The sequence below is a fragment of the Natrix helvetica genome (assembly GCF_964273705.1).
Source record: "Natrix helvetica genome assembly, chromosome: 1".
NCBI lineage: Eukaryota > Metazoa > Chordata > Lepidosauria > Squamata > Natricidae > Natrix > Natrix helvetica.
This window is the reverse complement of record NC_138548.1, coordinates 254,771,423-254,843,511: the sequence shown is the minus strand read 5'-3', so window position 1 is coordinate 254,843,511 and position 72,089 is coordinate 254,771,423. Positions and strand designations below refer to the sequence as shown.

At 39.9% G+C, this 72,089-nt stretch overlaps 1 protein-coding gene across 1 annotated transcript; it reads left to right on the top strand.

Annotated features, from left to right (window-relative positions):
• Nucleotides 1-39,851: 39,851 nt before the first annotated feature.
• Nucleotides 39,852-58,615, top strand: TEKT3 (tektin 3). Its single transcript, XM_081965871.1, has 8 exons — nt 39,852-39,953; nt 44,050-44,657; nt 45,739-45,822; nt 49,518-49,588; nt 51,402-51,545; nt 53,302-53,524; nt 55,015-55,169; nt 58,204-58,615. Exons 2-8 carry the CDS (start codon nt 44,079-44,081, stop codon nt 58,418-58,420), a joined length of 1,473 nt encoding a protein of 490 aa, XP_081821997.1. The 5' UTR covers nt 39,852-39,953; nt 44,050-44,078; the 3' UTR covers nt 58,421-58,615.
• The last annotated feature ends 13,474 nt before the right edge of the window (nt 58,616-72,089 follow it).

Here is a 72,089-nt window from a genome sequence, read left to right as displayed (position 1 = left end):
AACTTTTACGTAGATTTTAATCTATTCAAGAAAAATGTTAATGTTTTGCTTGTTATAATTAAATGGCATGATGTTGTACTTGTAGGTGGCCAATCAAGTGGTAACTTAATCATTTTAAATATTAAAGGCCTATAAAATGACTTGTTAATTCTTGTTAAGAAATATTTTAAAAGAAATCATGGCCAATGTAGAAATAACACTACAGGAAAGAATAGAAAAGAGTAGGTTTTTATACAACTTATCGAACTAAATTAATGTGCTAAATTTGATGACCTATTAAGGGTCTAATAAACTTTTTTTTTACTGTTTGTGTTTATTGCCTGAAAAGGGTAATATATGTAATGTGCCTGTAAATCCTTAAAACGTTATGAAACTTTTGGCTTAAAGCTAAAGTGATGGTGTTGGGTGTAGTGTTGGAAGATGTGAAAGACATGATTAAGAACAAATCATTAGTGGGATGGGGGGAGAATATCTATGTAGTCCCTGAGAATTGACAGTGAGAAGGATGCAAAAAGTAGAGATTGTGGTGAGGAGGAAAAGGTAGGCAGCAATTAGGAAAGCAATAATGCTTTTAAAAAATGAATGCAGGGCATGTCAGCAGACATGCAAGTAAGCAGATATGAATAGTAACTAGGAGAAGGATTTGGTGTTCCCTTCAAAACTGGTACCTACCATCATTCTGTTTGATGACACAGTGGTTAGAATGCAGTATTGCAAGCCAACTCTGCCCACTGCCAGGAGTTCGATCCTGACCAGATCAAGGTTGACTCAGCCTTCCATCCTTCTGAAGTTGGTAAAATGAAGACCCAGATTGTTGTGGGCAATACACTGACTCTGCAATCCACTTTGAGAAGGCTGTAAAACATTGTGAAGCGGTATACAAGTCTAAGTGCTATTGCTATTGCTTACGACAAAAAGTATCAACTACTTGATACAAGGCAGAGGGGCTATCATTTATGCCTTGCTTATGGGCTTCCCATAAGCACCTAATTGTCCACCATGAGGAAGAGGGTTCGGGCAAAATACAGCTTTGCTCTGATTCAGCATAATAAATCTTTTTTGTCTTCTTTCCTTAAGAAAAAAAAACATTAGAAACTTGGGTTTCGCCTTCTAAGTTTCACACTTCAAGCATGAACTACATGTTCTCATTAATAAAGACCTATTACATATACAGACCTCTTTATCTTGTTGCATATAGTGTTCCTTGCTTCTCTCTCATCCTTTCCAAATAGCTATCAGATTTATGTAGAAGAATTGTTGTCTATGCTTCAGGCAATGCCCCTCCTCCCCCAATCTTCTCTACTGTGCCTTGTCCCTGTCAAGGAACATTACTCCCCCTTGGTTGTAAAGTCTTGAGCTCTGCTTCATTTGAAGCGTGTGCATTCCCAGCATAGTTCTACTGGCACCAAAAATATCTAGGGCTTCTCAGCTTAACAGCCTGCTTTCTGGACAGTGTCTGGAGCAACTCCCACCAGCTTGGAGCTTTCTGACCAAAGCCATTATGAGGCAGGCTTGTCTCTCTTTCCACATGCTGTCCAGTGGCTCAAATGGAATGTGCTAATTGCTCCTGGAACAAAACATGGCACTTATGTTCCTCTGGAACCACATGGCCCAACGCCAATGTGGAAAACATCACTAGGTATTTTCATTCTGCTGGGGTTTTAAATCTAATCTGAAGGTTTTCCCTTTACCTTTCATTTCAAATCATTTACTTTCAGGTGCAGAACAGAAATTCTTCACTGACTGATATCTGCTAGTACTGGATGTGCTTCTGAGGACAATCTTCCTATACATCACTGCAAAAAATATTCACATTAAAAAATCTGATCCAGAGATGGGCGCATCTGGTCCTCGGCTTTCCCAGTGGAATTCCTGTGAAAATACAGTAATATGAAAATGTATGAGGAAGATGGATTTAATTCTGTGATGTATCTGTGGAATGAGTCGCAATGTTGTCACACAGTAATAAGATTATGTAATAATGTTATGACATTCCCTGAAAATATGTGACTGGAGAAACAACCATGTCATAATTATCTTATTGTCTGCTCCCCTCCTCCTCCTGCAGATGTCTATCATTTGATGTGGGAAGTGAATAGAAAAATTGATTATTGTAAATAGTTTAGATCAGTGTTGCTCAACCAGAGCCACTCTAAAACGTATGGAGTTCAACTCCCAGAATACCCCTTGGCAGCATGCTAGTTGGAAAATAATGAGTCCATACATCTTAAAATGTCTAAGGCTGAGAAATAGTTGCTTAAATCAAAGGAAAGCAATATAAGAAGCATCAATGGCATTTTTACTTCATTAAGCTCAAAATTCTGTTGTATGGAAGTAGATGTATTTCAGAACAAAAGAAAATGAAATTCATCTCTCCCACCCAGGCAAGAGTCTCTCACTTTGCTATTTTATAGTGGTTTTATATTTGTCTTCACCTTTTAATACTCTGTTAAAACAGTTTATATTCCATACAAGCCACAATTATTACTGAGCAGAGGTAAATATCAAGGACAATCCATAGTTCCTTCTAAGATTTTGGGAATGAGCTCCCTTCCAACTCTTCCACTGACAATTGATACTTTTAAATATGTTTAAATAATTTTAATCTAACTTTTCTTTTAATCAAATCTAATCTTGATTTTCCCCCTGGTATCATGCAGTTTATTTTAACCCTGTCTACTTACTGCAATATATCACCCAGCACATGTCAGAGAGGCATGTCACAGAAGAGACTATGAACAAGAATTGTGGAAAGTGCAACCATCAATTATTTGAACTGATCAATTTTGCACAGCTTATCAAGTCAAATGTTTTTGAATCAATTCAAATATTGATTCAATGAGAATAGAGGCTGTGATTGAAGTGGATCTTTGAAATAAACTCAGATGCAAATTCAGTTCCAGCTACAAATTCAAATAAGATCTTGGTTAATTGACATCTTCTAATATTATTATGTCATAGGCTAGAAGAGATGTTTGGGGTAATGGTTAAACAAACACTACAGCTGCACTATGCTATAATGGTAGAAAATTGAATTTCAAAACTTCAACAATTTCTGTCATGACTCATTTAATTCTTTCTGTCATTGACATATTTAGGCCTCAGGCAAGCCACTCTATATTTTCTTTAATCTTCAGTGTTGTCCTCTAGATTTTGACTAAATAATGCTGGTGAAGCACTTCACACTTTTAAAGGCATTTTCACAGCCATCTCCAACAATCAGTCAGAATTTCCATAGAAATTAAGAAACTACAAAATAATTAGTTTTATGATTCACACAGCTTCACAAGAACTTGTCAAGGAGAGCTGCATCTATGGTTCAATGCCTGATCTTCTGAAGGGTAACCCAGCATTCTAACATTCTGGTTTAATACTACAGAATTGTTCGTGGGAATTTATTGAATCTGTAACACAGCCAAGTGTTTTGTGCTGAGCACGATGATCAACAATTCTGGCAACAACCTTAGAAGGATGAGGAAGAATTGCCAACAGATTCTATGTACTAAAATTGAAATGGAGAAAAGAGTGCAGCACAATCCTCAAAGGGGGAAAAATAGTTTCATCGCTAGGGATGAGAAAGATTTTGCACTCATGCTGGGAAATGCATCTATTGTCCAATCTCTATCCAGATGTTTGTGTTTGGACTAGGAACAAAAGTCAGGCAGGTGAATGGAAAAGGGGAAAAGCACACCCTGTCCTTTAATAGCAGGAAACATTATCCAAAGGAGGAAGAAGCTGTTTACTGATAGCCCACTGAAAGATCAGTGAGGGACGTGAGTTTCCTTGTCTCCTAGGCTCTATATCAATAGAGTGGGAAGGAAGGAGGATTACTATATGCCATTCCATATTGACATAAATACACTGAAGGGGTGGGGGGAATATAAGGAGCTTATGAAACAATCAACAATCAGAAGTTGCCTTGTTTGATCTTGCAAATCTAATGTAATTTGTTAGCTTCACCGTGGGAGCTAGAGATGAGGATTTCTTGGCTCTGTGAAAGAAAGGAAAGAAAATGAATAGTACGTGATGAAAATGGAATTGCAGTTCCCAATTAGTAGACATTAGTACAACAAGGTACAGAAAACATTGTTATGAAAGGCAAGTTAACCACATATAAATAGGACTTTAAAAAAACAACAACAAAGGAAAGAAAGAAAATAAACCCAGAAATATGAAGTTGTTTTCTTAGTTGCAATGAATATGGAAGAGAATCTGTAATTTTCTCCAGAATTATATGGTTATATGTTTCAGGTGGTGATGGCTGTGGTCACTTATGATTTTGCAAGAACCTTTTGTTCCTGTAAATATTTACATTAGATTTTGACTCTATGATTTCTATAAATTAAGGCATAGTGTTCCACAACAATGCCTTTTCATTCTGAGAATGGGTGTGAGGTTGCCGTTGTCCCCTTCCTAGGCTGAAAGAGACTGACTGGCCCAGGGTTACTCAGCTGGCTACCTGTCTAAAGCAAGACTAGAGCTCATGATCTCTCAGCTTCTAGCCTGGTGCTTTAGGACTACACCAAACTGGCACTCAAAGTAAGGCTACTTAAATCATTCAGGAGAGTCTTATTCATGAGGGCATTACAAAGCAAGCCTTGCTGCAGGAAGTAACGAGTTGGTTGCATCTTCACAAGAGTTCAGTCATCTGTATCCACGTGCATTCACCAAGGACATCCATAATTTATTTTGGAAAGTGATGGATAGTGGGAGAGAAAATTGTTTAAAAAAACATTCCCATCTGACTTCTTACGTTTGCTCAGCCTAACAGCCTGGTTGCACTCCATGACTTTCCCATTAAAACTGATATGCCAATCAGTATCCTCTTGGCCTCTTTTTGAGGATACAAAAGCAACAGCCCTTATAAGGCCTGCAAATCACTATGGACCTTACAGAACTTGCTGAGAGTGACAGCTGAAAGCATGTGTGTGCCTTTGTGTGCGCAATGGGTAAAATCCTAATAATCCCAGCTGGAAATAATTCAAAGAGCTGAGCCTGTGATCTGATTTGCAGCTTCATTGATGCTTTAGACAAATTCTGTGCACATTCTGGGCATAGGAGATATGAGGCAACAATTCTGCCTGGTTTTATGGGATGAGGTTGCATCCTGCCCTGGTGCTTTCTCCTATTTACAGCTAGTGCTAGGAGACATCTTGGCAGTGTTCCTCTCGCCGTTCTTTCCTCTGTTGCCCTTGCTTGCCTTCCAAACTCGCTCCTGACACCCAATCACTCTCTTTCTTCAAGTAATCGGAGAGGCAAAGGGGGGGGGGAGTTCTCCCTGTTCTGTTCCAGCAGTAGGATGAAGATCAGGGATCTGCAAGGCATTAAGTATTAGTGCACTGGTGTGAACAAAGCCCCATTTTGAATGGTTAAAGCAGCTGTGCCATTTGCAAGGCTCATGCAACTATTCTGAAATCTGCTCCTGCTTGACTCTTTATGCATATGCATGCAGAGCCACTTCGTTTCACTGGCAGTCCCAGCAGAAATGATAGGCAGATGATGAAAGAGGGGGGTGGGGAAGGTAAGTCATGCAATGCCTTTAATTTGATTGGGAATCAAAAATCCTGCAGAAGGTACAACTACAGCATCTTGCAAGATATAGAAGTCACAAATCTCTTCCTGTTTCTAGCATCACTCATCAGCCACATGTTCCTAGGGAAAGCTATTGCTATTTTAATGAATTTAGATGGATGCTGTATTTGTACTTACACAAGTCCTGAAGCATCACTATAGGATTCCCTGTAAACTGTGTTAAACCACAGTTTACCAACAAAAACAATCCTTATATGAAATTTGCTGTCCCTGTTGATAATCCCTTTCCTATTTCGCTGGCTTCTGTTCCTTGTCACCTGATTACACTGCAAGATAACATCTAACAATGCCTTTGATATAACTTGCAATAGTAATTTGTGTAGCAGCTAAGGCATGGAGTGAGCTCCTGTTACTTGTCCCAGCTTCTGCCAACCTAGCAATTTGAAAGCATGTAAAAATGCAAGTAGAAAAATAGGAACCACCTTTGGTGGGAAGGTAACAACGTTCCGTGCGCCTTCAGCATTTAGTCATGACCACGGAGACGTCTTTGGACAGCGCTGGCTCTTCGGCTTTGAAACGGAGATGAGCACCGCCCCCTAGAGTCGGGAACGACTAACACATATGTGCAAAGGGAACCTTTACCTTTACCTTTAACCATTCTGAAACCCATTACATGGACACAGAGAGAAGTGATAGAAAACGGAGAGGATCCCCTCCCACTCTGTATCTGACATCATAACTGTTCTTCTATGCCAGAGTCAAATTAAGAGAAGAGGAGGGGAAACATATTTGAATGAGATGGGGTACCAGGCTTGAATTTGGGAATGTCTCATATTTTTGTGAATATTCCTGGTCCCGCCTTTAATTTAGAAAAAGAACCAAGGGATGAGGCCAAAAGACACTGACATTAAGAAAGATGGATCTTTTGCCTCCACTTTTTCCTCCACAAACATAGCATGTACACAGACACTATTCACAGGCATTTACTCAAAGCGTAATATAAATACCACTTGAGTTTAATAAATTTTAGGAAAGCTTGTTTGAATCTTCCGTCAGACCAAACTTCTTAGCTCATAGTCCTTGCCATAACTGTTTAGTAAATCTTATGTTAGTCATTCATTTGTATGGGTTGCTATGAGTAATTTTTAACTGAGACTACATGAGGGAACATTATTAAATATTCAGATGATTGTTTTCTTTAGAAGGAGAAAAGTCATTAATTTGTATCTGCTGACCCAAATTGACCTGAAATATAAGTTGAAACTTGTTTTATAACATTGCCTGAAGGAAAAAAGAATGAGTTTGAGAAAGCTACAGATCTGAACTCTTAAAAGCAAGAGCCAATTTTTCCTTCTCAAACTTTGTGACAAAATGACTCCAAATCCCATCCACTTTACTCCAGAGGCCAATGTCATTTTCAGATTTAAAAAAATTGAGAATTATTGTACAATTCATCTGGAGGATACACAAAGTTGGGGAATTCGGTGCTAATTGTGAATAAATAATTCTTAGTTCAATGGTGATATGATAAAAAAAATAACATTCCCTACTTCCAGGTTAAAAGTCTTCGCAAAGGATCTTTTGCTCTTAGGAAAAACAAAATAGCTAAGGTTTGGTCTTGTGAAGAAATATCTTTCTTTAATATCCTGAACAGGAGAGCAATTCCAATGGCTCTTTTCAAGAATAGGCCATTGATGTTTTCAATTTGAAAAGTGTAATAGCAGAAAAAACCATTGGAACATGGTTAAATTGTGGTATGCTTTAAAAAGACAAAATTATTCTATAGATACCGATAAGGTAAAGGTAGCATTCTTTATTTTCCAAAAGAGTGGTTTGAATGGGCCCCTTAAATGAATGAATGGTAACATACTCCCTTGTAATCTATTTTAATTTGAACTGGTGTTATCACAGGAGCAGTAAAATCCCTTGTGGAAAGTATTCTCCTGAAGTACTGCAAGGAGACAATGTAACTCTAACCTTTTATTAACGTAGCTGACAATGAACAGAGTAATGAACTTAACTGCCAGCCTTTTATATGCGGCTGTCAAACTGTTAGCCAATAGGAAGCTTGTCCAACATTCCAGAAGCCTGCATTCATGCTGGAGTCAACAGATTAACTTTGCCCCTTGATTGGCAAGTCTTTCTCGAGACCTCAGTACATAGCACTCCTTCCCCCCGGATGGTACACACATAGTCTCTGAGATATGCTGGTTTCCTGATCCTTTTGGAGCACCGTACTATGCTCTGTTCCTCTGGAAGAGACGTTTGTTCTCTCTTCTCCTCTGATGTTGCCGACTCCTTTGCAGGCCCTTTCCCAGACCCCTCTCCTGCAGTGATGCAAGGTTCAACAGGTAAGGGCTCCTGCAACACAGATATAGGCAATGTAGAAGCGTTGAAACCGGGTTGATAACAGGCTGGCCATACATTGATGTTCTTCGCTGGCTGTGGCAAGGACAAACAATTGTGCGATGGGGTACTATCACGTTGCATTCTCTGTTCATGGCATCGGTGCAGTTGATCTATGTGGCGTCGCCATTGCCGACCATCATCTAACTGGACCCTATAAGAACACGGGCCAGTGTGCAAAAGGTGTTGCACTACAGGTACTGGGTAGGGATGAGCCTGTAATCCTTTATTAATTGTTGATTGTAGTCTGCGCAGATCCTTATGGATCCATCTGCCTTAATTGGTAATACTATAGGAGTCTCCCATTTTGCATAGTCTACTGGTTCTAGTATACCCTGTCTAATTAACTTATCTAGATCTGCATCCACCTTTTCCTGTAGAGCAAAAGGAACTCGCATAGCTTTAAGTCTAATGGGTGCTACATTGGAATCTAAATTAAAAGAATTTGGTGTTCCATTATATTTACCCAATTCATTGCTAAAAATATCCTCGAACTCCCGCGTCAGATCTTCAAACCCGGCAGCAATTTCGGTAGAGTTAATTACTGAAATAGAGAACTCCATTGCCTTGAACCAATTTAACCCCAATAACAAAGTTCTAATTGTTGTAGAACCCTCTACAACAATTAGCGGTAGTGTGCCCTTAAATTTGCCATGCTCTACTTTAAATTGCCTGCTACCCACAATTGGTATAAGCCTCTTTTGATAATCCTTCAGAATGCAGCTAGTAGGGTCTAACTCTGCTCTAGAAATTGAGGGCAGAATTCTTTTTAGGCTGCCCCAGGAAATAATGGATCTCGCCGACCCCGTGTTGATCTCCATTTTACAAGGAGATCCCTCAATTAAAACAGTAGTAAACATCTTCTGGCTGCTGCTCTTTCCCTCAGAGGCTGTGTTGACCGTTTCTTCTTCCTTTCCATTCCGGTCTATGGCGTTGCAGGTTTCCTTAGTACCGACTGATCTTCTACGTGCGGCTCTAATCACAGGATGACCAACATCTCTGGCAGGCAGGATGGCATGGCAGACATAGGCTAAATGACCTGTCTTCCCATAATGATGGCAGATGCCCAAACTATCATCACCCATTGGGGAGCATTCCCTTGCCGTAGATTTGGGTCTGCGTAGCTCCCAGCATTTTTCAGAGCATTATGGAACGGGTTGCCTGGCATATTGCCATATTTTGACGATGTGCTCATCGCAGCACAAAGTCAGGGGGAACTAATTGATAAACTTAGAACAGTTTTCCTCCATTTCCGAAAGGCAGGTCTGAAATTGAAGAAAAAGAAGTGTCATATTGGTGTGGAGTCGGTAGATTTTCTCAGATTCCATATTGACTCCCGGGTATTCATCCAACCCCATCAAAAGTAGAAGCTATTAAGAAAGCTCCAACTCCAAACAATAAGACAGAGCTACAAGCTTTTTTAGGTCTATTAAATTTTTATGCTATGTTCTTACCGCATAAGGCTTCTGTAGCTGAACTTTTACATCGAATGTTAGACGCGTCAGCAAAATGGAAATGGGGCAGTCGCGAGGAACAAGCGTTTGAGGCTGTCAAACTGTTAGCCAATAAGAAGCTTGTCCAACATTGCACGAACCTGCACTCATGCTGGAGTCAATGGATTAACTTTGCCCCTTGATTGGCAAGTCTTTCTTGAGACCTCAGTACATAGCACCTTGCGTGCCAGCTAAATGCTTTTTTCTATATGGCTGCACTGTATACTTCTATAGCAGTGATGGCGAACCTTTTTTGGCTCGTGTGCCACAAATGGGGGGAGTGCAGGGGGGTCGAGGGCGGGTGTGCTGCACCCATAATGCAACGCGCGACCCCCCCCAGTGCGCATGCACGCACAACATGCAACCACCACCCCATTTTTATATATTTTTTGCCCTCCCCAGGCTCCAGGGGCTTTATAGGAGCCTGGGGAGGGCGAAAAGAGCCTCCCCCCCGGAGGCTTCAGGGACCGTCCCTGAAGTCTTCAGAACGCTTAAAACCACCCTCCAAGCAAACCGGAAGTGACTTCCAGTTTGCTCGGAGGGTGGTTTTAAGCACTCCAAAGGCTTCAGGGACCGTCCGAGGCTTCCCTGATGCCTTCGGAGCGCTTAAAACCACCCTCCGAGCAACCCGGAAGTCACTTCCGGTTTGCTCGGAGGGTGGTTTTAAGCATTCCGAAGGCTTCAGGGACAGTCCCTGAAGCCTCCGGGGCGGCGGGGAGGCTCTTTTTGCCCTCCCCAGGCTCCTATAAAGCCTCTGGAGCCTGGGGAAGGCGAAAAATAGCTTTTAAAAAGGTGAACTCAGCTGGCCAGCACGCGCATGCGCGCTGGCCAGCTGACAGGGCAGCACCTTGCGTGCCCTGACAAATGGCTCTGCGTGCCACTTGTGGCACACGTGCCATAGGTTCGCCATCACGGTTCTATAGTATACTAACATGACAGAACTGTATGTTCTTTAAACTCCATTGACCAGAGTGCTCTTTGATGAATTATCTGATAGTGATGGGTATTATTTTACAACTTTGAGGCATATAACTCCCAACAAATTTATCACCAGCACCTTATAACCTGCTTTTTTACTCCACCTTATCTGTTGATTTCTGGGCCTTGACCCACAGTTTTGAACTTGCAATGCTCCGTGCTTCTTCCTCTTCTTTAAGATATTTACTTTCCAAATATTATCCTCTATTTAGAGCACAGAGAGCTGTTGGACATTGTCTGGTATAACAGAGGTACAAAACCCCAAAGACTTGGATGTATGGGATCTGGAGCCTCCCCAGAAGTGGCTATCAAATTGTAATGGTCATTGATACAAAAAGATTTCAAAAAAAATAAATATAGAAGAAGCAATCATTTTATTGAAATATAAATATAATCTGTTTGCTTTTTTCCCTTGACCCTTCTTATTACTTTGTCCTGGCTATAGCTTCTTTTTCAACTCTGGTGCTTTGATGTTTTGATGATGCAATGTCAAAGAAAATTAGACAAATACATGGTGATAAAGAGCATCTAAGTTTACTGCCACTTATGTAATATATTAACCCAACAGTAAGATTTACATGTCTCTTACTACTGTTTGCTGGGGGAATCTGATGGGAAGATTGTGCTGAATTACAGAGATGATTTTCTTGTGGCTTCTGGTAAGCATATGACAAGCCCTTATAGGATCTGAATGATGACTTGCTTATAAATAAAGTTGTAAGTTAAGTTGATTCTTGTGGACCCTGCTTGTTTTTAACCGACTCTTCCTTCCTGTTTTGCAATTATTAGAATTTTAAGCAAAAAATAAAATAAAAAAGAACAGAAAGTAATATTTAGAACAGAAGAAGGAAAGAAAAAAGTAAAGAAGTACAAAAAATGGACAAAGGCAAAAGTGCTAGGAAAAAAGGGAGAAAACAATAAGGAAATAGCTTTCAATATTCTTTTGAACTGGTTCTAAGTATAAATGTTACTTAACTTCTTGGTCTATGGTTATAATATTTCATATTTTCTGACATGAATTTATTTTTTTGATGTTTCACCCACACAAAAAATCCAAAACGCATTGAACTTAGATTAAGGCTCTCTATTTACCCATCTCAACAAGTTCCATCATCTTCACCATCCATTCCTCCATTGTGACCAGAGTCGGATCTTTCCTGCATTGTGCATATAATAATAAGTCTCACTGCATTTAGCATATATAAAAGCAATGTTCCGTGACGTTTCCCCCACCCGCAACTTTTTTACATTCTTTTCAATCTTCCTTCCGTTATGATTAAGAGCTGTATTATCTTATGCTGTGTTTCCTTTTCCAAACATAAAAAAACCCACTGTATCTATCCGCAGCAGTTACAAAAATGATCAGATCTAGAACAAGATTAAATATTATACTAAGCACTTGTCCACGTATTCGCAAGCAGGCATGCACACACTCACACACGTTTGGTGATGTCTCTAGAAAGTTTGGTTTATTTGGGTAACTAGGACAAATGCTTATCCTGAGCTTGACATTCTTCAGACTTCATCTGATGCCTGCAAGGAATTTTGTTTTTATCTCTTCCTTGCTTGTTGCAAATGCTCTGAATTCTTTGAGGTCCTTCATTTGCCCCTGAGTGTTCAAACAGTGATGAGGAGAAAAAATGTGGATGAAGTAAGAGACAGAAGAATTAGAAAAATGAAGAAATCCCCCACAACTGTCCCCCTCCCAAAGAATATTGGACATTTGCTTCCTTCGTCTCCTTCACTATCTCTTCTCTATCTTGGTATGTAGCTCATACCATGAAGGTTTTTTTTAAAAAAACTGTCTCCAAGGAAACATCTGTCAACAGTAACCAGGGAGGGCAGGATCTGGATACACATTTTGAATGTTTAATGAACCCTATGTAACTGTAACCTTTTGGGGAGGAAAAGACAAAGAAAAGAGGAAGCTCTTTTTGGTTCTGTAAGTCTGAACAAGAAGCCTCCAACTTTGAGATGGAAACCACAAGACTTGGTGACTTTGGGAAGAGATGGTTTCTAAACTCATCTGCTGCTCAGGGTTGTTTAGGGGTTTGTTTAGCTTGAAAGGCAGCTGGAAATAAGGGGGAAGTTCAAGCAAGGTCTTGTGAAGTTCTCCCACCACCAGAGTGAGTTCCTACCTATTCAGTCTGGTTTGACTGAATAGGTAGTAACTCCGGCAGACATGTGCCCGTACCGGTTCTATGATTGGCGATGCCATCTTGATTTTCTGTTCAGCACATGCGCAAAACAATCTTCATTTTAAAAAATGTATTTTTATTCATATTTTAATTTTGTGTGCATGCACAGATTGGTTTAAATGAAAATGTGCATGCACATACACATTTTTTTTTTACTACCGAACTGGTAGTAATGGTGGCCAGAACCCACCCTTGCCCACCATATGCACAATTTTAAAAGCAAAATGAAATGGCTCTTTTGTTTTACATTGCTCTGAGTTTGTCATCCAGCACTTTAAGAATCTGAAAGAAATTTTCAACTACTAGAACTATCAGGTGAAAACCTGAGGTGACATACAAAAGCTCCCATAAGCAAAAGCACCTCATCCAAAGAAAATGTGGTTGCTTGCATATGCTATATATGCTTACTACTTTCAGAGATCTCTTTAATTTATTGTTATTACTGAGCTGTCCTAAGAATTTGTAGCAGAAGAGAAGAAACATATCTTGGAATTTAGTTTTCATTGTCCAGTTATCTCTCTCATAAATGGATGCAATGCATGGCTACATTTCAGTCTCTGTGAAATAATCCCATACATCCAAACTGAATCCAATTTGCACTAAACAATTGCAACAGAGCAGTGAAATCTGAGTCAATTCCAGGTATGGTCCAAAAACCTCTAGATGAGAATACCTTTGACGGATTCTTAATTCAGGCTTTTCCACTTTATCTGCTCCTCAGGGCTAAATTGTAATTTCCCAAATTCTCAGCCAGCACTTTCAGGATAGATTAGGAAAATCTGATTTGCTTGTTAAAATCAAGAGTAAAATGTGCTAATGTTCCCCTTCTGGTATGCTACTAAGATTTTCCTTGAACTAGAGGAATAACAGGGGACTTCTGCCCATTGATCTATTGACATGGTTTAGACATTCTCTTGAATGTCTAAACATTTTCACAGGTTCAAGAAGACATCTTTTAATGATTTTCCCCCCTTTTTCAGTTCTGAATAATTTTGGTCTATGATCAGGCAAACCTGGATGAAAGAAACATAATTTTATATTGCATTTGGGAATAAATTATAAAATATTTAAGGCTGGTATCAGAACATCTTCAAGGGAGATCAAAAAGTCAAAGTGCCATCTGTGGTGGGGCAAAGCCCCTCCACCTTTTATGTGTCTTGCATGAGCACATCCTCTGTAAAAAAAAGGGGAGGATGAAGAATAGATTGGACTGCCATTTGTGAGAAATGGTGAAGGGTCTCCTGCTTGAGGGGGGGGTTGGACTAGATGACCTATAAGGTCCCTTACAATTCTATTAATCTGTTAAATCTGTTAAAAACCTCTTGTCCTTCTTGACTCCTCCTGCAGATTCTGTTGACTACTAAGGATGAAAACTACATGAATCAAAAGTCAAATAAGTGCTTACTGTGGTAGAAACCCCTTAAATCATATTTGTACAATTCTTTTTTTTTGTCCCCCCCCCCCCGCCCAAAAAAAGACTTGGAATTAATTCTTAGCTGACCCTTGAGATTTCTGTGCCCTAATTAGGAGGAGATAATGATCGTCACAGCTAGAAATATTAATCCATATGTTGGTTTAGTTGTTTCTATACAATTACCAGTACGGGGTGGCACGACAGAACATCAAAAGCAACAGCTATTTGGATCATAAAACAATTATTAACACACCAAATATTCTGTACATTCATATCTATGAAATATAATGGACGACATCGTTAGCTGTGAAGTCATGTCTGACCCATTGAGACCCCATGGACAACATTCCTCCAGGCCTTCCTGTCTTCTACCATCCTCTGGAGTCCACTTAAGCTCACGCCTACTGCTTCATTGACTCCATCCAGTCACCTCATTCTCTGTTGTACCATTCTTATTTTGCCCTCAATCTTTCCCAGCATTAGACTCTTCTCCAGTGAGTCCTTCCTTCTCATTAGGTGGCCAATGTGTTTGAGTTTCATCTTCACGATCTGGCCTTCTAAAGTGCAGTCAGGGTTGATCGCCTCTAGGACTGACCGGTTTGATCGCCTTGCAGTCCAAGGGACTCACAGGAATCTTCTCCAGCACAAAGGTTCAATGGAAAGTTCAGTTCTGAACTCTAGTTCAGAAGGCTAGAGTTAATTTAATTTGCTCTGTATGTATTTATGAGGCTGTCTTTAAAAATGATACTACTTTGGGTGATTGAGACAAGTTCTATGAAAGTCTAGGGAATGTCTGGCTTTTAACAAATGTCTGAAATTTCAGTTAAGTAAGGAGAGGTTTGTTGTATTACTTTCATAGCCAGCATCGAAAACAGACTGGTGCGCATGCAAATGCAGCCAGCTACTCCTAAATAAGTTCTATTTTTAGCATATCTGTCAGAGAGGGCATGGCTGTCTGCCGTATTGTTTATGGGGACCTCCCAGAGAGTATAATAATACAATTCCGTCAGGCTCACTCTGCAGTCAATTGGTAGTGATAGATAAAATAAACACAGAAAAGAGGAAACGATACAATTTCAAAACCAATCACCATTGTTATTAGAATTGTGTTTGAAAATTCTTCCATATTTTGCCTGGACAGAAAATGGTCAGGGTGTGTGAGGGTGGTGAGCTCACAGGTCCTAACTCTTACTTATTTCTTCATTATCTTGTACATGTGAACAAGATCTAAACTAGGATGCCTGGCCAACATTTGTAAATCATGTTAGAATTATCATTGCCCTATTCCAAATTGTTCCCCATTTTTTAATGTGTAAAACAGAGGAAGAACACCAGGTATCCTGTCTACCATCTTTATTTTGTTGTTATGTACAACATAACATAAGGGTTGAAGCTGGAATATCCAAAGGCCTCTCCCTTTGGAAGAGAGAGATGCACAGGTAGTGGGGGGGAGGGAGGGAGAGAGAGAGAGAGAGAGAGAGAGAGAGAGAGAGAGAGAGAGAGAGAGAGAGAAAGAGAGAGAGAGAGAATGAATGTAAATTGTAAAATCCAAATCCAATCTGGCTCAGTCACAAGGACCAGAGATTTAGTCTTCCAAGCTTTTGGACTCGTGATGGAGCCCCTCCTCATTCTTCTCTGTAGAGATAGTAGAGAGAAGATCCCTGAAGATGGACTCCAGCATGAGTCCAAAAGCTCGGAAGACTAAACCTCTGGTCCCATTGACCAACCCAGATTGGATCTTGCAACATTATCCTGAGACATGTATATTCACATTCATTTAGAATAGAATAGAATAGAATAGAATAGAATAGAATAGAATAGAATAGAATAACAGAGTTGGAAGGGACCATGGAGGTCTTCTCCAACCCCCTGCCTAGGCAGGAAACCCTACACCACTTCAGACAAATGGCTATCCAACATCTTCTTAAAGACTTCCAGTGTTGGGGCATTCACAACTTCTGGAGGCAAGTCGTTCCACTGATTAATTGTTCTAACTGTCAGGAAATTTCTCCTCAGTTCTAAGTTGCTTCTCTCCTTGATTAGTTTCCATCCATTGCTTCTCGTCCTGCCCTCAGGTGCTTTGGAGAATAGTTTGATTCCCTCTTCTTCGTGGCAACACCTATGATATTGGAACACTACTATCATGTCACCCCTACTCCTTCTTTTCATTAAACTAGACATACCTAGTTTCTGAAACCGTTCCTCATATGTTTTAGCCTCCAGTCCCCTAATCATCTTTGTTCCTCTTCTCTGCACTCTTTCTAGAGTCTCCACATCTTTTCTACATCGTGGCGATCAAAACTGAATGCAGTATTCCAAGTGTGGCCTTACCAAGGCATTATAAAGTGGTATTAACACTTCACGTGATCTTGATTCTATCTCTTTGTTTATGCAGCCTAGAACTGTGTTGGCTTTTTTGGAAGCTGCTTCACACTGCTAGCTCATAGTTAAATAGTTGTCCACTTGTGAGAATGTAAATCATTGCCTGTAATTGGTGTCTTTTTCTTTGCCTGCTTTTGCCTGTCTTTTGTTCTGTTTTGGTAATTAATTGTGTTTTTTTAATGCTTGCTAACTAAGCTATTGAATAAACAGTTATAGTTTTTGCTAGCTGAACTAAATTGCTTGTGATCTGCTCTGATCTGGATATAGGGGTTGCCTGGAAGTATGGCAGTTCTGCCTTACAACAAAACGCATCATGATGAGGTTCTCACCTCACAGATTCAAGTTGCATCTTATTCCTCACTTAAAAGAAATTATGAAAGATATTCATAAAAACTAATTTATGTTTTTATGGTCTTGCAAAAGTTACAGAACCAACTCCAGAACTATGGGATTGCACAACTCAACATCAGAGGCATACCCTTGAAATGGAGACATTTCAGAACAATATTCAAGGATATGTGGGTTTCTCTCATATACGGGCCAAAGTCAAAGTGGATGAAAATGGGATAGATAGTAAAGAACACTAAAGTTATAGTATATTTTCCAAAAATCATCTGCATAATCCTGAAGACATCTGAAGAAATGTTCTTTGAACATAAGAGTGAAAAGAACTTTTCAGGGTACATGGGAATTGTTGCATCTGATGGAAACTAACTTTCTGCCTATAACAACTGCCAAGCATGGAGATGAAAGTATTATAGTTTAGGGGTACTTCATTGTTTTACCACCTTAAAATTTGTCATCAATGAAGGAAGATCAATTCTGCTTTGTATCAGATAACTATAGGAGAACTTTAGGTCATCTGTTCATCAACTAAATCTGAAGCCTAAGAGGATCTTGCAGCAACAAAATCATTCCATACTTACAAGCAAGTCTCCAAGAGAATGGATGAGGAGGAACAAATTCAATGTTTCAAATGGCCGCATTAAAGGCCAGACTAAAACCCCATTGAAATGTGGTGCAACCTGAAACAAGAGGTTCATATTAGATAGCCCTTAAATGTATTGAGTTCAAATGGTTTGTCACAGAGTAATGAGCCAAAATACTTATACAGGAAAAACTGATCATTAACTACAGGAAATGTTTAGTTGCAGTTATTATAGCTGAAGGCCACCAACTATTTATTGAATCTAAAAAGGTTGATTATGTTTTCATACTGGCACATTCCATTTGGATAACAGTTGATGAAATAAATGAAAACAACATCAAATGTTGGTGTCATTTCCTCATGCAGTCTCCCTTTATGGATCAGAAGGAACCATACAAAGATCAGTGGCCATACATATCCAGTGGCAAAGATACCAATATTTTTTTAAAAAATTAAAAGCGGATGAATATTTTTTCTTGGAAGTAGAAACACAACCTCATCTTATCTATTAGTGTATGAAGGGAAGAATAACTGAATAGAGTTCTAAGCTCTTATAGTTTTGGTAGCCTCAGATTCAATTAAAATTGGATTTAGATTCATTGTCAAGGTTAGCAAATGGGGCTTAACTGAAAATACTGTAAGAGTTTGAGAGAAATTAACAAAGCTGGAATAATTGTCTTTCTCCTTAATAAACAGCCCAATGACAAATTATGTTCCACACATAACAACTAACCATGGAAGAGTATTCAAACATTCTCTGGAAGGTGGGGCAGGAATCAAGACCTTTCAAAGCAACAATCCAACTCCTTCCTTATACAACTCGGCTTTAGGTGGAGGAGCAAGTGAAATAGTTTTAATTTCCCTTGCGGTAACTGTTTATGTTGTTATTATTTAAATTTCAGTTGGCCTAATTTTATTCTGTGACCTGCTGATATTTCAGCTAATGTTGTTTTACATACATTCCAAGTTTCAGAATCGACATGGTCAATATTTGTCTCTGTAGTTGTGCATGCTGTGCATGGTCTATTTATTCTATTAATTCATGTTTAATGTTTAATTTGGATACCACTTCCTGGGGACAGAGATGAATAAAACATAATTATGTTTGTGTCATGCAATAATAAAGACCCAGCCTTGGCTGACTGGGGAAAAGCTAGGCAAGGTGGGAGTTAGTTACTAGTTAGGTGGAAAACCATTGGAAAATCTCAGGGCTGGAGATTTGATTGGGAAGTTGTAAAAAGTACCCTAGAAGAACATCACTCGATTCCAATGTCTCCCTTTGAAGGGAAGTTACCCAATAGCACCAGGCCAGAGTGAGTGGGACTTGGGAAAATTTGTAATGGGTTACTTATGGTGCATTCCAGCTTTCCCCAAACAGATATACTCCTGTTGAATTAGAAGAGAATTTATGTCCATCCCATCTTAGAATACTGATCTCATGTCGCCTCTTAGGGATATTTACCATACAACATAGTAGTAACAGTTTAGAGCAGGGCTGTCAGATGCGCTGGCCACGCCCACCCCGTTTAGTGAAGGGGAAAAACGTTGTGATACATCACATGACAACAATGTGTAGTCACAGGTTTGACACCCATGGTTTAGAGAAAGGAAATCTATGTCCCCTGGACATTGCTGAACTACAACTCATAATAGTAATATCTAATATGCCTGCCCCATTCTAGGGGGCTCCATGTAGGTACATTTGTAACCCTGCACAGTCCAAATGACCTTGTAAATATCTAACATATCCTGGAACTGTAAATATCTAACATATCCTGGAAAAGCAGAGGAGAAAATAGGCCGTTGCAAAAGAAATTATCTCATCCAGGGAGATAGGGGAGGAGAGAAGCATGAGAAAGAAACTCAGAATAACGCACCTTAATTGCACTGGATAAAAGATGAGTTGGAGAATTGTTTTGACAGGCTTTCAAGGTTCTATTACAATACTCTATGAGCAATAATGATCTTTGCAGAAACGCAAGTGGATTTTGTTTCCTGAATGTGCATGCCTTGAAGGGCTTGGACAGAATCCCAAGTAGTGCACAGCTCTTTATCACTGCAGGACCAGAATATTTTTCAAAAACTTCTTCTCTGGACCCTAACTTGATTTATTCACAACCACCCTCAAGTATGGTGATAAACAACTGTTTAATTGTACATATCTCTGTTTATGGCAGTGAAATCTTGATTACGATAGGCTATTACTTTCCAGAGAAAAATAGCTAACATTTATTCTAAGGAAAATGACATCTGAATACTCAAAGAAAGAAGATTATAGTAGCTCTTACAGAATTTCCATTTCAACCATTTTATTGGTGACTGTAACAAATTGTGCTTGGCAGTGAAACAGGTTAGCTCACAAAGGTTAGGTCATAAACGTCCTTGCTTTTCTCCCATCACTTAGTCCTTGGAACAGAATCATAGAATTTGCTAAAATGTAACATGACAAATTGATCCATGGTGCCAAATGTTGGATTGAAAAGGTATTTACCTCTTATTAAACAACTTCCTGGAAGTACATTCTGTTTTGTATAAGTAGACATTATACATGGCACTTATTCTCTCATTAGCTAAAGATATTCAGAGCTCCTACTATACCATCAAATTTCAACTTGCAGTTATAGCATCTAAAACAAGGGACCCAAACCCCCAGTCCAACCTGTCTGTGCAAACAAGTGAAGCCCCATCCACAAGATTCAGGCAGCACATGAAACCACACCCCATCTGGTGTGCGGAAAAACCTCTCTCCATGGAACTTGGTCGCTGGTGCCCCAAAAGTTGGAGGCCACTGATCTAAAAGATAAAACATTACCAAGAAAAAAGATGGTGAGTGTGTGTGTGTGTGTATGGGAAGGGTGGGGGGAGATGAAGGCTAACCATACCTATTAAAAGATATACAATGTTTGCAATGATTTGCTGAGATAAAAACACTTCAGGAGAAAAGACACTCAAAGGCATGGAGATTGAGGTGAAATGAAAGAATGCCCCTACTTCTGATTTTTGGAAACAGCCTATGAAAAAGACCAAATGCTGATTAGGTCTTCTATTGACTTCTCTTTTCCAAACAGTGGAGAAGAAACTACCTTCCAGGTCCAAAATCAACTAAACCTAGATGGTGGTTAATCCCTGAACTAAGATGCCACCACATAGTGATATACTGAAAATGAGGTTTCAAGAAGGAAAAGGGGAGGGGCGACATTGTCTTCTCCATTGCATTGTAAACTTTCAGCAGGCTGTTGTTTTCCCACTAAATAGCTATTTGTAGCTCAAGTATGGCTACATACAGTGTTATTTTCAGCTGGGGTAGGGGCTGGGGAGAATGGCGATATTAAAAAGAAAAAAAAATCTGACGCTAGTGCTGGAGAAGTAGGAGTTGCTTGTCTTTGGAAGTTTACATGAATCTTTGAAAATATCCCGTTTGTATTGGGTGCAGTGGGCAGGCATCAGATCTGAATTTTTCTTCATTAGAATCAGGCAGCAGCTGCAGAAGGTAAAATGAATAATTTAAAAAACCTCACAAAACATGCAGAAGAGTTCCATCAATTATTGCTGTTACTCATGGTTTCAGACTGAAGTACAGAACTTGGAATTTGTTGCTATTTTCTGGTGTTAGAATGTTAGGACACATTAGCCAGGAAAAGAGAGGCCTAAAGATTCCTGGGAGTTGCCCAGCCTCCTTTTGTACTTGCCAGATGATTTTATGTTGTGGTGTGGGGAGTGATTTTGACAGGATTGCCACAGTGGTTCTAGATTTTCCGTTTCCAGAAGACAATATCCTTGATTGTAGAGCAGGGTAATCCCAGAGGTTTTTTTTTCAAAGCCTTTTTTCCAGGGTTCTTCAGAAATTTACTTTCTGTAAAACCATGGCATATGTGTAGAATCTATGTGGTGTGATGAGGCAAGCCAAAGTTTGTGAGATTCATGCAAGTCAGGGTTACCTCAAACCAGTCCTGGGTAAATCCTTCGAGGTAGGCAGGATCAAGAAACAAGTCCAGAAAGGATTCCCAAATGTAATCTATTAATGTAGAAACAGCAAACATAGCAGAAACTTGGAAAACAGTCAGAATTTTAATCTATTCCATTTTATATCAAAGTTGAATCAACATTGTCACTGAATGCTCTATATTATGGATAGTAGTTGCTGGTGCCTAGCTACCTTATTCTTTATCAGCAGAGTAGAACAAATTCTATAGTTATGCTTCTCAGTCCCAAAGCCACTAGACCTAAAGCATGCTGCTAATGATTCTTCTTTTCTTTCTAGTGGTTTCTCCACAGGTGAAGGGTCCATTTTTTTTTGATCAACTGAATGTTGATCTTTGGTTTTGACAAGAATTGACTGACTGGCTTGGTGCCCAAGCCTGACATCATAGGCTGAGAAAGAGTGACTGGCCCAAAGTCACCCAGTCAGTTTTCACGGCTAGGGCACAGTGGTGGGTTTCAATTTTGTTTACTACCGGTTCGCTTGTGGACGTGCTCGCTCGGGTGCACAATGCTTCTATGCATGCACAGAAGCATCTGGGTGGGTGGGTAGAGCCTCCCACTGCTGCCACTACTGGTTTGCCTGATCCAGGCGGAACCAGGAGCAATCCACCACTGCTAGGACGGGACTAAAACTCGCAGTCTCCTGGTTTCTAACTTGAAGCTTTAAACTGCTAGGTTAAACTGGCTCTCATATTGATGATGACTTTCTTTTGGTATATGCACTTAGAAGCCCATCTAATTAATAATTTCTCACATGTTGAACTTCCCATGATTCAAGTTATATTGGTAGTGATTTAGCAGTTTTAGAAGTAAATCTTCCAAACCAGAATTATTGGTCTGGACTTGAAATTGAGGTATATCTTCTGGAATTCCATGCCTGAAACACCATAAATCAGGGACCCCCCAACCCCTGGGCCATGACTCAGAAGTGAGTTTCAGCCAGTCTGGTCTGGTACGTACGGACTGGTGCCAGAAATCCGATGTGCATTGCATACCGTGGCTTCCGGAGGCCCCGTACCAGAACGGTCCCTCTCCTGGCCTGCTCCCCCCCTGCTTTCTCCCCCCCCCACCTGGTCACTGCTTGCTCACTCTCTCGCCCCGCCTGTCTGCACCATGCTTGCCCTGTCCACTCACTCCCTTTGCCGGAGCGGAGGAATCAGCTGTTGGAAGAAGCCTGTGCTTCCTTCTCTTTGACAAGCGCCTTGCAAAACCAGGACTTTGCAGACTGCTTTTCAAAGAGAAGGAAGGGGAGAGGGGATGGACTTCTTCAGACGAGCCCAGAAAGGCCACTTTGCCTCTGCTGCTCTCCTTTCCACACTGCAGGCGTAACCTCAATGGGAAGATGTCCTACCAATGCAACAACATCCCTTGGATCACAGTGAGATGAAGCACCCTCAGGCATATTCTGCTGACCTTGGGTGGCCGAGGTGGGGGAAGCGGGTAGGTGGGAAGCTCCAAAAGTCTGAAAAGAAGGAGACGGGGTGCCTGTCGGGGAGCACAGTTTCCATTTCAGCCTACAAAGCCATACTCGCTCAGCTCCTGGGGATGCTTTTCTGGCTGGCTGCCGATTTATAAACAGAAGTTAACCATCTTCTTTTAAACTTTTCATTTCAATGAAAATTTAAGAAGTTTTAGAAAAATTCTCATTGAAATGGAAAGTTTAGAAGAAGTTGGTTAATTTCCATTTATAAAGGTCACATGGCAGCAGTGCATGGGCTGCTGACTGACCCAGCACCTGGCCAGGGTGGCGGGGCTGTCCTGGAGCATCTCCATGCCGGGAAGGGGTGCCAGGAGAAAGCGGGGCCGCCAAAAACCCAACTGCAGCTGGCAACAGGGCATGTAGGAGTGGCTGTCCAGCAGAACTGGGAGCGTCCCCAGGTTGGTGGACTGGCGGGGAGGTTGCGTGGGCCTGGAGGCAGCAAGGAAGTGGTGGTCAAGGCTGCCCTGGGCACCTGCAATGGATGGCAACCTTCCTCCAAGAGCCCACAGCTCTCGGAGGAAGGAGGCAGGGAAGCACGCCCCAGGTGGCATCTCTGCCTCCTTCCTCGAGAGCTGGCTTCGGGGACAGACAGCTACTCCCGCCACTGCACCCTTCACTCGCCTTCCACTCTGAGGCTCTGCCAGCGGGGCACCTCCCATTTCACCTCCCACTAGACTGGGTGTGGCAGAACATACAGCGAAGATGCATCCATGTCTACTATTACTATCACCACCAGCAGCAACTGTGGGGTAGCAGTGGTGAGGGCTGCTTTCTGCTCCCCATGCTTTGCAACCTGGCTGGAGATAACCGCTGCTGAAGTGGTACTTCGCTTGCTGCAGCTCAGACACCAGGGAGGGAGGTGGGAATAGCGTCTGGGTTTGGGAGAAGGAGGCTGGGGCCAGGCTACCACAGCCAAGCCTCCGCTGACCCCTAAAGAAGAGGAGGCAGTGGATGATTTGCTCATACAACCAATTATCTGCCACTGCTTCTTCTTCAGGGATCAGTGGAGGCTTGGCTGTGGCGGCCCAGGCCTGGCTGCCTTCTCCCAAACCCAGACAGTGCCACTCCCAGCTCCCTCCTCGGTGTAGGGAATAGGGATTAATAGCAGACAATTTAGTCAATCTCTGCTTTCCAGAAACAGTTGACTGCCCCTTCTGGCAAGGGGGCAACTGGGCAGTGTGGATAATATTTTTTTCTCCCATTCTATACCAGTAGTACTAACATTCAGTAGCAGAAAATATGCAAAAATTTAAAAAAAATTGAAGGATGAAGATACTTTTTTTTTTTTTTACCAAACTGTATTTTAGAAATCATGTGGTACTTTAACATGAAAAGTATGTTTAAAGTGAGAGTTGGAGAAAGAACCGGTGTGTGTGTGTGTGTGTGTGTGTGTGTGTGTGTGTGTGAAGGAGAAGAATGGAAAGTTATAACTGATACTAGTTTAAAATCGACAATCACCAACAAACATATTTTGTTGTTGAAAGTGAAAGATAAGAGTAGAATAGTTAATTAGGCTGACAATAGGAACTGCTCACCCTTTATTTCTCTAACCTGGAAAGTGGGGAAATAGATTACATAGTAGATCATATGGCATGTGTAGCTATTTTTGAATAAGCATAATACTAACACCACTGCCTCTAAAGAGTTCAAAGTTATTAATTACAAACACTAAATGACTTTGGCCTGGTTTAGCCAAAAGACTATGCATTGATTGAGGTAACTTCCCAATGTGTAAAGGTGAAATGTTACTACTTATTTTCTCAGGCATGTGGTACTATAATAGCATTCCTATTACTGGTTATTGGTATTAAAATTGTAGTACTTGAGTTCAATTTTCTCCTTTGTTATACATAGGTTCTATACTTGTATATATCAAATTATGTATATGGATATGGGCAGGGTCGGATTTTCCTATAGGCAAACTAGGTTTCAGCCTAGGGCCTCAAGATCAAGAGGGGCCTTTTATTTATCCGTGCCACATTTTTTATAAAGTTTAGTACCAATTACAACATGTTTCATTTAATATATTGATATATATCACAGTAATGATGTATTTTATTATCTCTCATGTAATTTACAAACTTAAAAATGGGAGGTGAAAGGGCCCCATAAGTGGAATAGCCTAGGGCCTCTTTTCATCTAAATCCGGCCCTGGATATGGGTATCTACAGTTTCTTTTTCTCCCCTCTAATATAGTGCCACTGGAAATTGCCTAATATTAAGAGTCAGGAGGATTTATGTTGAAAGAAAGGAGAAAAATGTAAAAAGTGAGCTGTGAGGAAAACTGTCATTTCTGTTATTTAGGAATACTGAGGCAAATAACGCTTTTTGAAGCAAGTTATGATGTCTGCTTGGCAAAAAACTGATCAAGAGCATACCCCTATTTTACATTTTTGTTTCCTTACAAAAGTGGTTGAGTGGAACATACATTTTAAAAAAGCATGATTAATTTAGAATGTTGTTTAGACACATATAAAGAAGATTTACAAAACTAATGAAGCAAAGAACTATGGGGAAAACACTATAGGAGGCATAATATGAAAGCAAAGGGTGAGGAAATTAGCTTTTATTTTGGTCTAAAGGGCAAAAAGACAGATCTTACCTCCCATAATTTTCAACCAGTGCAGCCTTTCCTTTCCCTAGAATCAATGTAGTTACTATGAACCTGCAAACTTTGATGGCAGAAAAAAGATTGCTCTTAGGAGCCAAAACAGTTTGGAAGAACTGAATGTTAATATTGCTTTAACTTCACACATCTTTGTTCAAAAATACTTATACAGTAAGACCATCAGTAATTAATAACAGCCTGAAAATAAGGATTGATTTACACAACATCACACACAGTGGCTTCTTCACTTATGGAAGGTCTTTATCTCTGGTGAACAGGCTCACCTACTGACCTGCTGAAAGACACATATCTATATTTACTTTGCCAGCAGATAATCGCAAACTGTATGGATTATACGTGTCCTTCATTATGCATCTGTATATCTTGAGGCTCAAACTGAACACAATTAGAGATATTCACAATCATATTGCTTTACTTGACTTACATTTCACTTCAAAGCATGTATGGGAGCAGGACGTTATTTGGGAACCTGTTACCATATTAGGACAGAAGTATTTAATTCTTCATCATATGCGGTTTCCATTTGCTAATAAAAGGCTGAGATATATATATTTTTTACAAAATCCTTTAGGAGCTGATTTTTAATTATAAAGCAGAAATCACCAACCTTTCTGGCTCCGTGGACCAGCAGCAACAGTATCAGAGGCAGGGAAAACGAAATGTTTTTGTGTGTACGCATGCTATTTGCACAAATGGAGCTTTCCATGCTTGCCCATCACTTGAGCACACACAGCCGGGTTGCCAACAGGCCATGGACCAATAGCGGTCTGCGGACTGAGGGTTGGGGACCCCGTTATAAAGAGTTACTTTGCATCTGCCTGCAATTAGGACAACTTATCTGTACCTCAGCCTTCAATCTTCCATTCCTGAATTCATGTGTTGGATTTGCATTCCCAAAGACAGATTTATTGCCATGCTATAGATGAATGCAGACTGCAGAATGCAGCAACCTGGCGATATTAACACACCAGCACCAGAGTTTAAATTCTGCGTTTCTTTCCTCTGCCCTTATGCTGAAACATCTGTTTCTTAGCCTTGGATATTACAGAAACAGGAAAGATTTGTATTAACAGCTCTGTCTGTCAGCTATATAATTGAGTGGGAAATTGATTCCAAGTCTTTCCAGATCAATGTTTTTTCTTATACATACTTGCAACAGGAGTAAGCAATCTACTCCAAATGTTTTCAATTAAAACTTCTGTAATTTCTGCCATTAATTGTGCTACTGAGGCTGATAGAAGAGCTGAAATCTAAAGCTTTCTAGGACTGCCATATCTCCAGTGCAAAAATCCATGCAACCACTAGATGGAGACAACTTATCTGATTTTCTCTCTCTCTTTGTTGCCATCTAGTGATCATCTGAATTACGGAGCCGAATATGGGTGCCCTAAATTCTTTGGTGACCATCAGGTTAGTTACTGTTGGAACCATGTAGAATCTCAATCTACATCATATTTTTAAAACTATTTTCTCTCAGGACTACTTCCCACTGTTAAAAATTACTGGATTGATTGTATGCAATCAAGTAATTTTGTATTCCTAGTAACCACTAGGAGAAGAGCCTAATGCTGGGAACGATTGAGGGCAAAAGAAGAAGGGTACGACACAGAATGAAGTGGCTGGATGGAGTCACCAATGCAGTAGGAGTGAGCTTAAATGGACTCCAGGGGATGGTAGAGGACAGGAAGGCCTGGAGAAATGTTGTCCATGGGGTCACGATGGGTCGGACATGACTTCGCAATTAACAACAACAAAGTAACCACATACAGGTAGTCCTCAGCTTATGATTATTCATTTAACAATGATTTGAAATTAATGACAATGTCAGAAAAACTGATTTACAGTCGGTCTTGAAAGTTACAACTATGACACCATCCTTGCAGTCACATGATCACAATTTGAGTACTTGGCAACCAGGTCCCACTTATGATGTTGCATCTTGTAGTCATGTGATCATAATTTGTTATCTGTCCAACTGGCTTCTGACAAGCAAAATCAATTGGGGAAGTTTAATGACTGCGTGATTCACTTAATAACTATGGACTCATTTAACAATGTGGTAAAATGGTTGTGAAATTGGATTCAGTCTTGGGATGACTTAATGACCACATTGCTTAGCAACCAAAAATTCAGTCCCAACTGTTGTAAGGTACATTTTGATCATGACTTAAACATTTTGGAGGACCCCTCCCCAAAAATCTTTAGTTTGAATGGGTTATATTGAGACCTAGTTACCACATTAATCATTAAAACGGATGCCTTTGCTGCTACTACCATTTCTCACAATTGTTTAATGCAATATTAAAATCCCATCAAACAATCAAGAGAAGTGGTAGTGGCAGCAGATGCATCCATTTTAATGTTTAAAATGATAAACAGCAAGCTATATGTTTATCAATATAAGCTAACAAATAATTTTGACTTTGCAGACCCTGGAGAGGATCTTAGGATTCTGGAACCACACTTTAAGAGAAGCTGGTCTAAATATTTTCAAGAGACATAGAAAGGAGAGATACAAGAGCAGTCGGGCCACGGCATTTTTAGGCATTTACTTATCCAGCCAGTATTCCTATTGGCTGCATCACTACTAGGCTACAGGTCAAAGTAGAGGCTTCATTCGTACAGCGGTATGAATGATGAAGCAAACTTGTGTGAGATGGCTTGGATTCTCCTCCCTGAGGTGCTTTGTACCAGAAATATGACGAGGTACACCTTGCCAAAACAAACAGCCAATCTGCTTCCCTTCAATGGGGTGCTCTGTATATCTCTACACAGCCTCCTTCACACAATCCTCTTTGCAGGCTGCCTGGAAGCTTCTGGCATTTGTAACGTGCAGTTGCGGCAATGTGAAATGTGTGGTCCTTCTGCTTTGCTGTCAGAAGTGAGGAGCAGCATTGCATGGTGAAGCAGGTTGTGAAGGTGCTTTACTTGAGTCTTCGTTGCAGTAAAGCACCCCTCAAAGATCATAGTCCTCTTGTAGAAGGGGTTCTACCTTCTAGCTATCCCAAGGCATGAAAAGGCCTCGCTTACTGCAATTTATCAATAGCATCTTTTCCCCAAATGCTGCATGAGTAAATGAAATATACTGTGTATGTTTTTTTTTTGCACTGGGATCCAAGAGTGGATAAGGTTACGTGCACAACTCTGCCTTCCCTCTTTGGTACATTGGGGATTGGATTTATTAAGATTGAAATAAAATGCAAATCTGTAGCATCCAACCCTATGGAAACCAGAGCTCCGAAGAATGTTGTTGGCTGCAGTGTGTGCTATTGCTGTACACGTTTGGAAATGCAGTGCAGCTGTATTTTGTAATGAGGGGCCCTGGTCTGCTGACTGTTATTCAAAGTAGCAGGAAACAGAATGGGAATCATTGATCTTACACTTTCAGAAAAGCTAGCCTGGCTTGCTCCACATGTCAATATTTCAGGGACCAATTGGGAGCAAGTCAGCAAATACTGTAACCTCTAAATCCGCTCATTATCCCACCAAAGGGCTGGTCGTGGCATGCAGATGTTCTATTGGAGGTCTCGACCACAGGATTTGAACTGAAGTGTGTTTAGTGGAAACATCTGCAGGAACTAAAAGGAGCCGATACTGAAAGGCAGAAATGTTTACGCAAAGTGAAGTGAGCGGTTTTTAAAATAAAATCCGTAGTACAATTCTGCAGTTGCTGGGGCAATTTTGTGGCTGCAGCATTGGCTGCCTAATGTACTGAATTCTGCTGCCAAATGCTGCAACAGAGGGGAAATTAGTTTGTTCTGAATCCAGGAATTACTATTTAACTTTTTAATTGCAAAATTACATCCTTAATTTTATGTTTCTTTTGAGATGTTTTTAGAGGATCTGCATGCCACATGCAAATCTAGCCTTGGGAATAGGCAGAGCTCTCAATATAGAAATGTAATACAGCCCAGGTTCAAATCCCAGTAAGGGTATGGCTAGCTAATGAGAGCTAAATAGCTTGAAATAGATCTATACTAGTCTCCCTTTATTTATTTATCAGCACAAATACAACACAAATATAAAAAGGCAACATTAAAAATAAAAATATGGTTTTCTGCCTGGATGGTTTTCTGTAATGAGCCGAAGGACAGAAAGAGGACAGAAAGAGGGAGTAGTATATAGAATATATATATACACGTGCGCGCTTTGCACTTGTAAAAAAACAAACCGGCAACGGTGACCGGGGAACCAATTTGGGGGTGTGGCTAGCCTGCCATCTCTACTGGTTCAGCGACCCAGTCCCAATTTTCAGTACTGGTTCACCCGACCCAGTGCAAACTGGTAGCAACCCACCTCTGATGCACACATGTACATTTGGGGAAACATACATAAGTTACTTAATTTTCCTTTTATGAATATAAAAGTTAATCAGGTCTTTATTTCCCATTGTGACATATTGGGAAATATACAGAATTGAAAGATATCATGCTAATTATTCAGAGGGCTGCTTTGAATAATTCATTGTTCTTTCTTTTCTGTCTCTTTGCTGAAAGTAAACAAGTTTAAATATTAGCAAGGAATATACATAAATCAACAAGTGTAGATTCATGTTTCCAATGCTTCATAATAACTTTTTGATACCTCCAATAAGTCTTATTTTAAGGGATCCATGCCTACTATTAAATCACAACATATAATAACTTTCCTCAACCAGGTAACTTCCAGATAAATTGAAACTGTAAGTATTCCCAGGCAATATAACCAAAAGCTAGAATGACTGGGACATTTTGGAGCTAAGGGCGCCAGGTTAAGGGAGGCCGATCTGCAACATTTCCATTAGATTAAAAAAAAAAAATCAGGAGCTAAAAATAACACTGCTAGAGTTGGCATGGTTTTAGCATTTTTCTTGTACGTTTACAGTGGTATGATTTATTGATAGACACTGAATACTGAACATCAGTAGGAGTTTCAGCTGTGACATTAAAATGTTTCCTGGACAGTTATCTTCAGGTGCATTTCTACTAAAAAAAAAAAAAAACACCTTCCAACATAACATCTTTTTTAAAAAAGATATACACTTCTTGGTTCCAATACTCTGCTCTACTTAAGCCCAAGGGAAATACTACTACAATATTTTATTTCTGTATGATTAATATATCATATGAAATCAGAGGTGGTATTCAGCAGGTTCTGACCAGTTCTGGAGAACCGGTAGCAGAAATTTTGAGTAGTTCGGAAAACCGGTAAATACCACCTCTGACTGGCTGGCCCCACACCCATCTATTCTCCCAAATCCAAGCTGATTGGGAAGGAATGGAGATTTTACAGTGTCCTTCCACTGCTACAACCATCAAGCCACATCCACCAAGCCGTGCCATGCCCACCAAGCCTCGCCCACAGAACCGGTAGTAAAAATATTTGAATCCCACCACTGATATGAAATCATAGGAATTTGAAACCTCATGGTAGAAGCAGGCCACTATCTTCAGAGGTTCCTCAGGTATATGAACAAAAGGAAAAACAACAACAAGCAGCATGATTATAGGGGGAGAAAGAGAAGGCACTGGACCTTCCATTCCATATAAAACTAATCATAACAGAACAGGGCACCCAAATGAAATTTAAAGGAAAATAAATGTGCCATTCCCCTCTATTTAACCTACCACCCTTGCTTTGTAGTTCCCCAGGTGTCAACAAAAGGACATTTGTAACAGGAATTTTTCAAAACCTTCTTTGTAAAATTTGCTTGTGCACTACTTGCCAGGAAATAGGTTCTAAGCCTATTTTACTCAATCTAGACCAAAGGTGTCAAACTCGATTTCAATGAGGGCCGCATCAGGGCTGTGCTTGACCTTTGGGGGCTGGGGTGGCATAGCCAGGGAGGTCATGGCCAGCTCAACATCACTTGTGTCAGGGACGCCTATGGTGGCCCGAGTGCTCTACAAGCGAAAACAAGCTCCTGAGCTTCGTTTTCAGCTGCAACAACCTCCTGCAACCCTCTGCCAGTGAAAATGGAGCTCACAAGTGCCAGCTCTGTTTTCACTGACAGAGGCACCATGGCTAGTCCTCTACTGTTTCCAGGACAGCCCCACAGGCCAGATCTAAGTACCCTGCAGGCCAGATCCGGCCCCTGGGCCTTGATTTTGACACCCCTTATTTAGACTCACAGCCTAACTCAGCATAAACTTGCTGAATCACTGGCTTTTGGTAGTCAAGAACAAGATGGACACAAAAAGAGACTGCTGTTCTCTATTGTAATTAGAATTAAGAATTTGCTTTGAGTTTCATAACGTGACAAAATTTGCAAAGGAAAATATCCTTAGTCCTGTATCAGAGTACAGTACTAATAAAGGTTTCCTTGCTCTCTTTGTGCTACCTTGGAGGTTTCTGCTCTTCAGATGAATCTGAGCACTCTGCTGATCATAGGTCCATCTACATATTAATGTTTTGGAAATGCCGGCAATGGTTTTATAATGCTGCAAGAGTTGTTATCCTCTGCTATAACAGAAGCCCAGAGCTCCATGGGGCATTGTGGAAAATGAAACCTTTTTTTAACTTGATGGTCTTCATCTGTACCATATCACAAAATAATAACTCAGAATAAGCGTTGAAGATCAGCAGGTTGGGGAGAGCTGCTCTACAGTTATTTCTTTTTCCAGGAAATAAAATGTAACAGGAAACTTTAATGAATCCATATATTGATTGCATATGAGAATTTAAAAGGGATAATTTTACTCTAATCTAATATGCTTATATGGAGATATCATATCTACACACACACACACACACACACACACACACACACACACACACAGGTGTCTGTCTGTCTCATTTGGCTCCAGGATCAAGAAAAGAGAAAGACATCAATCACTAAGAGATCAACCTATACCAAAGAACAAATAGGATGAAGTATCTTAGACACAATCAGCCAGTTCAGTACCAGAAAAACAAGGGAGGGTTATTAAGAACTCTAATTTGAGAATTGAATAGCATTCTTCCTGGAGCAAAGTAAAACCTATTGACGAAATTAAAAATGTTTAGGTTAATTGAATGGGCTGTTAGAATGAGAAAATTTATCATTCTGACAGATCATCCCAAAGATACTTTTTCAAGAGGCAACTAGACTTTCTTGTTTTTCTTTGAAGATGTTTCACTTCTTATCCAAGAAGCTTCTTCAGCTCTGACTGGATGGTGGGGAATGGAAGGTTTCCTTGCAGACGGCCGGTCATTTTCATCCTTTTAGAGAGCTATTGAGACCACCTGGAGGTTCATCTGTGTCCTCGGGGTCACCTGAGTAGTGCAAATAGGTGTGGAGCTTTCTTGGAACTGCCAAAAGGACTGTGTTGTAGAATGGAGATAGATATTGTCGTATCCCTCTCCCCTCTATTGAGAGAAAGCTGTTCAATTTTGACATAGATGACCTCTTTGACCCCTCTTTCAAATCAGCATTCTGTTCCAAAACGTGGACTTTTCTGTCTTCAAAAGAATGGCCATTGTCTTTTAAATGCAGATGGACTGCTGAATCTTATCCTGATAGGTTTGTTCTCCAATGTTGTACCATGTATTTATGAAGTGGTTGTTTCGTTTCCCAGATCTGCATATGTCCCACTGCATTGTACTGTATATACCACATTGCTTGGTTTGTGTCAAAATTGAACAGCTCTCTCTCAAGCTGAAGAAGCTTTTTGGATGAGAAGCAAAACGTCTTCAAAGAAAAATAAGGAAGTCCAGTTGCCTCTTGAAAAAGTACCTTTGGGACAACCATGATCTGGATGACTGAGAATCCCCATATACATTCTGACAGATTTAGAAAATTAGGTGTGTCAAAGGGTAATTGTACCAAATCAGAACTGAAAAATATCTGTTAGATAATAGCAAATAAAACAGAAAATTCTTAAAATGTTGCCAATGAGTAGTATTGGTAGTGATAGTGTTGAGAGAGGGGGAAAATGTGTCTCGTCTAAATTACTGGCTGGGAAGAAATCTGACCTCATATTCTCACAGACTCATTTGGATCACATAACATGCTTTGCCAAAACCCAAGAAACTCATCTTATGACTTACTGTGAGGTGAACTCCAAATCTGAAATTAAGATTTGGAGAAATTTAAAGTCTATTGACAAACCTTCCTAATACTACTTTGTATATCCAGAATCCCTTTTAGCAGATTATTTGTAAATGAAAGAGTCCATTTATTTCCTTGTTTACATTTCTTCTCTTTTAAGGACCCCCTAGAGACTTTCACCCAATTTTTAATAAACCCGCCTTTGGTGCAAATTCACAAATTGGAAGTACCAAGAATGCTTTAAGCTTATTTTAACTAATATCCCATAGTGATTCATTTTATACAGTATTGAGGTATATTTTGTTTAATGAGGTCTGATGAATCAAAAGCAGTTTATTAGGTTTACTCGTCATTCTAAGGCCATGATGGTGAACCTATGACACGCGAGCCATTTCAACTGGCACGTGCGATGTCTCCCATTCCTCTTCCAGGTTTCTGGCATGCATGCATGCTTGATGATCAATTGGCCTTCAAGCATGTGATGGTACTGGCAACTTGAACATTTTCGGCATGCACACCAGCCAGTAACTTGAAGACTAGGTGTCCGGTGCGCATGCGCACACCAAAAACCGGAAGTTCATTTCCTGGCACGTACATGCATGGGCATGCCCTCTTTGCAGCTCCTCTTTTGATTGCACAGCTGATGAGCACATGCTTCCTTTTCGGCAACTTGTGCCAAAAAGGTTCGCCATCACTGTTCTAAGGCATACAGTATGATTTACAAGCTACAGTCACTGTGTTCATACAATACATTAAGCCAGACACAAGCAAGTCACATTATGGTTTAGGTTTTTACTTCGAACCTTGGCAGTTGAGAATATCATCCCACCTCTAATAGCATTTTGCTATAGTCCTTTGAATTTTGATGGGTGAATGCTACCTCAAGGAGACAAAGTATCATGTCTGTTACTACTACATTTGGTATTTATACTTTTTGTAACCTGTCAATTCTAAGTAGCAAGAAGTAATAAAAATGCATACATCAAAATAGAAAAGAAGAAGGGGAAGGAGAGGGAAAAGGAGAAGAAGCCAGAAGATACATCATCATCAAATAATCAGCTTAGATAGATAGCAGGGCAAAATACTTTTAATGCCTTTATATATACGTATATTACTTGCATACTGGAGAAGAGTAATGAGGTAGGGAGGATCTTGTCCTCATGTTCTGCTTTTAATGTTCTCAAAGCCATCCATAAAGCAAGAATGCTGGACTAGCCATTAAGCTTAGATGATCTGATTCAGCAACCTCTTCTTATGCACGGATGTGCTATTATCATCTACATAAACCTAATGGGTCAAAAAACAACGTTGAGGTTAGCTTTTTATTAGGAAAGCTATGTCAATAACTTTCTCGTTTCCCAGCACTTTATTTATAAAATGAGTTCAGTATCTCTGCATCTGTTTTTGCTGAAAAAAGGATCGAGAGAGTATGTTATAAATCCTCAACCCATTTGCTGAACTGTTAATGTTGAAATATCCAAATTTTCAACCAGGAAGAGAAGAAGACACGAAGCCCAAATATTGGCCTGCTTTGTGACCTAGTTATGGGATGAAATATATCATGGGACAAAATATTTATTCAGCAAGAGTACGTATCTTCAAAATTTTACCCAGGATATATTTTCCATGAGGAGTAGGTATAAGAAGGGGAAGCAGGAAACATTCTCACCCATTCACTTCCTGGTGTTTTATGAATACCTACCTTCATCGGGATGGTCATGTTAGAAATATGCATATCTCCTCCATGGTAGCCATTTTTTGACAGTGACATTTTAAATAATCTCACCTAAACCAAAAGGGCTGTAGATTTAAAAGCTCCAAGTGCCAGCAATCAAGGAATGTTCCACAGGTGGGTTGCCAATTTTTTTTACTACCAGTTTGGGTGCGCTCCTGCATGCGGGCAATGCCTCTCTGCATGGGCAGAAGCTTCTGTGCATGTGCAGAAGCATCCACGCGGGTGGGCAGAGCCTCCCACTGCCGCTACTACCAGTTTGGCCAATCTGGGCCGAACCGGCAGCAACCCATCCCTGGAATGTTCACCACAGAGATGATGGAGGCATGTTAATAATATAGAGGATACATACATGTTTACAGGGGTTCACAAAAAATAATTGGAAGGAAACTCATGAGGTCCAGCATGAGTCCCAAAGCTTGGAAGACTAAGCCTCTGGTCTCCATGATTGACCCAGGCTGGATCCTGCAACATTATCTTAAAACACACATATTCACCTTCATTCAGCAACAGTTTAGGCTAGGCCAGTGGTTCCCAATGTGGGGCCCAGGCCCCACAGGTGGGACAATTTTATTTTTAATAGGGGCAATTTGAATCTTGTTTAAACCATGTTAATGGCCTTTTAGGCTTCCTCCACGTGAGTAGAGTTCACTTCTTGAGTAAAATAAAAATTATATGTCACGGGGGGGGGGGGGGAGGGTGGCATCAGGATTTTAGAGATGCTTAGGTGGGGGCATGGCCAAAAATAGGTTGGGAACCACTGGGATAGGCAAATGCATAACCTCATTTTTTGCCATGAGTATGACTTCTGAAAGGCTGAACGCCAAAGAATTGAGGCCTTTGAAATGTGGTGCTGGAGAAGACTCCTGCGAGTCCCTTGGACTGCAAGGCGATCAAACAGGTTAGTCCTCGAGAAGATCAACCATGACTGCTCTTTAGAAGGCCAGATCCTGAAGATGAATTCAAATACTTTGGCCACCTAATGAGAAGGAAGGACTCACTGGAGAAGAGCCTAATGCTGGTAACGATTGAGGGCAAAAAGAAGAAGGGGACGACAGAGAATGAGGTGGCTGGATGGAGTCAATGAAGCAGTAGGCGTGAGCTTAAATGGACTCCAGAGGATGGTAGAAGACAGGAAGGCCTGGAGGAATGTTGTCCATGGGGTCGCGATGGGTCGGACATGACTTCACAACTAACAACAACAGTGACTTCTGATCACAGTAGCTGTGCTCCAAACTAGTACCCGTGTTTAAGGGACCAAGTCTGGCCATCCCATTTTATAACCACCCACTTAATATCAGTCAAGTGAAATAAACCCACTGAATTCTTAAGAGTATTCCTCATATTTGCCAATCATTTTTTTCTCCTCGAGGACATTCTCTCTGCACGTCCCGCTCATCCCCTGAACATTCGCTTTGATTTCCTCCCTGACTCACATAAATAAATAAAAACCCTGTAACTCATGATTAATAATAGAGCATGGTTGAAAAGGAAAGCTGAACGGACTCTTCCTACAAATTCTTGCACAGCAGCAGCACTAGGAGACCAGGTTCCTTCTCCAGCCAGGTGCAAGCAAGCAACAACGATTGCTTTGGATTTTGGGGTGCCAAGAGAATCTCAATAGCTATGAAATGTACTTCACTGCATTTAGATTTTAGGAACACAGCTCTCTAATCTATATAATGTGTTTTTTTTTAATTGGGATGCCATGTTTTGCATACATTAGGCTGGGTTCCAAAAACACCATTTAGGAGCAAAAGTTTAGACAAGTAAGTAAACTCCAGTGAACAAAGTGGGATTTATTTATAAGTAAGCCTGAACAGAACAGCAATGTTCAAAGGTGCTGTATGAATGTGGTGTCAGTCACTTAGGTTTGGTTTTATTCTCAGGGAGGGCTCAGTTTGCTTGCTACAGCAACACATTTCACTTATCTCTTCCCCCAAATTTTATATATGATTTAAAAAAATGAATCATTAGTTCTATGGAAGAATTTTATTTTATTTTATTTTTTTTAAGTTTTATTGGTTTTTTTTAAAACATTTTTACGGAAAAGGGTAAGTGGAATGGTTACAAATTTTGGCAGTTGCAAATATGGCAGACGCCCCCTCCCTCCAAACTCATAGGTTACATCAAAATGTCAATCCTTAATACATAATCATAAAAAATCAGCATATTAATTCTAGAAAAAATAATTTTCAGTCAGTTCATATCGTTATGATATATAGTCTAGATATAGATTCATTGTTACTTTCGGTGTGTTTATAACTTTGTGATTTTCTTGTTCATTTTTGTGATCTGAGCTTTCTTGGTGTTGCCCCTTCACCCCCCGCCGGCAGAGCTCCGGCCCCTCCCGTGTCCTGTGTGACCGTTGTAGTATCTTCTGTTTTTTCTAGGTTCACTTTATTTTTTTCCATAAAGGCCTGTGCCTCTATGGGTGTGTTGATTCTAATTCTTGTCTCCTCCCAGAATATCAGCATACCTTCAGGCATCAACCATCTAAAAAAAAACCCCTTCTGATATAGTTTATTCGCCAATTGCGAATAACTTTTCCTTTTTTCCCTAATTTTTTTGGAAATCTGCTTCAGAATGGTTATCTCCCTGTCGTGGTATGTCAGTGTTTGCCCCCTTTGTACACCCAGAATTTCATCTCTTGTGGTTTTCCTAAGGAATTTAATATGAACCTCCCTGGGTACATTGTGTGTTTTGGCATATGCTGAATTCACTCTATAAACTAGGTCTATTTCCCATTCCATCTGGTGTTTATCTTTGTGTATGTATTCAGCTAGAATATTAGTCATAATGTCCCTTATATTTTCCCCATCTACTTCTATTACATTTTGAAATCTAAGATAAAAGGACATTCTCTCAAACTCTGTTTTCATTTGCTGGATATCAAGTTCTTTGTTCCCCTTCTGTAAGGCCTCTACCCCCCCCCCTTCGCCTCTGCCACCCCACCCTCCACAAGGTCCAGTCTCTGTGAATTCTTAAAAATTTGAGCTTGATTCTCTTTAATTTCATCTTTCATTTCCCTTAACTGTTTCTTAATTTCCTCCTGGCCCTGTAAAATTTGTTGAAGCATTTGTTGAAGGTCTATCTCTGTAGTCTTAGGTTGCACCAGTTCTGTTATCTTTGACTGTGTGGCTGGGCTGGACGTTGCAGACGCTGGAGCAGAAGTAGCAAAGCCAGGCTTTCCAGGAGGTGGTCTTTTTGGAGACATGGTTTATAAAACAAGGAGATCAGTCAGTGTAGAAACTGGACAGCTGGAGAAGTAGAGCAGGCAGGCGAATCCAGAAGGCAGAGGATCCAAACAGGTGGGAGTTTCTTTAGTTACTCTAGCAATAGATGAAAGTTTTTCCTCCAAAGAGTTCAGAAAAAAAACAATCCACAAGAGATTCCTCTGGGTGACTCGGGGACAAAGACCGGAAGCCTGAATTTTAAAGGTGGAGTCAGGTTTCACAGTTCATGAAGACAACGGAAGTGTGCCATCTTGCCCTGCCAGCTTTGGGCTCAGAGGCATAATAAAATTTTAAAAGTTCAAAAAGTTCTCAGTTCACCCATAAGTTCTGGAGCTAGATCCAATAAAAGTCACTTTTAAAGGGGTGAGGCATCCTTAGTTGGCTCTCCCCCCTCCTCCTTCCCCTGGGGGCGAAAGCAGAATCTTCTCAAGCCGTTTGTCCAAGGGGGGGGGGAAACCCCCCTCCCTCTAGCCGCACCTCTAGCAAAGATCCGAAAGTTTAGTTTTTTAAAAGTGCTGAAAAGTCCATTATTTCAAAAGGAAAGGAATGAGGGGAGGAAGCCTCTCACCATACCGCCGCTGCTTTCTTCAAGAGTACGTTGTCCGCTCGGCATGGGGCGAGACGCGTGCGCGCCCTCCAGCTGCTCCCCAGTGCCTAGAGCGAGGCGGAGAAGCCCCCACCAGCCGCCGCCGATGCAGGGGCCCTCTGCGAGCCGCTCCCTCGGCAGTACGCCTCCTTTGAGGCGTCCTGTGCCCCCCCCCCCCGGAGCGGGGGAAGCCCACCAGGAAAGTGGGAGCAGGCAAAGGCTTGCCTGTCGCCGTAGCCGCCGGAACCGGAAGTGGAAGAATTTTATTTTCAAATGATGCTTCAACTCAAGTTAACCACGGCAAGCATGACCTTTACCTTTACCTTTTATTTCAATTTTTATACCGCCCCCTCTCCCCAAAGGGACTCGGGGCGGTATAAAATGACGACTGTGGTGTTCAAATAAGGATATAATTTTGTACACCTTTTCCTCCTAAGTTTTCTCCACTTGCTCAGTTATCCTGCAAAGTTTTTTTTTTAAACCTGCAGCACCACTTTCCTGTTATGGTTCCATATAGCTAGAGATTCACTGGCATTTTTACTCCATTAGCTGTGCAATTTTACACCCCATGGACGGATGGGCACTGCTGCACACTTACTGCCCTCACATGTGGGCAGTTAATAGCTCATGCTGAGTAATGATCTTTTCAGAACCTTCCCCCCCCCCCGTCCCACCCCGCCCTGCCAGTTTTTCTTCCTCCTCCCTTCCTCCTTTTACCAGACAGGGAGTAGAGTTACTAAGCAGCAAGTGAGTCCTTAACAACCTCGCTCCTCCCCTCCCCCACTTTCCTTCCACTCTCCCTTTAACCAATGGCACGGACCTGGAAGGATGTATGTCACAATGTGGGAGGGAGAGATAGAAGCCGTGTGTGGGAGGGAAGAACAGTAGAGACACTGGCCACTGTATGAACAGCAACTTGTGGATCCAGGAGGTTTTTTTCTATCCCTTCCTTAGCACCATATGCAGATAGGTGAGTAACAGCCACTCTGGCTTCTCTGAAGGCCTCTCTTGGAACCAGAAAGGCAGCATCTTTCAAGGAACACCCAGCAATCCTAGTACATACTTATCTTCCAGGCAGTGTGTCTTACTTGTCAGTCCTTCAAGAGTGAAAAAGCAGATAGAAAAGACAGGCACAGGGCAATTCACCCTCTTCCCACTCATGGCTTTATTGGAAATGCATGGTCCATGGAAAGTGAAACCATGGGGGCAAGTTAAGACAAGAGATTTTCCTTCTGCTTCTCGCCTACCTCCTGGAATTAATCCATTGCACAAAGCCAAAAGAAGATATATAATAAAGATGTTAAAAAAAAAGTACTGTAAGATCCCCTGGGATGTGAAAGAGGAAGAGGAAAAAGCAGAAAGGTGCAGAATGGGAGAAATTTTATAGGGAATACAGGATTCAAATAATAGCAATATGTTAATAATATCCTAAAATGTTTACATATAACATACATTTTACTTAAAACATATTCACATATGATCGGAAAGTTAACACAGAAATGTGGGATTGAAAGATCAAGAATACCATTTGTGGGTGGAAAGTGATGCCATAAGGTGGAATAACACTCCACAATATTCTGCTCCGAAATCCTTTCTATAAACTTCATTTTACAAAATGAGGTGTAATAATTTATTCATAATACCAATGGGGGGAGGAAAGCAGACTTCTAAATATCACATCTCAACAGAAGTACAGTAGAAACCTGCTAATTGTCTTAATTTGTAATTATGGGACCCAAATGCCCCAGGCTTCCGTTCTAGCAACTGTTCTGGAATGTTTATTTAACAGACCTTTTGTCATCTGACCCAATAGGAATAAATCAATGTCTCTGAATTTAAAAGGTGCTTAGATTTATCAAGCTGAAAGAAGATAATTGAATCCCTTATTATAGAGGCATTTTTTCCTCAACCATTTGCTGTAGTATGTAATAAAAACCTAATGGGCATTTTGGTGCATAAAATAACCCAAGTCTGATTGTTACATAAAGTTATGTATTATTTGAACATCACTTGTTCATGGATATTGAAGATAAGAAAGGATATTAAAATAGGAGTAGTAATAATAGTAATAGTGGTAGTAATAGCAATATGGCTGTCATTGTTTAGATTTCCTGAACTTATTCCATTTCCTTAAATAACAAATTATTATAAGCACAGTGTGAGAAACAGTATGAGATAACCCTCAATATAGATCTGAATGAAATAATATTGCTGTGATCTCCGCATGGCATCAGGAAGGGCATCAGGCCAGTAAACGCTCAACTCCATCCAGTCGCCCGGACTCTACCCTGAATTGAGGGATTACAGATTTATAAAATGGTCTGGGTGAACATTTTGGCAGTTGAGCACAGGTTAGTTTGTTTAGCAAAGCATTGGGAAAGACTTTTTATCCTCTGCTCCAAACTCAGCTTTTCTTGTGTAACTTTCTATGTATTTTATTCAAGAACATGGCTTCTAAACAACTTTGACAGCACAAACTGTCACATGACCCACAAGTGTAGGCTGTGCAGAGGCTTCTGAACATGCTTGCTAGACTCTTTTTTTTGGGGGGGGGTTTGATTCTTGGGGGGTTAATATTGTTGATAATACTATAAAGTACCAGTATTTTTCTTGGCAAGATTTTGGAACTGGTTTCCCATTGCTTCCTTCCTAGGGCTGAGGGAGAGTGACTGGTCCACGGTCTCCCACTACTGTACACCAACAGTCTGACAAGCACCTTAGGTCTGGGTATCTTAAGAGTAGGGTTCTCCCCTCCCCTCAAGCTCCTATGCTCGGATAGGCTTATTTTCAGCTGAAAATATCAAATTGGTTATCAAGTAATGGATCTAAAATTCTATACCCATTTACATAAAAACAGAAACATCACATCTATATTTATTCCTCTCTTTTTTTATTCTTCTTCCTTTATCTTCAATAAAGTTGGTAGAAGGAAGGAGAAAGTCCCCCTTTTCCACCAAGGACCTGCTTTTCAGGATGTTGGTTAATCAGGCTACGGGAAACCAACAAATTTGATCAGAGTTGTTGAGAGAGAGGGAAAATTCATTCCCCTTCTCTCACACACCCAACCCGTTACACAAAGAAATCCTGCTGAAGATCATGATTTCTTGCTAGTGTTTGTGCGAAAGCAGCAGTGAAGCTCAGCAACAGGTTGGAAGGGGGGTTATGCAACCAATGCTCCCTATCTTAATTTCTTAATTCTAGAGAATAAATACACTGGTACCCATTAAGTCCAATGAAAAGTGGTGAATTTGGGTATTATTAAAAAGGAGGTACTGTATTTCAAAGACATTCAGAAGATCATTAAATATCAATTACTGTAGTGCTATTGCAATAAAGACAGATGTGTGTTAGAATGGCAGTAAAAAAATCTAGAGGGACGTGGTGGCTCAGTGGCTAAGATCCTGAGCTTGTTGATCAGAAAGGTTGGCAGTTCGAATCCCTATTGCCGCATAATAGAGTGAGCTCCTGTTACTTGTCCAGCTCCTGCCAACCTAGCAGTTTGAAAGCACGTAAAAATGCAAGTAGAAAAATAGGGACCACCTTTGGTGGGAAGGTAACAGTGTTCTGTGCGCCTTTGGTGTTTAGTCATTCTGGCCACATGACCATGGAGACATATTCAAACAGTGCTGGCTCTTTGGCTTTGAAACGGAGATGAGCACTGCCCTCTACAGCGGAAATGACTAGCACATATGTGTGAGGGGAACCTTTACCTTTAAAGAAAACCTAACATGGAACATAAGGAGGTTGATATGTCCCATGAGGCTTCTGTTAGCATGTGATGCCCACTTTTAGCTGCCATCTTTATTGCCTGTCTAATAAATCAAATGGTTTGGTTTTGCTTCACTTCTGTTCTTGCAGCAGCAGTAAAGCTTCCTCAGTTCAGGTGAATCTTCTGTATTTGTTACTCAACTGTGTATTATGTACCACCCAAGTATTTACATAAGATGGCCAGGTTTCCAGCAGACAATAAGCCTACTGAAAAGAATAATGGACTGACTTGTGGTTATTTGAACCAACAATTTTCCTTATGATTGTTGTCTCCAAGATAAGCTTTCAATACTATTTCAAATGTGTTACTACTCTGATTCTATATAGAAACTGTCAAAGAACTGACCTTGTGTGATCTTTGTTCTTAAGGTTACTGGCTACATTCCACTGACACTCACATATTCAATCGCAGGATGAAACAAAATATTTACTTTACCTACCTTAGTCAATGAGCGATTGAACATATTATGCTCTTTTTAATTTTTTATTGAGTAATTCTTTACTTGTCTTTAGGAGTGCGATCAGCTCATAAAAGAGTTAGATCAGGATTATGGTTCCCAAGGCTACTTAGTACATTTCACAGTTAAACCCTGGAGTTGAATTTGAATTTCTCACGTTTAAATCTACGTAATATTGAATCCATTTCTTCTCAGAAATGCTAAAATAGTAGATATAAAAGTGGCAATGAGTCTGGAACAATGGTTCATTTCTTCCTATCCCATAATCAGTAAAGTCACACATATATTAAAACATAAATTCTGAATGTGTCTAAAAATGAAGGTTTGGTATGAAATTGGCACATGGTTATGCAGCCATGAGGATTTATATGGAGTTGGACTTTTTAATGATTCATCTGAAAGAAAAGCAAATGAGTTGAGACATTAATTAATAGAATCATAAAGAATTGCTTATGATGGGATATTCCTATAGGGAAAGTTGGTTTGGGGTATTTGTTGTTGTTATTGTTGTTGTTACAGCAGATCACTACTACTGCATCTGCTACTTATTAGTGGGCCAATATTATAAGATCGTGAGATATCTGAAGTGCAGCATGTCCTTATTTATGATATAAAATGCTATATATCTTAATGATCGGTTTTTAGATTTGTCTGCAAGAGCAATCTAAGCTTAACAATAACACATTTAAAGAATAAATCATTGCTTCATCTTTTCATGATATTTAAGGATCAACTGCATGTGGTCGGTGGCCTTTGCCAACTAGGTTTTGAGTTAATTGTGTTTGTTATTTAAGTGGAACTTTCTTGCATGCATTTCTATGCTTTCTTTTGTTGGTGCAGGACACGTGACTGGATAGACTGTTGTCAAAATGGAGCTCGTAGGCTCTACCTTGACGGCTACATATGCCCATCCAAGACCAACACCATCAAATTTTCTGCCAGCTATCAGTACCATGGCATCAAGTTATAAGAATCGATTCCCTCATTATTCTTTAACCCACAGCCTCAGCCTTCCTTGGAGACCTAGCACCTACTATAAAGTTGCTGCTATCACTCCGACTTTAGCACCATTTTCCAAGAGTTCTCAGGGGGTCACCCCAAGCCACATGCTCCCCTTTGTGTCCAACAGAACAGCACTATTTAATAGGTACTCTCCTGATGATTGGTACAGATCAAATCTGACCAACTACAAGGATTCAGAAGCATCACGGCATAACGCTGAGAACATGAGAGTGGATACTACCCGGATGATCCAGGATAAGGAACAACAGACAAGGAAAACCCAAACAGAAACAACCAAAAATATAGGAGAGCGAGTCAATGATATTGTATTTTGGAAAACAGAGCTCAACCATGAAATAGACGGAATGATTGGAGAGACAAATGCTCTTACAGAGATGAAGAAGCGTCTGGAAAGAGCATTGGTAGAAACTGAAGGGCCCCTTCAGGTAAACTGATCAATTCCATTGATAGCACATTTGATATTTCAGTGATGTTACCTGCTGTGGTTCAACTGTTTAAAAGCCATCTTAGGTTTCAGTAAAATTATTTTAGATTACTTGGCAACAGTCCAGATATTTTATGCATTTCTCCTAATAATTTCCTCTTAGTTTTGTTGATACTAACAGTCCAGGAGGAATCAAATCAATGGTGTTCTTACTTATTTTTTCACTTGGGTTTTAGGAAAAAAATCAGTATTGGTGATTTTTTTGGGGGGGGGGAGGGGGCAGATCAATAAACTGCTTTAATTCAGATAAATCATCAAGCATTTTGCCAGGTAGAAAATTTAGCAAGCAATAATGTTATACTACCCCATAAAAAGCAACTAGAATTAGCAGGATAAATAAATAGTAGATTCTGATTTAAAAACAACTATTTTCCTCAGTATTTGATAAACAGGTGAACACAAACTGAAACCTGCAATGCAGAAATAATTATTTCCAGAGTTCATTCCTTCCTTCTTTAATTTATTTTTATCCCTTTCATTTTCTCCCTATACCATACATTCCTTATTTACAAAGTTACTGAATCATTAGTGTTGTATTTGGTGAGCCTTCTCTCCTTCCTTCCTTCCTTCCTTCCTTCCTTCCTTCCTTCCTTCCTTCCTTCCTTCCTTCCTTCCTTCCTTCCTTCCTTCCCCCTCCCTCTCTTCTTCTTTTCTATATTGTGTATATATGTATGCATAAAATATTAAATATTTAAATAAATTGATAAATTAAAATACATTTTGGTTGCCCTCCTGTTGTTTGTTTGAACAACCCTAACTCGATGTTTGTTATTAGTTTGAGTGATTTTGTGTGAAATGGTAAAAATAAAGATTTTACGTTCTAAAGGAAAGAACTTGGAAAAAAAACACATTAGACAGATAGGAAGGTCATTCTTGTCACTGAAAGGACATATAGGTGTCACAGAAAAATATATTTTTCAACATGTAACATACTTTACAATCCTGGAACAGATTTAGCAGTTTTTTTAAAAAAATATTTCAACACAGAGATATACAATAACATTTTTTCCCCCTGTTGTTAGGTAGCCCAGGAATGCCTGCTTCACCGAGAGAAGAGAATGGGCATTGACCTTGTTCATGATGATGTGGAAAAACAATTGCTGACAGTAAGCTCATTTAATGCCTGAAAAAGGAAAATTTGTTTGTATTATTATTTTTAATAATGCAAGATAACCTTCCACCTCGTATTTTCCCCATAACAACAACCCTGTGAGATAGATCAAGCAGAAAGAGAGAGTGAATGGCCCAAATGCGCCATCGTGTGCTTCTCTTTCAGAGTATAAGCCTGAATGATGTTCGATTCATTTGGAGTATAACTTTGCCCAAATTGCTTGTCTTCAGATATTTTAGGCTACAAATCTCACCTCTCCTGTACTGTCTGACAGTTGTGGGAACTGTCTTGCAGCACATGAGATTACTCACATCATTCTTTTCTTAGCTACTCGAGAGTTAACTTCAGATCAATTCACAATCAGGGTTGGCTCAAATATGGTGTGTGGGCAATTATGAAAGAAAGTAAGTAAATATAGATGTAAATAATAACAGCTGATTAAAGGAAAATAATGCAAAAGATGCTTTGTGTTACCACATATTCATGTTTTAAGTAAACAATTAGTAGAGGAAAGCAATTGTTTTAAGAATCATTCCTTGATAAAAAAAATCCATAGAAATGCTTGGAATACTTACTATTCTTTACACAATTTAACAAGTTCTTTCTTCTATGCTTTCAGTAGTTTCTGGATATTATAGAAGTCAGGAAATGTCCTAGCAAACATTTCACTTGTCTCATCGCTATCTTGGATTTGCTTCTTGGCTCAGTCTTCCTTTGTACATCCTGCCTCTTGGCCTTTCCTTATTTGTGCTTCCCCCCTCAAGTGTTTACTTCTTCAGCAGCTTCATTCTCCCACTACCAAGGTTCCTTATTATGTGAACTGTCAGCTAATGGCTATAAATCTTGATGCTCCTCAAACTCTTGACCTTTCCATTTTTGAAAATTATTAAAGTTGGACTGATAGAATTTGAACTTCCATTTATAAGCTGCCATTGGTTCTGGTCTTGTTGGATAATATTGAGGCCAGACTCTAGGTTGCAAACTTCTCCATGAAATGCTGATCCCTTGTCACTCCTTAAGAGCTGTAATCTCTGTAGAATTTTTGCCAGTGCTCCCTTTCAAAGATCATTCATGGAAAAAAAAATTCTCATGAGAGTCAGGGACATCTGGATCAGCCCATTACATTGTCTATTTTACTTACACACACACACACACACACACACACACACACACACACACTCTCCAAAACCTGTTTGTTAATCCCATCAATTTCCTGCTCAAAACAATCTAGAGCAGAGGTGTCGAACTCAAGGTCTGGGGGCCAGATTTGGCCCATGGGATACTTAGATCTGGTCTGTGGAGCTACCATGGAAACAGCAAAAAACTGGACTGTGGTGCCTCTGCCAGTGAAAAGGGCTGCGAGCTCTGTTTTCACTGGCAGAGGGTTGAAGAAGGCCAGCTCAGCCAAAAACGGCAGCCCTTCCAAGCTCCATTTTGCTGGCAGAGGATTACAGGAGGCCATTTTCTCTGGTAGAGCACTCGGGCCACCACAGGCACCCATTGACATGAGTGATGTTAAGCTGGCTATGCCCACCCTGGCCACACCCACTCCAGCCCCCCCCCTCCCGAGATCAATCACAAACCTGATGTGGCCCTCAGTGAAATTGAGTTTGACACCCCTGATCTAGAGAATGCTTTTATCCAAAAGAAAGTTTGATATTTTATTGGGGGAGAGGGGCTAGAAAAAAATTAAGTCCTTGATAATTGTGGATCTCTTGCTAATTGTCTGGACCAAAGGCAAGTGGATATCAGCATTGTAGTGAAATGTTTCAAGAAATTAAACCAAAACAAAATGATATTTGGGTCACCAAATATGTATGTGACTGACAAGTGTGACTTACAAGTGGATGTAAGAAAGAAGAGTTTGTGGGGACAGAGTCTACTTTATAGCAGAGGTGGGTTGCTGCCGGTTCAGGCCGGATGGGGCGAAACACTAGAAGTGGCGGCGGGAGGCTCCGCCGACCCGCCTGGATGCTTCTGTGCATGCGCAGAAGTGCCACATGCATGTGCAAGTGCACCCACGTGTGTGCACACGAGCAAACCGGTAGGGAAAAAAATTAGAAACCCACCACTGCTTTATAATGTATGGGTCAAACATCCCACAGACTACTTTGCATGATCATCTTACCTAAGAGTTTCTGGCTTATTTAAATTTAGAAACATTTTCACTTAAATAAAATCAGTTGCAGGAACATCTTTAAAGAGAAAAACAGAGCCATTTTTCTGCCTATAGTCTTTTTCTTTCTTCAAATATGGTCAAAGGATGTGCTTTCTTTGTTCAGTCTTTTGTCTTTTCACCTAAATCACTAAAAACCAAGCAGGTTTGCAATTTATATTTGGATTCTCTGGTTAGTTATTCCAGGCAAATGAAAACAATATTCATAACTGACCATTTTTACGAAGTGTAAGCAAGAAAAGAATTGGAACAGGATAAATTTCAAAGTGCAAAGTAGACTTTTAGGTGGAATGTTCCTAACACCACAAATCAGAAGACACTGAACAGTTATTTTATTATTTTGTTATTTTTCCTTACTATCAATTTTCTATGGTAAGCAAAAATAATGGAAGTAGTAAGAAAATGTGTGAAAGCTACAAAGAAGGTCGGTCGCATTTGATCTTGCTATAAGTGTGGTAAGGGTACACAATAAAATCCTCACATGTTTCTTTTCCTAAGGGTGGGGTGGGGATGGGGGTGGGGAAACAAGGAGAAATTGAATTTCAGTTTCCTAAATAAGCATCATATTCAATTGGTTTTTAGATATTTAATATGGATTTTTTTTCTTTTGCACAATCAATAAAAGGCCTGATGTTATCTGCATGAGGAACTAGTTGTGCCTCTTGAAAAGAATTCCAAAATATGGCCCTTAGTTATATATCTTATATACATACATGGATACAGACCCCCCCCCCAAACAAATAGAACTTCAAAGCAGATATTTTGAGAGTCTTAACAGAAGAAAAATAAATAAATGGTACTAATGGAGAAGTTAGTGCCATACAGGATCTCAAATGCCTCCAGAATAAATGGGGTTCAAATATTCAAATATTTATACAATGGGATAAGATTTAGGACCAAAATGGATGTCTTAAAATGTTTTTAAAAGCATATATTCCCCCCAAATTGGTGTCTTAAGTCTTACAGTGAGAAAACATATCTACTTGGCTTCTTTACTGAAACAAAACTAGCTCTCAGCCTTTCAAAGTAGTGCAGACAGGACACCAAAACCATGAGTAAATGAGAATCTTGCAAATCTGAAACTACTTCCCCTCTCCCTTGCCTTTCCTTTGCAAAGAAGTAGGAAGAATCTCTTTTGAGATGCTTTCTCCACCTCCATTCCTCCGTTGGACTCAAGATTTTGTTTATCCGACCATTGTCTAGGCTGAAGCTCTTCCTCCTGTCTCTTAAGAGTATCCTCACGATGTTTTACAGATGCTATCAAAACAAGGTTAAAATCTTAATCTCACCAAGTCCCAGTAGCATCCAAAGTCATGTCATTTGGAAGCCTCTAGGAATGGTTACCCTGAGTCTGAAAGAAAAAAGTCTGTCCTGGAGGACTAGAGGTGTAACTTCCACATTGAACAAATGGCAAAGAGAACAAATGGGGGTGTTTTTCAAAATTTATAATTCTGAACATTTTTACTAATCCCTGGAAATATATGACAGGGTTTTTGTTTTTCTAACTTGACCAGGAGGTTGATGTAATCCATTCATGCCAAGAGAGAATGAGAAGACACTTGGATAAGGCAATGGCCCAGCTTGCGTAAGAAAACATTTAATCTCAATTTTCTTTAAAGGGCCTTAGAAATAAATTCTGATGTGACCACCTGATCAATTTTCTCCATAGCACAGCTTGAGGGTGAGAATCATTTGCTATATACTGATGGCCTTCTTCTCTAGCAAGATCAGAAATGTCCATGTTTACTATATGTTTAGAATCCGTCATAAAACTGGATTCTAAACATATAGTATTGGTAAAAGACACAGAGGTAAATGCTGGAGTTCTTTGAAAGGCACTTTAGATCTCAAGGACCGATAGCCATGCCTAATAGATTAGCAAGCGCCAATCTGTTTTCAGTCCTTGTTGATGTCATAAAGTCAAGATAAAAGAAAGTCAATCCCTTTTGAACTTTATTCAGACTGAGGCATCATGGCTATTTATAACTCATCTTCCCCTTTTCCATGGAAATGATTTTCACCATTTGGAAAAATCTGAATAAAATTCCCCTTTTCAATTTTGGATCAGCATTGAGAGCCTCATGTTGATTCAAGCTAAGCCTTTTGTCTGGATAATCAGTGTCTCAAAGATTCATTTTTAGTTGTCTGCAGTGAAGTTCTATCCAGACAATCAATCTGCTCCCTGAAAACTGAGAAATCAATTTGAATAAGGCTCATATTCAACTTTCCCATCTTCTCATTCACACCTATCTAGCAATGAACAGAGAAAGCTGAAGAAGAGGGCTTGATTTGCTTTTATATGAATAATAAGCAAAAGCCTCTGAATGATATGAATCTGTGATGAAATTGGGTTCCTGACTGCCCAGAAATTTCTGCTAATATTCACTTAGATGTGAGTAGAATGCACTGAGATCTTCTCCTAAATGGGAAAGTCAGAGATGTGATGAGGATGGCAATTGAGAGTGGATTCTAGTAAAGCACTCAACCAACCACCATACTTGCTTCTAAATAACAACACATGGCTCAGAGTGCAAATATGCAATTCGTGCAAGAGAAATCCAGCATTATAAAAAATGTAGTTCTTAGATATATGTGGATCATGTATCCACTGAAAAGAGCCAGGGAGACTGGTCAAAAATTGTTCAGTTCTGTTGAGTCTAGTGATTACCCTGGAGGAGAGGGGAAACAACTGTCTCTTTTAAAACAGGCATCACTACTCCAAACTCACAGTGATTCATACCTTACCATTGTCTGAGTTATTTTAGTGTAATGCCCTATATATGGAACTGTCCTTGACAAACATTCAGGCACTGAAACTGATCCAGAATGCAGCAACATGGATGGTTTGGACCATTTCACAATATACTCTTGTAACATTCTCTTCTGTGACCTGCACTGGATTTCAGCTTCCCAGTGAAATGCAAGGTGTTCATTGTCACCTATGAAACTCTACACAGAAGCCAGGCTTTTTGTTGGACCACCTATCTCCATTTGCCCTAGCAAAATCCACAGGATGGGCCTGCTCCTTTGTGTTAGGATTCCGAGGCAGTGCCATCTCATGGGATCTAGGAGTCATGCCTTCTCTGTCATAGTGTCTGCCCTGGAGATCCAGATAGCCCTGACCCTGTGAATGTTTCCATTAAGTGCTCAGTTGTTCTCCCAAGTTTTTGGATGAGCACTGTTGGTTGCTTTTGTTCTCTTTGTAATATGATGATTTTTAGATTATGCACATTTGTGGATGTGCGTGGGCATGTATGTGTATGTGCATCCATATGTTCTGCTTTTGTTTTAGCCCTCAGTTTGCCAATGTTATGAAATAAAGGAGTTTAAGGAGGCTAATGATTTTCTTTGCAAAAGTTATAATCCTAGTTTACTCCCCGACCCTCGTTTCACTACAGAGCTGATAGATCAGCCCAGCATGAGCTGGAGAAAGATTTGAGCGACAAGCAAGCAGCTCACCGAATTGATGACAAATGTCACCATCTCAGGAACACATCTAATGGCATCGGCTATTACCGAGGTGTAGAGCGATTTGATGCCACGTAAGTGTTGAAAGGAGACTACCAATTTCAATTTTAAGGGAACCAACCAGTGACAGTGGTTAAATGTTGGACATGAACTACAGAAATTCAGACTTGCCATTCAGTGGATGACTCTGAGTTATGCAATCTCTCTCTTCACAGGGTTGTGAAATAAAATAAAATGAGGGGAGACTCCATTGCCTTCAGTGGCATTTTTGTTTATTACAGAAACTTAAGAGCTATTTCTTTGAATAGGTGTACAGAATTCAGTTCTGTTTTAGCTGAGGATACAGCTGATAGCAAAATTGAAATGTCTGTGATTTTATAGATGAGTGTCTTGTCTATATACGACTACAACGCAAAGCTTCCTTTATACAAATCCTAGAGATATAAAGGAGCATAAGCATCACTTTTTGCAGAAATGTAAAACTCATTTGCATGTGATTGTTCATCCTTTGATGACTTCATAGTTGATGCCTTTTATCTGATGGTATTACTTTTTCTCTCCAGAACCAAATATTGTGTCTGAGGTGACATTAGTTCCTCACCGGATGCTTTATTCAGTAGAAGTGCATTAGGAGCACAATGTGGCTGGGGAACTCTAACTTTCAAGCTTGATCTTGTCTGGCAGGCCAACTCATTTGGCCCACTGGATCATCCCGCTCCTCCAAGCCTCCCATTTCTCCGTTAGCACTGCCAGTTGCCCTGCCCTTTACCCATTTGGCTAATGTGTGCCTGCTCCTATTGGAAAAGCTAGAGAGATTCTAGGGTCTCATGCTTTTTTTGCTTAGCAAAGTTGCAAAACATCTCATCCCATGCCCTTCATCCATGCCTGTTCCCCATCAGGAAAACACCTGCTGATCAATCCGAGACAACCATGGGGATGATGACTTCCTGCTTTACTCTGTACTGAGTAGCTATTCTCCACGCATTAAAAAAAATGGTCCTTCAACTTCTCTTTCTTAAAAAGTGGATTTCTTTGAAATGTATCAATTCAACCTAACTCGCCTAGGTTGAACGAATACTAACTTCACCCTCTGTAACAAAGGCTATTGCCTTCCTTTGCTCTAATTGTTGCAAAGGCTTTTTACCAGCTATAACGATAGACAAGCTGGTGCCTTTCTTATGATTTCTACTAAAAAGGTCTCTGAAAATGCTGGCTGAATTAGTGGGAGTTAAATTACAAAATACTGGAAATACAAAAAACAATAAAAAGATTGGCACCAGAACCAGAAGTACCCTGCACCTATTCCAATATCAGATTGTGCTCACAAAATGGACCAGAAAAATTCCCTTCCAGTCAGAAAGTTGGAACAATAAAAGGGAACAATCCACTATAAAATGCTTCTTCATGCTCATTTAAGAATATCCAGAATACTAAACAGTATGTAATATGATGATTACTGAATTATACCCCCCCTTTCATTTTTAAAAAGCAATACATGTGGTGAACAAATTAATGTTTGTAGAGGAGGTTAGATTTTGGCAGGCTTGAATACAACACCAGCATTTCTGACTGCAGTTACACTTAAATTTCTTGCATTCACATCACTCCTCCCCCTTCACTCCTCCCCTCCCCCTTCCTATTCTTTCTCACTTAAGAGAAAAATAGTTAAGACATGCTTAAAAATGGGATGTCCAAACACCACAGATGGATTTGTTAAACAGTTCAAATGTTGCAAACATAACTGGTACACCTTTGTATCCAGAATTAGTTTCGAGGAAGAGCCACACATACTATTTACAACTTGCTTGTTTGTCTCTTCTACTTTCCCAGGATTTCAGTGCCAGAATCCTGGGCCAAATTTACTGATGATAACATTCTGCGCTCCCAGAGTGAGCGGGCTGCCTCTTCCAAGCTCAGGGATGATATTGAAACTTTGCTTGTGGTGACTGCCAATGAGATGTGGAACCAATTTAACCGAGCAAATGTTGCCTTTACCAACCGCATCTCTGAAACTGCTGATGCCAAAAATAAGATTCAGACCCATCTGGCTAAGGTGAGATCTCCAATAGTGGCGAGTATCTGTAGCTCGGGTGTAGGATGAGGGTGAAGTTTCGTTCTCCGAGCTTGTGGGTTGGTTTTTGGATGTTTTGCTAGCAGGCTAGGTATCATCTTCAGTGGACTTTAGGGGATCAACTAAACTTTTGCTGAAGATGCTACCAAGCCTGTTAACAAAACATTCACAAACCAACCCACAAGCTCGAAGAACAAAGTTCACCCTCATAAGGTGAAATCAATTTCACAAAATCAATTGGGAGGGAGGCAAATTCATTTAATGACCATGTGATTCATTTAGCAAATGGAGTGATTCACTTAACAACTGTGGCAAAAATGAGGCACAACTCACTTAACGTCTGCCTTGCTTAGCAATAGAAATTTTGGGCTCAATTGTGGTCATATACCAAGGACTACCTGTACATTACTAAACACATTCTCAGTAATTTTCACATTTCAGAATTTCAGGGGTGCGCCATGGCTTTCCGAAACAGCTTTCCATTTTTTTTAAAAAAATATATAATTTTATTAAACTTTACAGTGACAAGTTAACACTTTAATCACCTGGCAGTTCCCTGCAGAGAAAGTTTGCTAAGAGGGGAGTGCTGTAGCTGATAGAGCTGATTATTGTTTTCATTTTTTTTCTGAGTGAACAATATGGAATGGCATTCTTTCCCCCCCACATTTATTAGGGCATGGGGAGAGAGGAAAAAGCCACTAGAGATTCATTTGAGTTAGCCTATGCTCTAAAGAAAGATTCCCTCTTTCTCACAAGATGATAGAGGAGAATAAACTAGAATCTCTCTGGAGACTTTACTGGATTGTCAACAATTTCCACAGGCCAAATGTTTCCCTCGTACAACTGTCCTTTGCAATTGTGAGGGCATTCTTGAATGTTTAACACACTGTTAATTCTCTCTCTTTCGTGATTTCTGAGAGACAAAGGACAAGCGTTCTCCCCCCCCCCACGATTTTCCAGGCTCCTTTCATAAATATAAAATCTCTCATCAAAATTATACTTGTTCAAGCTTGAATCTAGTCTAACCGTAGTAACTTCAGAGAGCAGCATAAGGAGATGTAGCATTCTTTTACTTGTAATAGCTACCCTCTCCTCATTCACTGTAGAAGAGCCACGAGGAAAGCTTTTTGTAGGGATAGCCCCCATGAAATATTAGATTATCCTTGAAATTAGACTTGTACCCACAGATGCATAACCAAAAACATGACCACCTAGTTTTTGCCAGAAAGAATGGGAATTCTATGTATTCAATCATTTTTCTGTATTTTTGGACTTTAAAAAGTAACAATCTGGTGGCAAAAAAAAAAAAGGTGGAAATGATTGATTTAATGCAGCAGCCACTAGCTGCATTCATGTTGTATTACAGAACTAAGATGCAGTTGGGGCTGGGGAACCAATATACTCCTTATTCAAGATAGATATCAATATCATATTGATTTTCTAACCTTTCCCCTTATTTTTCCAAATTGTAGACTCTTCAAGAAATCTTTGATACAGAGATGATCATAGAAGCGATTCGGAAGGCTATTCGGGAAAAAGGACCTTCTTTGAAAGTTGCCCAGACTCGCCTGGATGAGCGTACACGTCGACCTAATGTAGAACTTTGCCGAGATTATGCCCAGTTACGGTAAGGAAAATCAAGATCCTCTACCCTTGTTATAGGAAGGAAGGAAGGAAGGAAGGAAGGAAGGAAGGAAGGAAGGAAGGAAGGAAGGAAGGAAGGAAGGAAGGAAGGAAGGAAGGAAAAGGGGAATGGGAAGGGAAGGGAAGGGAAGGAGAGAGGGGAGGGGAGGGGAGGGGAGAGGAGAGGAGAGGAGAGGAAAGGAAAGGAAAGGAAAGGAAAGGAAAGGAAAGGAAAGGAAAGGAAAGGAAAGTGTTCATAAACAGCAAAGCCAGCAGACCAGAGGTGGGTTGCTCCCAAATTGGCCTGGATCGGCCGAACCGGTAGTAGCGGTGGCAGGAGGCTCCACCCACCTGCCCAGATGCTTCTTTGCATACGCAGAAGCATCACACAAGCGTGTGAGCATGCAAGAGTGAACCGGTAGTAAAAAATTTGGAAACCCACTACTGCGGCAGACCTTTGGAAAAGAGTCTTAATCAGGCCATGCTACTGTATACATATATGTATGTAATTTAACTATATTATCTGATTAAGAGCTACTCTCCAGATTTATCCCACATTATTTGCTACTTGATCCCTTTCACTGAGGTTCAACAGGCATGAAACCTAGAGATTTCTTTAGCAAAGCATGCACAGTACCACAGAGTTTCAATTCTTTCCCTGTGTCACATTCTCATTCTTCTCTGTTTTCCATGCACAAGAACATTAAATTCTTAGGGCAAGAAGGGGTTGAATACATTTTTTTCTTTGTTCTGGAGCATAACATTCTAGAGGACTATCCCTGTAAAAAAAAAAAACAGAGTCTTCTGAAATACAGGGTCCCATGCTTTATTGTGGCTTTGGATCCTTTGAATAGGACTTACCAGAATTAACCACACATCTTCTGGGTTGTTGGTTTCCTGGTGTAAAAAAGAACCCTACCAATGGCATCTGTAATATTTAATGCGTTCTTTTTTTACAGAACACCTGTTTTCTGTACTAAATGGAGATTATGGGAACTGTAGTCCATACATTTTAAGGGCAGAAAGGGAATGCTACTACTAAACCTGGCCAATGACCAAGCTAAACATTATACTAGTTTGAATGAAAGAGCCAATGGAACAAGTACAGGGATGGTGGCCAATTTCTTGGCAAGATTTTGGAAGTAAATTTCCATTGCCTTCCTGTTAGGATACAGTGACAGAGGCTGGCTCACAGTCATCCAGTTGGCTTTGTGCTCAAAGTGGGACTAGAACTCACAGTCTCTGTGAGCCTATGAGAACTTTCCTTCCATCCTTTGTAACCACCCAGGACAGTGGTCCCAAACCTTTTGGGTACCAAGGACCAATTTTGTGGAGAAAGCAATTTCTGAGGACCAGAGGGGGTATGGTTTTGTATGCTGTTTGCATCCTGTGAATGGGGCTTTGCTTGTTTCCATGGCCCAGGTGCTGGCATGGAAACTGTATAAAGAGAAGTTAGGACAGTATTGCTTAGCTCTTTCCATGCCTGTTTTTAATAACTTTTTCTAATTTGCACATATAGTTAGCTTTTTAGATTCATGTACAACACTAATTCAGTTCATTCAATTAGCAGTCAGTGATAATTTGATTTTCTATGTAAGAGCTAATTTTCTTATTCTGATTTTACAATTAAACTTTGCACAGTATGATACAAACTCTGAACCAAAATAGAGATAGACCCAGAGTTTGTTCCTGGTCATAATTAATGAGCTACTAGTATCCATGATATCTAAGTATAATTGACTTAGTCTGACTCTTAACTGTTCTTCAATGGCCAAAACCTAATAGTTAGCTTACTCTGCATTTCTGACTGAATAGAATTTGTGAATGAACCATCAATCAATTGTAGACCAGTTGGCTCTCTTCAGGAGTGATGGTAAAGAAAGTCCTTCCTCGTGTACACTTCCTTTGAACTCCTGATATCGGCTACAATGGCCAACAGGAAACAGGACTAAGCACACTGCTTGTTTAACCTTTCATGGAGATTCTAGTTTCCTTTTTCAGTTTGGTTCACTAGCTAGAAAACCAGTTTCACCTTAGAGTGCCTTTTGAAAGCAACTGTTCTGCTTTTTCTTCATCCTTCAGATATTCAGAGTGAAGAGTTCATTTTGCCCAGTCACTTGAATTGACATGAAAGAAAAAAAAATGACATGTGAGAACACTAGTATGCAAACAGGAAACCACAATTTTCCATTCTTTTTTTCATTTTCCCCCTACGTAGTGCTGCTTTGTCACACTGACACTTTCTCAGACAATTTTTGTTTCATTGGTTTCATGGGTGGAAAAAATAACTTACGCAATTGAGTGCAATAAATGGTCAGTTTATTGGGAAGCTTCCTTGTGAAAAGCTAGCATGCTGAACGAAAACATTATTGGGTTTGGTAGGATTTATTGCATGACTGTTTACACAATAAATAACATTATATAAATACAAATATTTTGTATTTAATAATAACAATGATAAAGGCTTTTCAAAGCATTTTTTTGAAACATTTTTTGTAAAAGTATGCAGCTTTCCCTAACATGGAGATTTCGTTTGCAGCTTTCTTTAAAGTACACTGTAGAGCAGGGGTGTCCAAACTTGGGAACTTTAAGACTTGTGGACTTCAACTCCCAGAATTCCCCAGCCAGCATGGCTGGCTGGGGAATTCTGGGAGTTGAAGTCCACAAGTTTTAAAGTTCCCAAGTTTGGACACCCCTGCTGTAGAGAAAGTGAACTCGAGAAAATGTCACCTATTTCAATTTTTTTGAAATTTAATGCATGTACCCCAATTCAGTATTTTTGAAATTCTTTGAAATATAAATTCCATTGCTATTTTTTTAATATAATATATCATTTGGTATGTGACTTTCAAAAGCATGCTTCTATTTCCAATGTCCTTCATTGTATCTATTTATATATTTCTCATATTTCTAAACCACCTCTCTCTCTCAGCAAATATAGTAGTCTTTTGTGTAAATTTTTGACAAGAAAAGGAGGTGAAAAGCCTAAAGCATGAAAATAATGTATTAATACCCTTCCCTACTTTCTCCCCACTTAGCCTTGTGAATGAAGTCTATGAAATTGATGATACAATCCAGGGACTACAACAGAGGCTGAGAGATGCTGAAGATATTCTCCAGACACTGCTTCACACCAAAGCCAATCTGGAACATGATCTTGCTGTCAAAGCCAATTCACTTTTCATTGACCAGGAGAAATGCATGGGGATGAGGAAGACTTTCCCCAACACACTGAGACTGGTAGGGTACACATAGGTGGGTGCTGACTTCAAAGAAATTCGAGAACTATGGACTTGACTTAGTAATAAAGTGTGTCTAGGGGAGGTTTGCTTTGTTGCACTTTTATGAAGTTTTTATTTCTGAAGACATGATTATATTTTCATATATTAAAAGTTTCTCTGCATAGGAATACAGCTATTTCCTACGTGGTGTGTCTAGTGTATTTTCTTCTCTTCTAGGTGCATATTCTCCTTTAGTACACAACATTTGCTGTAGACATCTCAGTGGCACACAATCCATTTTTAATGATATTGACCATAGTTCAGCAGCTCAGATGTACTTACGACTTATAATTGAATATGGAATGATGTCATATATTCTGGCTGAATAGGAGGAACTGTATGGAAACAGAAGGGGAAAGACAGTATACTGTGTTTCTCTCTGGTGAAAGTGGAATCTAATTGTTTTAAATCCCCTATCCATCAGATTAAGAGATAGATTGCCTGAAGAAATGGCAGACTAAAGTCAGTTCTGTATTTATCCACTCAAGCAAATGACTTCTTCTGATCCTGTTTATGCATCTTCAATCCTGACTCAGCTTTTAGAATGATAATTTATTCTTACCCGTTCAGCATATAGTTGTAAACATTTCAAAATGGGAATTCATCCATTCCACTGTTATTACTCAGTGGAAAAAGGAATAACCCAGAGGAAACCCAAATAACTAATAGTCATTGTGTGCCCTTTTTTTGGAATGTGGGAGCTTCAATATGGATTATTGAATATTCTTTAAAAAGAAATGTCTCAATTTTTTTCCCTTTTCAAAGTTATTAGGCCTTTCCATGCACCAATTATTGTTTGCCTTTCCTTTGAGGCAGAGGTTTGGCTCTAAGGTAAATTTAATAAAGTATCAATTGGATTCCTCATAGGAACATTTTTATACTGGATACAGTATGTTGGTATAATCAAGGCGGTACCTTGGAAGGGAACTGAAGGTAAAGCAAGTCCTTCAGTCCTATATAGAAGAAACATTTTCTATAAAAGCTACAGTTTTGGAGAAGTGGGCTGCAGTTACTGTAGTAGATTTGGGGAGATAAATTGGAAATGTAAAGACATCCACTTATAAAACATCTGTAAATAAAAATCTGTATAATCATTACCCACAAATCTCCTTGATCCCAAATTAGTGTATAATTACCATATCATTCCACATTACATATCTGAAGAATGGTGTCACAAGCACAGATAACAAACAGTGCGAGATTTCTTTGCCACCCCACCTCCCAATCGCATGAAAAGTCTTCCTGTTTTCTTGATATTTCAATGGATTTTAAGATGCACATCTCATGTTATTTCTGCCCATCAAATGCAGCTCTCTTTTTAATGATACCACAAAGCTTTACAAAAGAAAAAGTCTACTGACAAAAAGTGACATCATGGTTCCGTGGATTAATTCTGGATGCAGTAGACAACAGGACCTTTCCCCACCTTCTGGTTATCTTTAACTTATATCTAATTTAATCAACATTCAGTAAGAGTCGGTAGAAAGATCTTAATCTGAAATGTCCATGTCACGGAAGTCCTGCTCCACAGTAAACAATAGCAAGTAAACATGTAAAATAAATGTAAAAAATCATCTAAAATAGAGTTCCCTGAGTTTTCCATCTTGTGGACCCCTGGGTGGGGGAGTGGGGATGGTTCTGCACTTGCCTGCCACTTCCATGCCCCAGTTCCAAAAGGCTCAAGGTCCAGTAGTGGGGCCCAGACTGAGGATTGGGGACCCCTGATCTAAACCATCTTTCTTAGGAAAATAAAATCCAGCTGTCTTACATAACTGAAATACAGAAGAAGGGAAATTGCACAAATGTTTTTGCGGAGATAAATCCAAAGCATTTGGGCCTCATTGAGGGAAAAAACCCTGCTTCTTAAGAGGCATGAGTCCATTAACACACTGAATTCATTTTCCATCCTTACAGCCATGATTTAAAAAATGCAATGGTTCTAACAAGATTGAGAAAAGGACACTGGGTTGGTTACCCAGAACATCATCTTGGCTCTCCTCCCCACCCATATTATCCCAATAACAGACAGACATGATCCACGTCTGTCACTTCAGGTTCCTCAAGTGATTTTGTACCATACATCAAGCCTAAAATACAGGTGAAATAATTGGTGGTTGAGTATCATTGGAATAAGCACTTCAGGGCACACAGCATGCCTATTTGGTAATGCCCTAATGCTCTCAATATACAAAGGACGCCAGACTGGGAAAAGATGTGTGATGATATATATCAGATACAGTGTGTAGTTGCCATGCCAGGTGATATACTGTGTATTTCCTGATATGGCTGTCTCCTTTAGTGGAAGAAGCTTAATATTGCCTTGCTGCAGAACCCTGGATATGTATCTACATTCTAGATCTTGTGCAGTAACCTATCAGAACAAAGAAGATTTATACTTTTTTTCCTCAAAATCGGAATATTCTCTTTGATATGAAGGTGGTTCTTCACAGAAAAAGTTAGGTTTGAATAACCAGATCCACACGTGAAGAGTTCAATTAGCTACTTTTTTTGTTCATGCCTGTTTCACAGCAATTTCCCTAGACTGGTAGTCTGCAACTGAGCCAGACTAGCTAAGGTTCAACAGCACTTCGGGGGGGTGGGGCGTGTTGAACCTTGCCCTCTTGTGCCTACTTAAGAATTTCAGACTAATTCTCCACTGGACTCCTCTGCCTGGCCTGGTCTGTCTCTCTTCCACCGAAAATTACAAATTTATCATGTTGTCGATCTTTCCATCTCTCTTTAAAGATGAGAAACATTTACTAAAAAGAAGATGGAAATATTAGTGCTAGAGGGCATCTAACTGGGTATATTTTTAAAGAATACAACAAAGGGGGTGGTGGGTAAAGAAAATGTTGAGCAATGACAAAAGGCAGCTATAGTGAAGGAATTTTAAGACTGCAGAATTGATTCCTGGAAACTGGGTCTGTATATGGGACAGTCCAAATTGTGTCCACCAGCACTCTATATTAAGCCATGGGTAGTCCCTCTCCCAACCTCTCTCTCTTATAAACCATATGCATCTTTCCTGTGTCCCCATGAAGATGAAGGCAGTAAGATGTACTGTTGTTACTTCAGGAGATATATGCATGTTAAGCTGCCAATAGCATACCTTGCTTGTAATTCAGGCAAGTGTGAATGAAAAATCTTTAGGGGATTTCTGATATCTTAAATTGTGGTCTTCTCAGCCCTCTTTAAGCACCCTTGTTCTCTTCCTTCCTTTTTGTTTCCATGTTTCAGGTGTAACACAAGCCATGCCTCTTCTTGTGTAGAGTTCATGTGGAACCAACATTGTAAAATCCTTGCTTAACAAAATTATAGAGAACTATATACGGAAGTGGGCTAGGCACCATTGAGAACACATGAGGTTCCACAGCACCGATCCATGTGCATGTTTCTGTGTCTTTATTTGGCTGAAATTTCAGGTAATTTTCTTCTAAAGGAGACCAGCATGTTTAAACTCCATACCAACAGCCAATGACACTGTAATTTTCTATGTTTGGAGGATATCTATGTTCTTCTTGTTTCTCTGGCAATATGCCTGAAAATCCTCTTGGCAAGATCCTGACTGCATCCTGACAGAATGTTCTGTCAAGGCATCAGGTCCAAACAGGAAGTAATTATTCTTAGCAACTCTTTGAACCAGAAGTATACCTCCTGTAATTTTAAAATAGACTGTCTCTATTTTATATACAACCATAGGGGTTAGGTTTATTATCTCTGTCTCTCTCTAGTTATCAGAAGGTATGCAACTTCCAAAATACATGTCATTGTATGAATTAAATTCCTCTCGCTATTACTCTCTTCCTACCCTCATACGTTTTAAAATGTTTTCATTAAATACTGTATAAATAAATGAGTATACGAAATTAAAGTTGACCTTTAGTTTCACTAGTGGTTGACATCACTAACTCTCTGTTCCACTGTTGATTTTGTCCACTTGTTTTGGTCAAGGGTTATTTTTGACTAAAGTGTTCTTTCCTGAGGAATTCCAGTAATTATTGTTGCTTTGACCTAAGCGTCTCAGAAATAATAAAAAAAACAAAGTTTCTCAGCATAGTGCAATTACCTTAATTTTCTGTTCCTGTGGAATCGGGAGCCATTTCTAATTTGGAGGCACAATCATTATCAAGAGAGTGATTATGGAATGCTTCCAGTGAGAGGTTGATCAAGAGCTACTGCATAGTTATTCCACCTTTTCCTCTGAAACAGATGTTCTTTAGAAATTCATATGATGCAAGAAGAGATGGAGAATGATTCCACAGAATGATTTAGCAATAGAGGTGTGACAGATTAGGAGTTCCCCTACCATTTTATGTAGTAAGAGCCTTATCTGGATGCCCAGCTTATTGCTATGTGGCTTGAAAAAGATAGAATGTCTCTGCACTCAACAGTCCCTTGAAAGTTGGTGAAAGGCGGCAGAGCTGATAAAGAGAGCCTGGTCTGACTAAGCAGCTGAAAAGAAGAACAGATGGTGAAAGCTGCTGGTTTTACTCTGGAGCCTTTTCACTGGGTTCATCTGGGGATAAGTTCTGAACTAGAACTCAGTGGGTTGTTTTAAAAAATAAAACATGCAATCAAGAGTTCAGGATTTGTGAGGGGAGGGCAGAGATGGTATTAAGCAGGTTCTGACCAGTTCTGAAGAACCAGTAGTGGAAATTTTGAGTAGTTCAGAGAACTGGTAAATACCACCTCTGACTGGCCCTGTCCCCATCTATTCTCTGCCTCCTGAGTCCCAGCTGATCAGAAGGAAATGGGGATTTTGCAGTAACATTCCCCTGAAGTGGGGAGGGAATGGAGATTTTATAGTATCCTTCCCCTGCCATGTCCACCAAGCCATGCCCACCAAGACATGCCACGCCCACAGAACCGGTAGTAAAAAAAATTTAAATACCACCACAGGGAGGAGGAGGAGGAGGAGGAGGAGGAGGAGGAGGAGGAGGAGGAGGAGGAGGAGGAGGAGGAGGAAGAAAAGGAGGGAAAAAGAGAGGAGCAAACCTGATTCTGAGGAATTGGATGACTCATTGTTCCTGACTTGCTGCTTAGCTGGGATTGGCTGCAGTAACCTTACTGTCTTGCAGTCATTAGCCAACACAAGTCATTACCAATATCCTCCCTAGGAACCCTGGAAGCAAGTCTTCTCTGTGGCAGCACCTGCCTTCTGAACAAGGTCCCCAACTCTCCTGTCGGAGAAAAGTCATGGAGATCATAAAGAGCCATGGAGACCAGGATATTCACCCAGGCCTTCAACAAGGACAGTGAGATGCCTCAATACATCACAGCTTTCATCTTTTATTACATTTTATTGATTTTATTGTATTTTTTTTATTATTATGAGCTGCCCAAAAGTAATTAAGAGCTGGATAGCACATAGCTAGGATGGCGAACCTATGGCATGTGTGCCACAGATGGCACCCGGAGCATTTGTCAGGGCATGTGAGGCGTTGCCCTGTCAGCTGGCCAGTGGGCATGCGCGTGCTGACCAGCTGAGTTCAGCCTTTTTTAAAGCCATTTTTCACCCTCCGCTGGCTCCAGAGGCTTTATAGGAGCCTGGGGACGGTGAAAAGACACACACACACACCGGAGGCCTTCCGGAGGCTTCAGGAGCTTCTCTGAAGCCTCCAGAGCGCAAAATCTGGCCCTATAAGCAAATTGGAAGTTCGGGAATGGACTTTGCTTGTAGTCAGTTTAAGCCCTCCGGGGCCTTCAGGGAAGCCTCCGGAGGGCCTCTGGGGGGGAAGGGAAGGCTGTTTTTGCCCTCCCCAGGCTCCTACAAAGCCTCTGTAGCCTGAGGAGGGTGAAAAAAGCATGCAAAAAATGGGGGATCGCGTCTCTCATGCGCGCATGTGCACTAGGGGGGTTGTGCGTTGCATTACGGGTGTGGCACGCCTGCACACGACCCCCCTGCCCTCCCCCCTTATGGCACGCGAGCCAAAAAAGGTTCTCCATCGCTGGCATATAGGTTTAATAATAAATAATAACCTTTAACTTCCATAGTCACTTTTTCCCTTTTTAAAATAGATTGCTCTACTCATCAAGTAGTCAACTCATAGAGTGCTAAGCCCTGATTAGTTAGCTTGTCTCTGGCATAACACATGTAATTGAAAAGCTTGATTTCTATGGTAGCCTGTCGAGAATGGAATTATTTTCCAATGGCTTCTGTTCCCAGGAGTCCAGCTCCTCAACTGTTTTCCCCTCATGAAATGTTCACAGGATAGTTTACAACTCACACATATAATCCTACAGCTAAACGCCCTTCTCCAACTACGGGTAGTCTTCCCTTAATGACCATTTGTTCAATGAAGATACTTTCCACTGATGCCCAAACTTACAGCTGTTTCAGCATGCCTGCAGTCACTGGATTGCAATCTGGGTGCTTGGCAACCCATTCACACTTATGGCGGATTGCCAAGGGCCCTGCAATCACGATTACTAGAATTTAAAACTTTGCAAACATTGCCATGTTTTTCTCCCCTAATTTCAAGTCTTAGATTTTTAACTGTTGCCCAAAAGATTAATTTTATTGATTTTATTTGTTATTAGGTAAATGTAAAGCTCACATATACGTGTTAGTTGTTCCCGACTCTAGGGGGCAGTGCTCATCTCCCTTACAAAGCCAAAGAGCCAATAGTGTCCGAAGACGTCTTCCTGGTCATATGGTCGACATGACTAAACATGGAAGGCACAAGAAACACCTTCCCACCAGATGTGGTCTCTATTTTTCTACTTGCATTTTTGCATGCTTGTGAATTGCTAAGATGGCAGAAGTTGGGATAAGGAATGGGAGCTCACTCCTTTACGTGGTGCTAGGGATTTGAACCGCCAAACTGATCGACAAGCTCAGCATCTTAGAGAATTAACACAGTTGCGGAAGCAGAGGCTTTCATAAAAAAACATACTGCTCTCTTAGGTGATGTGGGGGATGTTACACAAGAAACAGAGCGGGGGGGGCTGAGGCTTTGCCAGTGGAGGGGGGGGGAGGCGACAACAAGAAGACTCAGATCACAAAAGTGAATTGAAACACTATTCCAAATGTTGTTACAATGTATTCTCAAGGAAGTGACAAAAGTAAGATGATTGAAACATACTAACGATTTGGTGTTAAACCTAAAACTGCTAATATCTATGTAAATGTTCATAGTTTTTTATTTTTCCTTTTTGTAAAAGTTGCGAGACCCGGGGGGCTTCTCCCCCCGCCCCCGCACGATGTAGCTATCAAAATGTTCCATAACCTTTTAACCTTTTTCCCTTGTAAAACTTTTAAAACCAATAAAAATTTTAAAATAAAAAAATAAAAAAAAGCTCAGCATCTTAGCCACTGAGCCACCGCATACCTTATATTTGTTATTAGCCAGTTTTAAATGTATTTTCGAGGAAAAATAAAAGAGACATATGCGGTGGTGTGGACAGTTTTGTTGTTTCTGTTCTGCCCATCAACTATAATATCATGACTCTGCCCTGCTTCCTTGTAGGTTTCTGGGTGCAATTCAAGGTGCTGCTTATCCTCTAGAAAGTTCTACCTGGCACAAGGCCAGGCTATTGGTGGGATCGCCTTTTTCTCCCATTGTTTCTGCTCACCTCACCAGATCTAACAGGGAGGGCATGCTCCAAGTTTCTTCCATTGCCATCTTTTGGACCCAGGAGCCATAACAGCAGTTCCTACCCTATCTCTGCAGAGAGCAAGATAACCCTGACCTTTCTAGATTTTCTCAAGGCAGTGAATTCCTGTTGCCAATGCATTTAGGCCAGTTATTCTATTGTAAATTGTTTATAAAATTTCATAATCATAAACATTCAAGTGCCATATTTCTGATTGCCGTGTGTGTCGGGGGGGGGGGGGGGATTGTAGATTTTTAAAATTCCTGACTGTTCTAAAAACTGTTAGGAGACATGTCATTTATCAATAGCTAAGAGGGTAGATATTATTAGTTTGTGGGAAATCCCTTTTATCTTAAAAACATATCCCCACCCTTCCTGCTAGATCATTTTGCCCGTCACTCTGGCATGTTATTCTAGAATTATTCATAATGACCCAACAGACCAATAGAGTCATTCTAACCATTAAAACTGGAGTAGGACCAAAGTGATCTTCAATTTCCGTCCTTTTGCAAAAAAAAAAAAAAGTACATTTTAGAGCTCTGGACAATGAGGGATTGGAAAAAATATGGAGGAAGGAAGGAAGGAAGGAAGGAAGGAAGGAAGGAAGGAAGGAAGGAAGGAAGGAAAGGAAAGGAAAGGAAAGGAAAGGAAAGGAAAGGAAAGGAAAGGAAAGGAAAGGAGGGAGGGAAGAGGGAGGGACATAATCACAGAATGACAGAGAGGAAAGGAAGGGGAAGAGTGTCAACTACGGTACTTTTGGGTTTGGGTTAGGGTTTTGACTTTGCCCACCATTGGCATACAATACATCTCAACCCAATACAATACAGGCATCAATGTAGGTTGCCCAATTATAGATTACGATCTTTGTTGATTAAAAGTATGTTTGTGTTTTTACATAATACCTTAGGAGGAAGATCCGTGGCTTTTGGTGAACTTTATGGAAATTCTATCCTTGCCAAGTTTTCAAAATAAATCTCACAGTTAATGTTCTAATTTTAACAAAACTTATTTGGCAGATGTTTGGTTTGAAGAGGTCAGTTTATGACATACAGGTTACACAAGCAACTACGCATTTCTTGATCATTGCTCTCACGTGTATTTATTTCCCTATTTCTTATTTCATATGCTTTCTTCCTTACTGTCTTTTGAATTCACTGTCTACCAAAGGCTCTTTCTTACTTCTTTGCCTTATTCATTTATTTTTTAAAAAATCAATTTTCATGGCATCCATCTTGTGTCAATCTACAGCAGCATGCAACATGCAACCAATTACACCATGCCTGTTGCCTGGTGAATTCCTTCTTCTTATTGTCTCCAAATAAATTTGATTACTCATTCACAGCTTTCAATGATAGCTGTCCCTTTCAAAATAACCAGTGATTCGCTCCAATGTAACAGCAATCTGTGTGCAATATTTCTTTTTTTTAATAAAGATTTTTTTTTTAATTTTCAAAACAAACACAACACATAAAATCTTCTTTTTTTGCATACTGTAGAAAGTGTATCAGATGGTTACAAAAGGTTTTCGTGCATCTCCTCCGCAGTCATCAAAGATAATTTGTGTTAACTCAAGTATTGCAACTCAAATATTTATACATATTTCCATCATCATACCTCCATTTACATTTGACTATAATTGTTTAAACGTCCTTCATCATAAAATATACCAAGATTTAATACATAACCACATATTGGCATTTCATTTACTATTTCTAAGACCCTCCAATAACACTAAATCTTTATGTCCTATTCTAGCTAAACATACATAATATTCAATAGCAAAATTTTCTAATCCTTCTTTCCAAATCATTATTTGCAATTTACACCCAATTTCCTTATGTTGTACCCATGCCTATATATACCTTATTATCATTATCCCTCCTTTATTTAACTATATCCTGTATCATAACATTTCCCCCTAATATTAATCTTTATATAAAATCCAAGAGTGTTTCTAATCTTCCTTTCATGGGTACCATTCAATATTCATACCCCATTATTGCTTATCATGACACTGCACATTATATACATTATTATCATTATCAATTATTTGTTTAACTGTATCTATTATCACTAAATTTCACTAAGTTTAGCAAGTTTTAAGTTATACTCTTCCATCTAGCAACCTGTAACTTTCCAGTAACAAAACAGTCTCATATCTTCTGCTGTTTGTGGTATCAGTTCTCTTATCTTCTCTTTAATCACCTTTGTATGGACTCCTCTTAGCAACTCTTTGTTTATAAAATCTCTCATGTAATCTCGATGCCCTTCTTCTGTTTCCTTAATCTTCTTATATTTAATTGTCAGTGGTGTTATCAAAACTATTGCTAATAAGATTTCTCTCTTTAGAGCCATAAATTCTTTTATTTTTTCTTCTTCTGTATCTTGCCATCTAAAGTAAGTTTCCCCTCCATTTAATTCCTCTTTCAATATTCAACTCTTTCTATTTTCAAAGACAGACCAGTCACCATAAATATCAGGAGTTTTAGTTTCTTTATATTCATTTTCCTCTTTGGTTATTTGAATTTTAACTGCCACTTTATCCATTTGATAAGCCTCTTTAACTTCTCTGTCATATTTTGCTGTTAATTGTACTAAATAATCTAACTTCTTCTCAATCCTCTCACATGAATTTGATAATTTCTGCATTTCTGAAAATATCTTTTGCAGACTTAAAGCCTCTTTCTCCTTTTGAAATTGCACCATTGTTTTCAACTAATAAACACTGGTTAGAAGTACCTCAAAAGAACATCTGTGTGCTTTTCTTCTTATCGCTCTCTGTAAACAAACAATAAGACCTTGAAATGCCGAGCTGAGATAATCAGTGAGAGAAAGTAAAGTGTTTCATTTCCAATATACAAAGTTTCTACTTTCTGAAGTAGCAGTGCTGTTGTTACAATGTTGCAAAGTTTTTTTAATGTCTTTTTTGTATTTCAAATTGAAAAGAAAGTCCAATTCTTAAATCAGTTAGGAAAACACCCACAGTAATGAAAGATGAGGATTTTGAACCATAGGTTACAGAGAGTAATGAAAAAAAGAAAATAGAAGAAGAAGGCTTAGTCCGTTCGTTTTAAAGGTCTTACATAAATTCCATCCATGAAGATAACATTCAAAAGAAAAAAATATAACCCCCTGTCAAAAACCATTCCAAATTTAATTCTCCTGCTTATTTCCTCTGTTCTCCAATTTGAATTTATTTTACGTTTTTTATAGGCAGTCACTCTTAAAACAGTAAAATTTCCTCACCAGCTGGAAACACTTTCTCTTTCCATATCCTTCCATTTTGGAGTCGCCCCAACTTCATCAGCCTCTGGCTGGATTTTTTGTCACCGGCTTGAAGACTTTCTCGGATTGATCAGGGACTTTGCGATGTCTCTGAGATCAGCAAGTCGTAGTCTTCCTGTTCACTGTCTTTGCGGGACAGTTTAGGTCCATTTGGACCACCCAGTGGCAAAAGTGTCGACTGCGATCTCAGAACATTGAGATTGCACGTCATATCGTTGCGACTTCGACTCCTCCTCCCCTGTGTGCAATATTTCTTAATGCAGGATGACTCAAAATGATAATTGCAACTGTAAGAAAGGAACAGGAGGTAAGCACCCCATAAAAACTGTGGACTTTTCTAATGCCAGCATCATCAGTTACATTTAGCCAAATGCTTCCCTTGGAAACAATCATTGTCAGATATGCATGTCACTGCCAATGATTGTTACAATATGTGGAAAAAAAAGGAAAGAATGCAAGGCTATTGCATCTTGGATCAAATTTCAGCTATGCCACTAATAGTACTCATGCTTTAGAAGATCTATAATCTAGTTATATTATTTCTTATCAAGATCTACTTATTATTTTGCTGAAATTATGGTTGGAGGTAACTGAAGGCAACCTGCATATACAGTACAGCATCAGTGCAGTAGGTTGATATCCCTTTGGTTGCAGTCAATGTTCTGTTTTGACTTATAGCGAAGGCATACAGACTTTCAGGGCTCTAAATCATGAATAAATACAATGGCTGGACAATGTATTTATTCCTTAGCAGATAATTGTCCAATTTTTAATTGATTCCGAAAGGTAGAACACATGCAGCGTGCATGTTTTACATTCATGCAGTATGTTAAACATCACACACAGAATTTCATTGTACAGAATTGTCCCAGAGTTGCCTGGAGAGGCCATTTAAAAGAAAGTCATTAATTAATATACCTTATTTTTCAAGAGATGCTTTATTTAATATACTGGGTTTATATTTATATTTAAAGCATTTCCTTAGATTAATATCAAAGATCACACAAAACCGAAGTCCAATCATTCTTGCAGTTCAATCACATTGTATAATCCAGCTACCATATTTCTAAATATAACAAGGCTGCCAGTATCAGAAATTATTCTGACTCATTATTCCACTCATTAACCTTGCTGTCATTGTAAAGCCCAGCCCATGTTTATGTCAACAGGTAACCTTCCCTCAAGTAACCTTGCACTTGGACAGAATTTCCTGTTTCATGAGAACTCATTCAAAGTATTTGTAGAAATCACATGGTTTGTAGAGTGTACTGGTAAGAACTAAAAAAATCACCAAGAAAATTGGTTGAGCAGCCATTAGAATCGATGGGATAGGACCAGAGATTTGCGGCATTGAACTGGGATTGTTTATTTTGGTTATTATTTTTCTTTAGGTAGGCCAAGTATTCTGAAACTGTAGTCTGTATTATATTTTAAAAATGTGAATTGGGCCTTACAGGTTGAGTGAGGAGTGAAGTCTCAAGCGAGTTTTGAGATTTTTCCAAGCTCTGCCAAGCAAATTATCAAAACTCACTCCTGGTTTGCCTCGACAAGTGATTGCGATACTGCAAAGTTTGAGATACCTGTGATACCTACATTACAAATGTATTATTTCTGAAAAGTGTTATATTTATTTCTTGTCCATCCTAACCCCTATGAAAACCTTTATTTTACTTGGGTTGAATTGCACAAATAATTTATCATTGTATTGGCTTGTGGTATCACAGAATGTGAGAGGCCCTGGCTTAACGTATTGTGTAAACCCATCATTATGGTCCCGATATATAACTTATGGCTTAAAATATACAGATATATGCAATATATCATAGTTAAAGGTAAATATTTCCCTCGCATATATGTGCCAATTGTTCCCAACTCTAGGGGGCGGTGGTCATCTCCTTTTCAAAACCGAAGAGCCAGCGTTGCTGAAGACGTCTCCGTGATCATGTGGCCTGCATGACTAAATGCTGAAGGCGCACAGAACACTGTTACCTTCCCACCAAAAGTGGTTCCTGTTTTTCTACTTCCATTTTTTACATGCTTTCAAACTGCTAGGTTGGCAGAAGATGGGACAAGTAACGGGAGCTCACTCTGTTACACAGCACTAGGGATTTGAACCACCGAACTGCCAACCTTTCTGATCAACAAGCTCAGTGTCTTAGCCACTGAGCCACCACGTCCTTCAGATCATAGTTAAAACAGTGCATATTTTAAATAAACTCATTCCTGAAACCTCTCAATTCATCTAGTTAAGTACCATGTTTCAGCCTTCCTGGTCTTGGTGCTCTTCAGACATGCTGTAACTACACACTGTTTCTGACTTGGTTGGGGGCATATTGAGTATTAGTCCAGAATAGTGCTTCAAACACCACAAACATCTGCTTCTGTTTTTTCCATTAGTTCCAGATCCATTCATAGGAGCACTGGAAAATGTTTGCAGAAATCCTATGCAAGTTTATTCTGTTGCATGGGATCCTAGAGTAGATTCTGTGCTATACCAAAAGAAAAGTCTGTAAGATTAATTTAGGAATCTGATTCTTTTTATGTCTCTAAATTAAATCTACCATATGAATAGCTCAGCTCTCCTCATCCCTTCTCTTTGCAGAAGGAAGGCAAAGTAACTTTCCATGTGGCTTATTCACGTGATTAAAAATATTTAGAAGCAGCATAGTTTAAAAATCCCTGGAGCTATAATGGAAACCACATGCTCAATAAATAAGTCCAGAGGCCCCATGTCTGCTTGGACTAGTTTTCCTTCCAAAAAG

What these genes read in the sequence shown, in the direction of transcription:
- TEKT3 (XM_081965871.1), top strand. Translation starts at nt 44,079, where the DNA reads ATGGAGCTCGTAGGCTCTACCTTGACGGCTACATATGCCCATCCAAGA. An exon ending in AAACTGAAGGGCCCCTTCAG is followed by an intron (nt 44,658 to 45,738) that starts GTAAACTGATCA and finishes CCCTGTTGTTAG; the next exon opens with GTAGCCCAGGAATGCCTGCT. An exon ending in GTAGAGCGATTTGATGCCAC is followed by an intron (nt 51,546 to 53,301) that starts GTAAGTGTTGAA and finishes CTACTTTCCCAG; the next exon opens with GATTTCAGTGCCAGAATCCT.